The sequence below is a fragment of the Populus euphratica genome, unplaced genomic scaffold, assembly GCF_000495115.2.
Source record: "Populus euphratica unplaced genomic scaffold, PopEup_1.0 scaffold472.1, whole genome shotgun sequence".
NCBI lineage: Eukaryota > Viridiplantae > Streptophyta > Magnoliopsida > Malpighiales > Salicaceae > Populus > Populus euphratica.
The window spans coordinates 115,678-185,377 of record NW_011500349.1 but is presented as its reverse complement, the minus strand read 5'-3'; the positions used below and the strand labels follow the sequence as shown (position 1 = coordinate 185,377).

The window sequence follows — 69,700 nt, the reverse complement described above, 5'->3', positions numbered from 1 at the left end:
AATTTTAATGCTTTTTACTAAAAAAATGTGAAGAGTTTGGATAGAATATTTAATTTGATATTTTTTTAATATTTAAAGATTCAATTAAGAATAAAGCTTGATAATAGTATTTTTTACTAATTTATTTTATTTATTTTTAGATTTTCACAACAAGAAAAAAAATCCAATAAGTACTTATTAAGATTTAGCATTACATTTTAAAAGTATTTTTAAATTATTTTTTATTTTAAATTAATATATTTTTTATATTTTTATATTATTTTAATATGCTGATGTTAAAAATAATTTTTTAAAAATAAAAAAAATATTATTTTAATATATTTTAAAATAAAAAATATTTTAAAAAATAATCATTATAATACTCTCAAACACTCTCTAAGTACACAAATAAACTTTGGTTTTACTTATAGTTCAATGTTTCAAAAAATATCAATTCAGTCTCTTCATCCATTTTTATTTTCATCCAAATTCTACTTTACAAATAAATGACTTCTTTTTATAGGAAAAGTAGTTTTCTATTAGAAGTTTGTGGAAGATAGAATGAACTAAATTGGAATTCTTTGGATATTTAAGCATCCAGTTATTGAAAAACATTTCTCTATCGCCCTATTATGATCCACAGTTGGGGGATATTTTTAGGTTTTTCTAAAAATATTTATTTGTTATATATATATATATATATATATATATAAAAGCTGAGTTGATAAAATCTCTTTATTAATAAAATATTTCTTATATACCCCCATCTCTTCTTACTTTTTATTGGAAAATGTGAAGTATATTAACGGAATTACCCTTAGATTTTCCCGAGGAACTGTCTAACGGCTCCTTAAAAACCGGTTTTTAGGGAATTGTCTCACCTTTTCCCTGTGAAACATATATTGGTATTGAAAAACTATTCTCTATTTCGGATACAATTTGATTTCTTTTAAGGAAATTCCAAGGTACTTTTTGGCACGAGCGAGAGATTAGTCATTAGGGCATCATATGCCCATTTTTTTGCAGTAAAATCATGGTGAATAGTTAAATCTTAAAAAGCGGGTTCATCATGCACTCAACGAGTCACTAAACATGGATTAAAGGTAGTAAATTTTTTTTTCCTAATTTTTTGCTTATGTTTTTGTTGGGTTTGTTTAACTGGCTAATAATAATGGGTCTCAAAATACATGAAAGAAAGTATTTAAAAAAAAAAAAACTAGGTATGAAGATGTTCATCCCACATAAATCTATAAAAAAATCACCATGTTTGTGTTTGTGTTAGGATCAAAGTTAAAAAAATATTTAAGAATGTAGTTATGTTTATTTTTTGAAATGTTTTTCATTCAAAAATATATATAAAAAAAAATTTAAAAAAAAAATTATTAATTCAAAAATATATAAAAATTATTTTTTTTATTTTAAAAAAATTATTTTTAACATCAATATATAAAAATAATCTAAAATATATTAATTTGAGATAAAAATATTTATATTTTTTAAATACAAAAAGCCTAAAATACCTCACCAAGCTAGGTTAATTACTCATAATACAGCTAAAAAACACGGTGTGTTGTTGCTTTGAGGATCTAGTGGCTGAATATTCAAGAACATAGAATAAAAAGGATAAAAAGAGACTGTCTAATTGTTCATTGCTCTTTTTCTTTTTTCTTTTTTCTTTTTTTAATTGGGACAGAATCTTTAATGAACAGGAAAGTTGTCTGTGGGCATGGAATGTCATTTAGCAATTGATGGCTTTATTGCTCTGCTCATCTTCAGTCGCGGCGTTTTGCATAAATTTATTGGCTCCTCAGAACATGCTCAAAAGGAGGGGATGGGCCCTCAGCAGATAAGCCAAAATATATATTATTTTAAAATTTTAAAAAAGAAAAAAAAAAAGTTTGATTACACTTGTTATGTACGTGGTGCACATGCATTCTGCTAGACATGCTTTTCAAGCTGAGGAATGTCATTTAGAACATCGTAATTCTAATTATAATTACCAAAAACATTAAGCTTTACTTGACATTTGCATCCAATCATGTTTTTTAAGAAAATTAAAATTATTTTTTAGCTTTAATTTAATTATTTTAATATTTTCTAATTTTTTAATATTTTTTCAAACAAAATACACGTTAAAAAATAAATGTAATAATATTTCCAAACAATCACAACATAGGATGATGGTTTTTCTAAAGATTCTCTACCACAGCATTATTTGCTTTCCTAAAAAGCTTGGAAGAGTGCTTTATAGTTTTTTAATCTTGAAGTCTTTAGTCTTTAGTCTTTTTTAAAACAAAATAAATCATCTTTGTACACGATGTTAATTTGAATTTGAGCCTAATAATGTTTTTTGATGTGTTAAAAAATCTAAATATTTTTTTGATACTTAATTTTGTAAGGAAAAAAATTAATTTTATTTGTCAAGAAAATTAAAAATACAGGGACCAATTTGATATTAGGGTTTAAATTTTTATTATTATTATCTGAATCACACCTTTTTTACATTTTTGCCTTCATAATTGTTTTAATATTCATTTTGGCCTTCTTGGTTTTTGCAATTTTCTTTACTTACTTTTTTGATCTATAAGTTTGAGAGAGGAGAGAGAAAAAATAATTGGAAAATAACATGAGAAAAAAATGTTGATTATTGGACAAATTCCAGTAATAAAATAGGTTATTTTTTTTATACCAATGAGTTATATTTGATAAAAAAAATTCATTTAAATATTTTTTTTATCATTTATCTTGCTAAATAAAGCAAATTACAGTTGATAAATAATTTTTTTGGGACTTACCTTTGTGTTTTTGGATCAACTTATGGGATATTTTGAGTTGAGAAATTGATATTTCTAAGAGTTTAAGACCTATAATACCTTCTTGTGTTGATAACGGTTGTTGTTGCCTTACAAAAATTCAATCCTAATTAAAAATTAATTATCAATATAATCATTGACATCAAACACTACAAACTCATTTGATCCAGGGTTTGTAACAACTAGGGGACTACAACAGTATGTAAATAAGATAACCCAAGTTAATTCTATTCAAATATTTACTTTCGGTTTGATCAGTTTCATAAAAATAGAAATTATAATAAAAACTAAATAAATAAGCTACCTGTGGGGGCAAGGGCGGAGGCAATGCAAAGGTTTGGATGAGCTATAATTCAAGATTCTATTAATAATTTTTTTACTAGGTTTATATAAAAAAAATTATAATTCTTTATTTTATTAATAATTTTTTTACTAGTTTTATATAAAAAAAATTATAATTCTTTATTGAGTTATTAAAATTTTAAAAAAATTTATGTGGAACCTTCTAATGTGATGCTTTAACTTGGTTTAAAATTTCAGAATTTTTTAAAAAAATCAAAAATTTGATAAAAAATCACAATTTGACTAATTTTATATTATTAAGTGTAATTTTCAATCCGATCATCAGATTGAGCTAAAATGCTACGAAGGGTCTTAAAACATATTGAATAAAATTTAATTAAAATTTTAGGATAAACAGAGTTTGATAGTGATAACAAAAAAAAGACTGCCAAATAAAAACAAAGCAACTCATTAAGGATAAATGATTATTTGCTATAAAAAAATAAAATAAATCAATTTTTCTTTTCTTTTATATGTTGACAACTAGGCAAAAGCAGAATAAAAAAGAGAGGAAAAGAAAAGGTGAGAGGGAAAAGTATGGAAAAAATATAAAAATAAATCCAAGAAAAAAATAAAAAAAAGTAAGAGAATAACTTTATAAACTTATAAAGTGTAACTCATAAAATACTAACCTAAAAAAGAATTAAGTGAAGAAAAGAGGATTTGAGAGAAAGAAAAAATTCAATTATTTTGTTTTTCCGTCTATATAAGATTCTTATTTTATCTAGATTGAAGAGTTGTTATAATATCGATTTAGATTTGGTTGTAAATGAATTATATTACACAAAATATTGAAATATATAACTTTAATAAGGAGTTTATTTTTATTTTTACTTTAATTTTATGTGCTTTCAAATTTATTTTTTAATATTCTGAGTAGTATATTTAAATTAAAAATTTATTATTAACTTTAAAATTTTTTATATAAAAATTAATAATTTATTTTTAAAAAATTATATATTTATTTAATATATCAGGTAGAAAATTTTTTTTGACTCCATCCTTACGTGGAGGGATTCACGATTTGTTTGAGTTTTGGTAGGTGTAGTTTCCTGAACCTTTTCTTTTGCATGTTATTTGGAGATACAAATAAGAGATGGGAATTTTTTTTTTTTAAATGAAGGTATTAAATGAAAACGAAAAGGAAAGGAATGAAAATAATACTTTCTCTTCGTATGAAAAGATTATTGACTTTTAATGGACATGCTTGAGTAACACTCCTTCAGCTTGTAATTATTTCCCTTTCTGTCGTTCCTTTTTCTCGTCTTTTCCTTCCCAAATTATAATAAAAACTTAAGGATCAAAATAATTCAAGGGAGTTCCTCGCATCTATAACTACAAGATCGATCCCCATGAAACCCAAAAGGCATTGCCTTTTTTTTTATTTTATTTAAAGGGTTTGACTTTATATGATATAATCGAAACTAGTTTATATATCTTTAGTGTAGCTAATGAGAAATATCTGCAAATTATAGCATATAATAACATTAGCCTTTATTTAGAACATTTGCTAATTATAGTATATAATAACATGATTCATTATTAGGAGGACAAAACCTAGTAATTTTTTTATTATTATTAATTATAAGTATTTAGATTAGTTTACACACATTTTAATTAATGTTTTGAAATTATAAAGTTAATGACCATATAAACCTTTAAAAATTATGAGATTTATAAAACTCGAACTGATAATATACGAGAAACAAATCTAAAATCTAATCAGGTAAGTTACACTTTTTAGATTTAAAATCTAAGTAATTTTATTAGATTTATTTTGTAGTTATAGTTATATTTTTTGTTTATTTATAATTTTTTTTAATTAATATCACAAATATAAGTGGTTTGAACTTCAAAGTGTTTTAATTGTTAAAATGATGAGTTTGATTTGAAGATAAACTTATGAAAATCACAAAATAAACAAATATGAAAAGTTGTTTTAATTGTTAAAATGATGAGTTTGATTTGAAGATAAACTTATGAAAAATCACAAAATAAACAAATATGAAACGTTAGAAGGTATTTTTGAATTTTCAGGCATAGTAGAGCTTAGAAGACCCTGGGGCCTCAACAATTTATGCAGCGACATCGAATTAAAATTAATTAGTTTTTGTCTCTATGCCACAAAACAACTGGGGATGCAACATTTGCAATGAATGCTAACCTCAAAGACGGGGCAATGACAAGGAAACTATTAATTTATTGGTGCAATCAAACTATTAGTTTTGTTTAAAATAAAAAAACTATTTTTTTTAAAACACTTTTAAAAAATAAAAATATAAATATTTTCCTGGACTCGGCTGAAAGAAAATCCTACCATCGCAGAACTGCAATCTGTAGCTTTTACATTAATTTGGTGCTTTTCTGACATGGGAGATGGGACAAGATAGCATCCATAGATATGCTTCATATCCCAACTTCAATAGAGAAAAAGGGAATCATGGAGCCCTTTGATCTTCTTTCTGCTGTTGTTGTTCCGGGATGATGTTTGTGAACAAACCAAGGTCCCGTTTGGTGGATCCATCGTCGTCCTGTCTTGATACCTCTTTTAAGATTTTTGAGCTGCTCTTTTGAAAAAGGAAGTTGCTGCCTGCCCTCCATGCTTAACACTTTTTACCAAAAAGAGAGAGAGTTAAAGTTCAGAAAGAAAATGGCTTAGACTGTAGACTAATCAAGGTTTTTCTACCCAGATTTGGTTTATTCCCTTGTTTTTCATTGATGCCAAAGCAGTCTTTTCTTAAAGACGTACAATTCATTTTGCAAATTATCTCTCTTTCCTTCTCTTCAATCCACTAGCATATATATGATTTTCTTTTTCTTCAATGTACCCTTAAAGATTGTGTATGAAATCAGAATTTACATTTTTATTTGTGATTATACCTGAGTCTTGTAGTTTATGTAAAGATAAAGATATTTGTCTTGAATTGAATTAGTTATGGTTAATTCGAAGTTTTAACATAAAATATATTAAAAACATTGAATTTTCAGATAAAAACAATATTAATATAAATTATAAATGATTTTTTTACATGTAAGATGGTTTTAAATTTGAACATACAAGAAAAATCAACTTATTAATATTTTATATAAAATAACAAAACCATTACCTTAATGAATGATCCGTAAAACTTTTTTTCTTGATTTCATTGGAGATTCTTGCTCATTAATCATTAACACATAAATTATAAAAATAATTTATTAAAAATAATTCTAAAAGGGATATAGCACTATTGATCTTGTTATTGTATGGTATAATCTCAAAGTATGAAGGTATTGTATTTGGTTTTCATTTAGATAAATCAAATTTCTTTTATTTTTATTTTAGTGTAACTTATAATTGGATAAAATAAAATATATTTTGATATCTTTCTTATTAAAAAGCTAATGTCATTTACTATTATTTAGATATCATATATATTAAAAAAAAAACATGTTTTGCAATATTTTTAATATGATCATGAACATTAAAGAGAAAACATAAGACAACATGAAAGCTAGAATACATCTAGCTTTGAATCATAACAATAAAAATATAAAATTATTTAATGATAAGTTATGTGTTGTAAAACTCAAACTCAACTTGTTTTAGACAAAGTTGCATAGTTTTTTAATTATTATTTATGAATAACTTAAGAGGTTATGATTTTTTTATGGATATATTCAATTGTTAAATTTAAAATAATATAGATTATATAAAATAAAAAATTATATTTATTAAATATTTATGTAAATACTCATTCAAGTTGCTTATAAGGAATTTACTGTAAGAAATGATATAATATGCATCAACCAACAAATATTAATTATTTTTTAAAATATTTGTTTGGGCATATTGAATGTCCATCATATGTATCAATTTAAAATGAATATCATTGAAAAAACCTATAAACTTATATCAACATATAAGATCTATTAAAAAATTTAAAATATTTTTAATATTAATATATTAAAATAATTTAAAAATATAAAATAATAATTTGAAATAAAATAAAAATTATATTGACCACAACCCTAAACATATTAGCAAACAACCCTTTTGGAATCCAAAGTACGAGAGTATTTTTTTTTCTTCACTTATTTATCATCCAATGGTGGTTGCCGTATATTAAAAAAAACATATTAGCAGTCTCCCTGACACGTCATGTTCCTGGCACCCGACATGTCATGCCCCTGTTTTGGCGTTAGCTGCGGCAGAGATTGGCATCTCTTTCTGGACAGGACGAAGTATAATATAAAATAATTTTGTTTTAAATTAAATTTTTAGTATTTTTAAATTATTTTAATATGTTGATATTATAAATAAATTTTCATGACTTACAAAATGATCTTTTAATCATTACCGGCTGGGTGGTTGCCCATGCTATAATTAAAATTCCAAGCTAGTTTTTAATATATATATATAAAAAGATATCATGAATATTATGTAGTATCATGAAATTTTTTAATTGAAAATAAAAAAATGATGCTAATAATTAAATAAATTGAAAATATAAGAATGATTAAATCAAATAAAAATTGTTAATAATAATTAAAGATTAGAGAAGGAAGATAATATTCTTTTATAAGAGATGCAAATGCAAATGTTTTATCTCTACTGTTAATTTTATTTTATCTAATTTTTATTTATTTATCTTCTAGGTTATGTCAATTAAATATGGTTTTTGTTTTCACATATGAACCGTGAAAATTCAACTTATCCACCTACAACTCAAGATGGAAAATGTTTAATAATCTCTTTTAAATATTATAAAATTATACAAACAATACAAAAGATTAATTAATATTTTAAAATATTTAAACTAAATAATTTAAAATGGAGAGTGCATATTGATTTAAGAATTAAATTAAAAAGGCTTGGCATACATGCCTAACTAATTTAAAGATAAATTAAAATAATCTATTTAAAGTATTTTGAAATTAAAAAAACAATTCAAAAAATCAATTAATATTTTAAAAATACTTTTAATGAGTAAGATGGTATTAATTAAGGCCATTCATCGTTGGGCTTAGCAAGTCGAGGACTAATTAATCATGGGTTCAATAATGTGTATTAAAAGCAATATGTAGTTGTTGGGCTTTTTAAAAGAAATAAATACAATAAAAAGAATAATTTTAAAATATTTTTAAGAGTTCATGGATGGATATCAGAAGACAATATATGATTTTTTAGAGTTTATAAAAAAATTATTTGAAAATAAATTTTTTTATACAAAGTTTAATTAACTATTCAAGATCAAGTTCTTATAAATACAAATCATGTAATTATTTGATTTCTAATAATAATCTATATAAATTATCAAATTTAAAATCTTTTAACTTTTAAAATCTTTTCCATCTATTCTATTCTTTTAGTTAATAAAATAAGAGGTTTAATATTCTATTTACAAGTAAAACATAATAATTCTACTAATAATAAAATATTAATTTGCTTGTTGAAAAATATGATATATTTTATTTCATGACAATTATTATATATTCATATAATAAAGTCCCCACTAAATTTTTTTAGATTGATATTGTAATTTTTTATATTAATTATACTTTAGTTCTTAATTTCTAAAACTTATCTATAATTAAGTTATACTTGATTAGTCATCCAGATTTTATTTCTTACAAATTATTTTTAATGTATATGACATATTATATTTCTAATATATTAATTTAAATATAAATCATAATTCTAATCAAAATAAAATTAAATAAATTAAATAATTTAATTTATTATTAATTTAACAAACTGATTGATTTATATTTGAAGATTAAATGTAATATCTAGTAATATATCATAATCTCTTTAAATATTAGAAAAAAATTACGTGTGATTTGACTTAAATTTGTAGTGATGAATTTATCAGTGTAACTATTATTTCTTTATAACAATATTCTAATTTAGATATTTGAACATGAAACATGTCTACTTTTTTAAATTATTTTTGTTATTAACACTGTAGTTATTTATTATTTGAATACTTGAGTAATGATTTCTCGAGATGGTAAATCCGATTTTGACCACTCAAATACTGTTATATATCTAATTTAAGCTATAATTAATATTTGCTTATTTATTAGTTGATTAAAGTAATGTGTAGTTAAAATCCAAATAAAATATTTTTTATATAATTAATAGCCTTCAATTTAAAAATCACATACATAATTATCACATTATTTTTTTTTATAGGAACAAGTACCTTTTTTTTTTTATAGGAAATCCAGATTAGTTTAACACATAATTGTCACATTGTTTTTTTATAGGAACAAGTACCTTTTTTTATAGGAAATCCAGATTAGTTTATAGCAACCACTTTAGTTTATAAATGAAAAAACCAAATATAATTAATCTAAATAATTTTCATTAATATCTAATCTGAACAATATAAATCCTCTTAATTCTAATTATTTTATAATTTTGTTTGTAAAATATTGTTTTTGTTACAAAATTTTTATCTTTACTATAAATTTGTTAATCAAACTTAATAAATATTAAAATAAAAAAATATCTTTACATATACAAATATATATTTTACATAAATAATTTTAGTGTGCTACATGCAACCATCTAGTTAGTTAGAGTATCTCCAATGGAAAATGCTATTTTAAAAAATTAAATTGATAAAATAGCATTTTAAATAATATAAATATAGCTTTTTTTACTATATTTGTTTCAATGAAAAAAAATTATTTAAAGAGCCATTTATATTGGAGTAGAAAAAACAAGTGTTTTATTATTTTTTAATATGTTTGATATTTTTTTTTTCACATGGCTATATTTAATTAGTTTATTTTTTTAGTGGTTCCACTTTATTAGTTTTGACTCTTTGAAGAGATGTAGAAATAAGATTTATAAAAAAAAAAAAATATTTTAGCATTTTATTTGATTTTTCCTTTGAAATGTATAAAACAAGCAAAAAAAAATCAAAATATTAATTTTTTAATTTTGGCTATCCATTTGGCTCCATCTGTTACATGTCATGTACACCAGGCCAGGAAAATATCGATTGAGACTCTGATTCTTCTGCAAACACTCTCCCCTTGAATGATCAACTCTTGATATGTCCTCGGATATTTGGAACTGCAACTACGGATAATACCGACAATGAGTTGTGTAGCTGTTTGGGCAACTATGAAGCTAGCGAAGGCTAATTTTTATGGAAATCAACATAGGATAGAGGTTGGAGAGGGGTCTGGCAACCAATCAGGGAACTATTCAAGCCGCCGGTGCAGTGGAATTCATGAAGGAGCATGTTGATGGGCAGATTTATAGAAAGCATGGACTTGAATCAAAATCCATCACAAGAGAACTTACAGGGAATGACTTCAATCTGGGATTGGGGATACGAGGAAGCAAATTAGATGGCCAACCGAGCATAAACAAAGCAATTGCTCTTTCTATGATTTTTCAACACTCTTGCTCTGCTCTTGCACAAAGAAATAGAAAGAAAAGCCCACGAAACTAGTTTGAATTTTCAATAACGAGGGGATAGCTTCTTAGGGAATTCATTGGATCTGTTTTTCTTTTGCTTGTTCATGTGTTTGAACAAATCCTCGTTACAATAATATGTGATGCGCTGTTAGTAATTTCCTAGTTATACTCCTAGCCATTAATTTTCTCTCTGTTGGCTGACTCTTCCAGAAAAATGACCCAAAAACAAGTAAGGTAAGAAAATAATACAAGTGGTAAAGTGTTTTCCTGAGAAACCTGATGAAATGTACAATTTGGTTTTCCATTGGAACTCATATAAGCTGTGGCTTTGGGGTACGCAGTTATCAAATTCCAATTTTGCAGCAGCACGAGTAACCTTTCCTGAACCTGTTGTTGGTTCTGTTCCTCATTTCCACCTGTGCTGCAAACACTGCACAAACTGGTCTGTGATCTGAAAATCTTGATTCTCCTCGAATATACGACAATTGTTCAATGCCATCACCGCGCCATAATATCCTGTCACACCTGAAATGCGAGCTTCAAGCAATAAATTTTGCTGTTTTTTCTACTTTTTTAGTTTATACTGTTAATATTAGAAGAGTGAATACCATGCTGGTGTTCGACGTTTCTTCTTGGATTTAACATTTTCTCCAGCATAAGAATCTGAATTTTGTGTATACTTGTAAGTAGGAGCAAACAAGATCCTTCCTTCTTTGAACCCCTCAAAGACTGTCCCTGCTTCTCGTTCCATATTCAACTGAGGTCAATGCATTAAAAAAAAGTAAACCAAGTCAAATAATAATGAAAAATATCGCGGTAAACTATATGCATAATCTTGGGATTCAATAATTTTTTTATTAAAAGCTTTATAATTAAGCAAGCATAAGATCCACACAGCATTGCATGATGCATAGTGATGATATGAAGCCAGCAAAAAGGAAAACGACTAGCCACCAAGAAGGATTTCTTTCTGAGATAATATTACAGTACAAAGACATTCTTTCACTGATTTTTTTTTCCTTTTAGCAATTTCCTAATTTCTCAATATACGGTGAGGATATAGTACTGTAGTTGCCTATACTTTACGACCAGAATCGAATACCATGATTTCATTTTTTTAGAAATTTACAGAAGTACAACGGCATTTTTCTTCCTGTTAAGCTTTTAATTTCCAGATAGGAATGTTAAAAACAACCTAGAGCATGATCATTCCATTCTGCAGTACTTATGCTATCAATAAGCTTTAGGAAATTTGAATCAGGTTTTACTTCCTGTGACCTCTAGATATTTTGATATTCCTTCTAGAGTAAAAGGATAAAGATCAGTGCAATTGTTTCTTCAACTTTTGAATGGATTGAGCAATTAATCAATGACTGATTGAACATGACGTGTAGTTTCAGAAAGGAGTCAAGAATAGGTGCCCAATGTAAAGGTTACTACCAACAGTAAATTAATGGTGCAAGAACATTGATTACAACAACAGACAAGCACTGCTTGCTATTTTTTTAAGAGATTGAAAAATAGTTTTAAGCAACAAACCTGATCCTTCTCCAGCAGGGTGTCCCAGTCTTTATCCTCCAGCAGAACCTTTGTTTCCTCATAACTCAAAGCTACTCTGTAATTTAAATCTCCTAGCCAAATTATACGGCTGAAGTATTAAAAACAGAAGACCCCAAATGGAAATATCAGTAAATCTACAGAAATGGAAGGGCAGAAAAATAATGCAAAAAGTGTAACATACTCATGATCAACTATTCTTTCTGTGGCTCGGCAAGGCCTATGTTTGCAAATCTTGGGGAATTGTGTGCTCTTGAGGATCTCAGCTACGTCGGCATTCCTCTTTAGCTCATCACTTTCCTTCTCACCAGAAGCCAGGTGACTGCACACGAAACAAAAGCTCGTTTGGTGCAATGACATGCTTATTGATATACATCCCTGCGATGTTGGACCACATGAATCAAATTATTATACAGTCAAGATTTGATTCCATTAAAATAATACTTCATTCTCCTCCCCCGTATCTTTCCAAGTTCAAGCCTCTCAAACTATTAGTCTGACTTCAGAATGTGCCATTTTGTTAAATCAAAATTACCATGCTTTAGCACACATGATAATATCAAGAAATTTTGATGACAGTTGTCCAGCTAGTACAATAGGGAGGATTGGATGAAGATGGAAAATTCTCTATTCTTTCCTGTAATTTATGATGCTGTTTCAAGAAAATGATTGAAGCAACTTTCATATTGCAATTTGGTCCAGCTATTCTTGGCCAAGGAAACTCAGTTCAAGGATGAAATATGCCTACTATACGCAGCTTACCTTGTTGCCTAGACGACCCATTATTCCTCTACCAACAGAATTTACCCTGAGATGACCAATGTGAGGAATCAATTCCTTTCTAGCCCACACCGAGAGAAAAATTCCAACCATTTGCTTTCTTGCAATAAGGTAATAGGTCCTGTCGGTCAGTGAGGAAGGGAAGGAAGGTGTATCAGGCATATAGAGCATGCCATCGGCAGAGCTGTAGGGACGAAAGCGATCTGTTTCCTTTGCTGAGTCTAGTTTGTGGATGGGGTCACTAAGCTTTCTTTCTCTCTGCCTGTCTCGTGTTTGGGACTCCTCCTGACAATTGCAGATCTTCAGAAGGCTACTATCTGCTCTGTGATTTTTGCTAAGGACTTTCAGAGAAGGCTTGTGAAATAAGTTATGTGACTTCGAGTCTTTATTATCGTTGCTGTTCAGACCCCTTGAACCATGACTTGAGTCAGAAGAATAGTTTGTAGAATCATGCAGTGGTTTGTTAAGTGCTTGGCTTATCAGGGCCAGCCATCTTGCCGCAGGTTCATTATCTTCAATCACCAATATATTTCCAGCATTGAGAGGAACAATTTCCTGAAACCTGAAGAGGATGAACTTTAGACAAGTTGCACCAAATATATAGATCTCATCTCAATGATTCCGAATCAGAAAATAACACAAAGAAAGAATGTATTGATGATTCCAATGGGAGTTGTCATCAAATTAAATTGCATGTTTGCCATTAGTCACCTTTTTTTCAGTATGCCATAGAAAAAAAAAGCTAAAGAGCTTATTAATGTGTTTATCATACCCACAGACATAAATATCCGCAGATCCCTCAACCTGCAAGAAATCTTCAAGGTTGAGGTCAGGGTTGGGTGCCTTGCCTCCTACATTCCATGTTGCAACAGATATCCTGCAGAAATCCAACCACAACTCTTTCTATAAGATATGCACGTACAGCATGAGCCTGATAAAAAAGCAGCAGAAGTTGGTAAAAGAAATATTTACTCAATCAAGAAATGACAAGAATCCACACCTAAATTCTTTAATTTCTGTTTCTGCTGCCATAGAGTGATCAATGTTTGATAAGTTTAGGCCTTCAATCCCAGGACTATTCCGTCTTTCTGCAAGTAGATAAAAAATACCAAACACCATGGTTTACTTTTCGAGCAAAACCTGAATTCAAAATCATGGTTTTCCTGTGATAAGGACTGGAAGATCATTATCATACATGAAAAATTTCACCATATCTCCATTTTCTGCTCTTTGGTTTACAAATATCTAGCCAATGTTCAAAATTCATTAATGTTAGGTTAGCTACGAAGAAAGTGAAAGAAGAGATAAGGCTAACTTGGACTTATTTAGATGTGTTTGTGGCTTCCACTCATCACATGTAAGATTCAATAAAAAGTGACAACCCTGGCCAGCTACTATAAATGTAATATATACAAGTTTTCTTTCAATTGATTTTATGGTACAGGAAATAAAATACGATGCATCAAACATACATAGCATCGAAAATATGGGTGAATACTAAAACATCATTCACTTTTATAAATACCTGTGTAACTTTTTCTCATCAGGGGGGATGGCTCTATGAATGTCTTCTTCCTTCCTGCAATCTTCTTTTCCACATCTACCCACCAAACCCAGATAAAAAAAATAAAAAATTACGTTAATGCATGCAGACATGAAGCATATTCATGCATCTTATATATGCATGAATCAAATATATATGCATGTATATGGTTCTGTCAGAAAGAGAAGAATACCAAGAGAAATTCCACCGCCATCTGATCCAGCTACATCATCATTGGAAGCATTTCTATTTTTCCATTTTGAACTGAAAATCTTTGGAATAATAGACTGCAACAAAAGAATTGTTGAAGGCAACAAAAAACGTTAAACCTTTATTCTAGTTTGCTTAAGGACTTGGAGAATCAATGAACAAGAGCAATGTATTATGACAGGGAACAAGCTTATGAAGATCAACAAATAACAATCAAATATAAGGAACCAAAAAAAAAAAAAAAAAAAAAAGAAACCAAAAAAAAAAAAAAAAAGAAGAAGGAAGAAATAATGAAAGAAACCATACCTTCCTTTTCTTTTCATTCTTGACAGAATCATCAGAGGTGACATTGCGAGGGCTTTTGGCTTTGTTCATCTCTGTCTTTCGCTTGTCTATTTGACTTTGAATCATTTATTAATACATAGATACGAATTGGAATTTAGGGTCAATGTCTTTAAATATTCTCGTTTAAAACATAGCAATAATCTAATATGAATTAGTTTGTTCATATATATATATATGAACTGTTGAATGAAGATTCTAAGAGGGGAAAAAAGGAAATTTCTAGGTTTGCCGAAATCATGAATTCTGAAGATTTTTGGTCGATATTTATTCCTTATTTTCTTGGTTATTTAGATAAAAAATAACTATGGAAAAATGAAGTTTTGTGATCTTCTTACATAAATAATGAGATTTTGGCGCCAACGCTTTCGGGGAACTTAAAAGACTGTCTAAAAGAGAAACCATATTTGAGTTATACTTTACACGTCTAGCTTCGTCTTCTTCGTCTTCTTCTTCTTCTTCTTCTTCTTTTTTTTTTTTAAGTTCCAACAAATCTTGGGCTACATGCATGGAGAGGTGGTCTTTTCTCATTACTGAAAACTAAAGTCAGCAAGATAACCATTCTATAAAACAAACCAGTGAAGATAAAAATGTCATGTGGTATTCAGATTCAAATGTTTTGTTTTTATGTTTAAAAAATGCTTTTAAAAAGTTTTAATTTTTTTATTTTAAATCGTTTTAATTTATTAATATAAAAAAATCATGTTATCCAATTTTATTTAGCCCATAGACACTCCCCATATTGAATTTCTTGAACATAATAATAATTTTTTTTTAATAATCATGTTAAACAAATCTAAAATTGTTTAGAGTTTATATAAAGATTACTTGAAGATAAGATGGTCTTTTTAATTTTAAATAATTGCTTCAAGTTTGAATTATCGCAAACCATAAACCATTTAAGGCCATGTTTGTTTATTGAAAAGTAGTTTTTGAAAGTAAATTTTAGAAAAGTGAATTCCAGGAAAGTGAATTACTTTATAATGTTTAGTAGTATAATGAAAAATAAGTTGGAAAACAGTTTCTAGTGTTTTGTTATGTCATAGAAAATGAGTTGGAAAATAACTTATTAATATTTTATTTTTCTCAAGTTTATTAAAATAATAAGGAACAAATCTTACAAATTAAATAGTTGAATGAGAATAAAATTGAAAAAAATATAATTTCATAAATTATCTCAAATAAAATAAGTAATAATCAAAATAATAGAGAACAATCTAAAAAATTAAAAAATAAAAGATGAAGAAATTAAAATAATAATAATCAATATTTTATAAATTATTTCAAATTAAATAAGTAACAATCAAAAGTTTAAAGATCAAATTTGATATAATCAGCAAATAATGATATTTCTAAATTTTTTATAATTTTTGGAAAGTGTTTTCCGTACAAATTTGCCAGGAAAACACTTTCTTGAAAATCAAGTTAAAATTTTCTTTATCTGGAAAGTATTTTCTGTTGACCAACTTTTCTAATGACAAACAAACATAAGAAAGTTTGGAAAGTGATTTCTCGAAAATCACTTTTTGGAAAACAAACATAGCAAAAAAGAAAAACACTTTCTTGAAAACAAACCAAAATTTTCTTTCACTGAAAAGTATTTCCCACTGATCAGAAAGTGTTTTCCATTGATCGGAAAGTGTTTTTCACTGACCAGAACGTGTTTTCCGTTGACTAACTTCTCTAATGGTAAACAAATATGGAAAAGTTTAGAAAGTGATTTTTCAGAAACGACTTTTCGAGAAACAAATATAGCCTAAATATTTTGTCTCTAATGGTTATTCACACGAATTACTAGTGAAAAGTCTTTTAAATCCTTTTACGAGAGAGATATATTGCTATATTTTAGAATACTAGCTCTTTTCTATTATATTTTAGATATTTACATACCTAGCTCTATGCACACTTTACATCACTTAAAAAATTAAAAAAAAAATGACTAAAATTGAAAATCAAATAACAAAAAGACAATAATATACTTTATTTATTAAAAAAGAAAAAATAAAAATAAAAATAATTGACTAACTGCAATGATTCCACCATCATACTCTTATAGGAGCTAGATCATGTGGAAGGATAGACGATTGTATATTCAGTGAAACAATGAATGTTTAAATTTGGCTATTGGGTGGTATCATATGTGTCACCTAAATTACATGAACTCCACTTGCTCAATGACTCATTTGAAACACATGCCAACATATTTATGAATAAAAAATTTGAGAAGAAAATGTGAAAAATACCAAAACACCCTATGAACTTGTTAATTACACAAAATATAAATGTAAAAATATCAAAATAGCCCTAAAAAAACCTTATTATTTTTTTATTTTTTCTAAAATTAAAAACGTGTTTTCTGGATGATGGAAAAATTATAAACACCCCTGATCGGCAGCTTAACAAATTTTTGATCTCGGGCCGAAAAAAAATAAAATTTTTTACTGTTAGGCTTCAATTGGTTACCAGCTCCCATAACCATAGTGACTATAACGGCAAGAAATTCTACAGTTATCCTGTCAATGGATTTCAACTGTAGACAGCTTCAATTAATTTCTGCTTAACCAAATTGTTGACGGATTAATAAATTCCTTCGTACCCCGACAAAAGAAAAATCCCAGATAATATTAACAAAATTTAAGATTTCTGAGCTTATTAGCTTGCTGTGTGATCTTTGTTCACTGTGCTTCTATGTTATCTACCAAAATGTCCACTTTGATTTCTTGGTCAAGAAAATCTTTACCACGTGATTAAGAGTAAATAAACTCAATATTAGTGCAAGTAGGAGTTGACTGATTGGCATTTAGAATAGATAATCCATATTTATAACCTTAAGTCCAAGTATAGAAGGAATAGAAACCAAGATATACCGCAGCCAGCACATTTCTGAGGTCAAATTTGCTATTGTGCATACATGCATAGTGCCTTTTTTTTGACAAATTCCTCGTTTTTCTTTTCATGTGAAATGCCACAACAATAAAAATTTAGGGTCTTGGGTATCTTTTAACAAGCGTTTGACCAGTAGTGGCGGCATCTTGGCTGCCATCCCATCAACAGAAGATAATCATCTATTATCAAAGTTGATGTTAAATACTTTGCATCGATATCCCATCATACTTGTGGGGAATATTGGCTATCGACAATCGTCAGCATTTTATATGAAATAATTGCAAGACCATAGTTTCTTTGTTTGCTGTATTTCTTCGAATCTCTGGCATGTTGACGACGGTTGTGGTTTGACTGAAAAAGTAGTCACCACAGATGTGAACTGCAGAATCAGTGAAGAACTGTAGTCAAGTGTTCATTTGCTTTGTGCACTCTCCTGTAACAGGAAATATATATAAAATGTCCCCTGCAAAACCGTAGAGCAAAGAAACGATTAGGGTGCAAATTAGATGGTAAACATTGATTCCTTAATATACAGTTCTTTGAAGAATCTAAAATCAAACAAGAAGTTCACCAAGTTTTCGAATTTGATTATTGCGCCTCTCATCCACTTTTTGCCTGTAAAGAGCTAAGCTCTGCATTAAGTAAATATAGCAAGCAGATAAGATATCACAAATTAGTTCAGAGACAGGTAAGATGTTACGATGTGCCAGAGATTTGTGAAGAAAAACAGACAAAATTTCATAGATCGGGCTAAGAAACCATCATTAAAGCACACTTTTCACATGCTGAAGTGGCAGCATCTTCTCTTTATCCTTAAATGAATTTTAACATTTCGGTAACGAATTATGTCACAAGATGAATAACCAAAGCATCGGAGACAAGGCCATGAGAAAATTCATGAACATGAATTCCATTAAAAAAGAATGGAAGAGATTGGTAAACTTTTCTCGCTTTTGCTTACTTAAGTGATAGAAGAGGAACTTTAGAAAGAGGTATTAACATACCATGCACATATGCCATTAACGAGATCAAATAAATAGAGATATAATGTTAAAAAACAGCTCAAACTACTTTCTTCATAGTGCCAAAGTTCCATATCAAAAGCCCAGGCTTACATGCAATATGCTCCCACAGTAAAAGCAGAGCTGAAGCATCAATTCCTACTATATAGCGTTAGAGAAGAGGATTACCGGTGTTTTTACTTTTTCGCCCAGCTGTACAAAAACCAATTGCCGCCCAGCTGATAGGGTATCTAACAGTAAAAAAATAAAAAAATTAATTAAATCTAGAAAATAAAAAAATAACTGAGAAAATTCATGAAAAAAGACTGATTAAATTGATTAGAATATTTTAAAAAATATTAGTTTGGTTTGGTATTAGTTTTGTAAATTTAAAACTAAAAAACTGAACTAAATCAAATCAAACTGAAATCAAATTTATTAGAAAAGTCTAAAAAACCCCATAAAATAACATAATTTTTTATTTTTAATATAAAATAACTAAACCGAAACCAAATAGAACAGAAACCGATTGATTGGGTGTTGATTTTTAATATAAAAACCGAACTAAAATCAACTGGTTTCAACTGGTTTTAATTCAATTGTTTTATATTTTATAAAATTTAAATTTGATTGTTTTTTATAAATCAAATTAAAAATGATCACTTTTACTTATCATAGTAAATTAAATGAGGACAATCTCATATTTTCCTTTTTTTTTTCACCGTAAAATGAATCAATTTTGATTTTGATTTGTACTTTTGGTTTTCTCAAGAAAAACCATGCTCATACTCATGATGATTTTCAAAATCTTGACTATTTTGTATTTTAAAAATAGATATTGTTTGATGTGAGATTAAAATAATTTATTTTGAATTTTTTACAATTTTCTAGAATTTGTCATTTTAATTTTAATGGAAATGGTGATTTGATTCTTATGCATACAGGATTCTTAATTGATAAAAAAGATATATGATATGGCCATGTTTTTTATGGATTGCAAATTCAAGAGGCTCGAGGATTTTTTTTTTTTAATTTAAGAAAAGCTACTCATTTTTTTAATTTTCTTGGACTTCTTTGGTTTTGGATTTGCCATGGCTTCTTCTCGATTTCTAAGCTTCGCTTGCCAGGGGTTATAATTATAGTCAGTTTTTTCTATATATATAGCCAGGAATGTATTTGTTTTTTAATGTAAAAGGAAAGAAAAAAAACCTTTTATTATTTTAAGTGTAGACAGTTAAGATTAATAAATTTTGATCCTGTTCAATATAATTTACTTCGATCTGCAAAGAATCGTGTTGTGAAAGTCATTACTATCAAATTTACTGCATGTTATTATATATAGCTAAAAAATAACTCAAGACATATTAATGGTTTTGAAATTCATGTATTTTTAGTTAAGGTTATTAGTGATCTCAGTGGAAAAAATTGCTGGATTAATACTTTAATTAGATTGTTATTTTATGAACAAGATGCTAAAATGCTATTTTGAACAAAAATCAAATTATTTTCAAAATCAAAAGCAAATTTTATTTTTTAAAATTATTTTAGCAAAGATCTTTCACAATACTAAATGTAATCAAAGCATTGAATCGAGCCTATGAGATCATATAAGAATGCAAATGTGTGTTTGTGGGTGTTTGCAGGTATCGATAAATATATGAAGAGAAGGAAAGAATATACACGGAGAGTTTTTGACTAAAATTTTATTTTTATAAATATGATGAAAACTTATCCATCATACATATCTCTTTATAAAATTAGAGTTTTCAAGACTAAATAAATTCTTTCCATTCATTCTAGTCAGCATTAATACTTCTCTAAAGAATCATTTTTTTCACCATATATAATCTCTCATAATTTAGTGATTATTTGCTCTAGTTTTCACCTAGTAGTGATAGAATTTTTCTTTGAATTTTCATAGTTGAATATTTCTATCATATGATGTGGTAATTTTTTTATATAATTAATAATAATAAATTATAGCCAATCTCTTTTTAGTGACCAAGTTTAGTTACTCAAATTTCAATTTTACAAATTATAAATGAAGATTCATTATATAATAAACTAAAAAAAAAAGCTACTATATTTGATTTATAACTATTAGACAAGGATCCCCATTAAACACAATTTTTTTTTCAAGCCCACTCCTAAAGTAAAACTTCATTGAAAACCATCATTTCTTCCTCTTCTCTCTCTCTCTCTATATATATATATAATATTCCAAGTTTCAAGAAATTCAAATAATCATACTTTTTTTGTTGAATCAAACAAGATAAAATTTAAAAAAAAAGAAGCAAAAAGGGCACCAATTGAAGTTTCTCTTTGCTATCATGTAATCAAAATCATCAAACCAATTTCAAATTCATCTGTAGTACAAGACAAAACCTATGATCAAATCAAACCACCTTAACATCAAAAGAAGCAAGATTGCACCTTAAAAAGGAAAAGCACAACAGCCAATTAAAATCCAAAGCTTTTCAAATACCAATACGAGAAGAAAAAATATCAAAGTAATCCCAAAAAAGAGCTGAACAAATAAGTAGAGAAAGAGAACTTAACAGTGATTGCTGGCGAACGACAAAGAAATTAAAACTCGTCGTTAAGATTGTAAGAAAGACAGTTGAGAGGCGCGCGAGAAGAAGATGAATGTTTTGAAGGAGAGAGACAAAATAGAGGTTCGTTGTAAGCTGACCGTGGGCACACTATTAGTAGATACAAGAACTATTGAAAAATTATATGGTGATATTCATTCTTCTTATGTCGTAAATTTTATTTTTTTATTGTGTGTTTGTCTTTTTTAAAACTAGATTATATAAAATAACTAATAGAACATTATTACTGAATCCAAAAATTGTAATATTTTACAATAACTTACAATTTAATAAGACAAATTGAATAATAACAATAAAAAAACAAAAATTTTGTCCTCAAACTCTTTTTTTTTAATTGCAACTTTTTATACCCAAATTCATAATTAATTTGTTAAGAAAAGAAAAGAAAATAAAAAAAGGGATCAAAATGTAAAATAAAGAAAAATATCATGGCAAATCTCAATTTCACATGAAAAAGTTCCTTTTTATCCGCTTTCTTCCCTTTTTTTCCTTTTCAATTCTTATAGTTTTTGAAAATTTTGTTTTGAGTTAAAATTTTATTTTGTTTACTAGGTGTGGGAAAGGAGAGAGAGTCGTTGGATAACAATAAAAGAGAAAAAATAACTTATTTATCATATTTCATCAATAAAAAATACTAATTTTTGTGTTAATAAGTTCTATTTAATAAAAGAAGTCCAATTACGGTATTTTTTTAACTTTTATCTTGCTTGAAAAATAGATCAATATTAAGAGAGGAAAAATTTACTTTGTTTGATTTTGCACTTTGGACCTTTACAGGGATTCCTGGTTGATAATTTTTGTTTTAATGATTTGAAGGGTGTTTATTGAATGTCTTTGAATGAAATTGGATTAAAAATGAATTTTTTGTAAAAAAAGATCCTTAGATTTTTCAATCACCATTGAGGTGATATGATTTTGAGAAGGCAAACAACACATGCAGGCCTAGGTTGCAAGCCTATATGCCTATGATTTATTATAAGGTCTAAGCATGCTAGGCCACTTAGGTTTATATAATTGAATAATTTTTATTTTTATTTTTATTTTTTTATTTGGGTTTTTTTAATTTATTTTTAGTTTTTTTATTCAATTTTATCTTTTAATATTTGATTAATTTTGAATTGGTCTTTATAATTTTTTTTATAGGGTTATCATTGTCTCAAATAAATATCTTAATATTTGATTAATTTTGAATTGGTCTTTATAATTTTTTTTATAGGGTTATCATTGTCTCAAATAAATATCTTAATATTTGATTAATACTCAATTTTATAAGTGTTTATTTTTGTTACAATATGATTAAATAAAAAATAGTTTCAGATAAAATAAATTTATTAAACTAGTGGAATCCATGATAAGGATCATGATTTAACTTGGATTGATTAGAAATTCAGCTTTATGATTTATTTTAATTTATTTTTTATAATGATATCGTAGTCTTAATCAAACCTCTTGATATTGAATTGTGTTTAATTTTATGATTATTTATTTTTATTATTATATAATTAAATATGAAATATTTTTAAAAACCAAAGTTATTAAACTCATTGAATAACTTTACAGCTTACCATTCTGAGAGTATTTTCGACCAAGTTTACAGGTACTTGCCAAACCTTTTAATTGCTAGTGTTTCCAAAACACACCCTTGCTCACATCAAAAGATCACTTTAACTAGATGGTCTCCCACATCACATATGAAGAGTGTTAACACTTGTCTTTAGAATATAACATTTCTTTTCAAGCGTATCAACCATGTTTAGTCTAGAATGATTTTTTAAGCCTTACACCAAGGCTTATAACACTCCCTCAAACAAACATTTTTATTTCCAAGTGCGACAGGTATTGAGTATTTTAATATGATCATGAGCTCACCACTCTTCTAAAACTCTACTTATCTAGGAGTTGCGTTTACCCTTTATTATACCTTAGAAACTACGCGTTACTTCTCTATAAGTCTCTTGTTCTTAGTGTTAAGAGTCCAGGTAGCTCTCTGCCTTTAATCATGGGGGCAACTTATTAAAGGTTGATCTATATCTGTCTTTATACTTTGAGTATTACAATGTCATTACCGAGCTTACCACCTTGATAAGAGTCAACTTGTTCCAGGAACTTACACATGCCTTCTACTCATTCTTAGCAGTCACATTTTAATGCTTTATAAGTCATCCACTTATTGTCCAAGAAAAATATCTTCTAGTTCATTGATCTTGAGCATGGGAGCAATATCCATGAAAGTCAATCCTGTATTTATCTCCATATTCATCATAACCACTTCATTGGCTATACATCTATCCAATCATATCTAGCCATCACATCAGCTCTAAGGTTATACTTGGGCTCATATTATAGCCCGCACATCTTTTCTAAGGTCTTTTTGCGTGTTGTCATAAGGCGATCTGATCTTGGGCTCATATCATGACCCTTACACCTTTTCTCTTAAGTGTCTTTGCCTTTTATAGGCAGTTGCATCCTCCTTCCGCTGAGATGCTTCAAAGTGACTTTAAAATTCTCTACCACCATATAAACTATGGGAGAGATCATTGCCACTGATCACATAGAAGAGAGAGTTGTGGTACACTGCTCGCAAAAATCCCATTTTAGTTTCTATGTTTGGAGCTTCTACGCCTTTCTACTTAATAACTCCACCAGCACCAACTCTCTTTGATGTCTTCACCTTTTATCATAAGTGGTCGCTTTTTATCACAAACGTTTACACCCCCTCAATTAGATGCCTCTGCAACAGCTCATCTTTCCATCCTTATATACATTGGAAATGTCCTCATATATTGTCTTCATCAAGAGCACAATAGACTTCCTATTGTACAACTTTCACAAGTCTCTACTCTAAGCTTCATTTGAGAACTCTTCTTATCCTTGCACCTGTTGTCTCATTATAGTATCTCATTGGATCCTATGGGTACTCCTGTATAATTTTCATGTGCCCTCGTGCAATATTTGTTCTCTAGATTTCTCCCTATTCTTTGCTTTTATGTTTGACAGCAGTTTATCTTGTCACAACACTTATCCAAGTCAAAATAGGGTACCAATTTTTATCCCTTTACTGTATGTCTCTTCTATTATTAGAGTCTTCATCAATTCTCCCTTTGAGAAATCATAATTACCGAATCTAACTTCTTTGGAAAAATCACCACTCCATCAAATCCTTGAACATATGGAACCCAGCTGTTCCTTTGTGCCGTCATCCCGCTAGTCTTCACTAGTTTCATTACAAACTATTAATTATACAAAAATAGTATTGTATGGATAATCCTTTAACTAAGCAAGTTCCCAAGAAAGATTGGAGGGGTCATACTGGTCTCGCTTAAAACCCAATCTTCTAGACAGATCTTTTTAGAGCATATCTATCTATCATACTTCTTTTCGTATATACAATCATTTACTAGCTTTGTTATGGCTTTCCTTTAAAAGTGATTTGGAATATCCTGATTTTATACCTAATTTCTTAATATCTAGCAAGACTATTAGTGCTTAGATTCATTAAGATTGGTCTTCATCATTTTTCACTCTATACCTCTAATTGTCTATATGATCAGGTGTTTAGGATCTAATTTTGTGTCCTAATTTTTTCTTTTAGATTCGTCAAGATTGGCCTTCATCAGTTTTCATTTTACACTGCTAATTGTCTATATGAACGAGTGTTTAGAGTGTTTCAATTTTGTGTCTCAATTTTTGCCTTCCCTTAAGGCAATTAAAAAATCTCCCCATTTAGCAGTTTAGCACATGTAATTGGGCAAACATGTGCGATTTCTTCTTCTTTATCTCCATTGATCACTATGATGACTTTCATATGCTTTCTGATCGGGCAATCTCTCTTAATATTTAACCTCCACCACTTTCAGTCTCCATCTCAATGATCAGACCATATCATTACATCTGAAATGATCAAATTATCTGGAAACAAGTCTAAAATCATCCAAATCGCATTTCATACGACTAAGAATTGATCAAAACAATTTTGGCTTGATAAGTGGCCCAGATTCAATCTCAGATTCGGTTACATGATGGATTAGCCACATTGGATCATATCCTTTGGCTCGCGGCTCAACTCCACTCCACTCCACTCAATTAGACTCATCTAGGTTTGCGGCTGATGATGTGGCAGGTGGGTCTTATTGTGCTGACGTATTTGCTAACTGGTCGCTGACATAGCATGCCAGCTATTCATGTTGACACAATGCTTACATCATGATGACACCATCCTCCATCTAGGTGAGTCACTTGGGTCGGTTCGTCTAGTATTCGGGTTAGGTCAGCCCATCCAAGAGAAGAAGACATGTGGGGCACGTTAGCACTCATGGCCAGACACCTCGTTGGCACGTGATGGCACGTGCAGACTTGTACAAAGTCTCATTTTTATGTTGTTTTCACTAGTGTGCTCGTCTTTTCCTCCTCTACTGATCAAAATATCATTTAACAACTTTTAGTTTTGGACAAAAATCAAACACCAATTTAAACCATATGCTTTGATATCAATTGTTGGGGATTTCGACCAGTGGTGTTCTAATAGTTGCTTATTAGAGGTTCAACACATTGACACAATATTTAACGTGGTTCGGCAAATCGCTTACATGCACAAGAAAGTCAATATTATTATAGATAGAGAAAGGGAACAACATAGATACACGGAAGAGGAGGATCCTATCTACTCTACTTTACTCCTATTGCTCTCACACTGTTGCAAATGACAACAGGGTTGTTGCCCTAGACAGCCACTCCTTTTTTTCTTTCGCATGTTTCTCTCATACTCTCCAACTCTCTCTCACCTTTTGTTCTCAAATAATACTTTTATTTATAAGTAATTCATGGTAGACATTCATGGTAGACAAGAGACTATAAATTATGGCATAAATAAGGAGACAAAAGCCATGAAACATAGCAAAAATGGTGTCATTAAATAAGCTTTTACTAAATAGAATTGAGGTTGTCACCAAATGACAATTCCTAACACAACTTTCATCAGCTACTACGCGATCATATATAATAGTATATGAAAAGAAAACAACAATAATGACAATAAGAAGCAGAAGCTACAGCGTTAAGAACTATTGAGGATCCAAAAGAGTGAATATACCTGGTACGTAAGAAGTTTTTTTGGTCTAAAAACCGCATTGGCAAGTGTCACAGTAGATGCGGCCTCGGACAAAGAAAGGGTTCCCCATGTTCCATGCGCTAACTAGTACTGAAGGGAGCACGCACAAGGCAAATAGTAACAACCTAGCCATAGTTCAGATCAGGCAAGATCGAGTGAGGAATTTTTGATACAATTAAAGAATATCCAAGGGAGATCAAAGATGGTTTGACCTAAATTTTCCCACAGAAAGAAAACAAATTTCTTTTGATGTGTTATGGATCCTAACGGCAAAACCATTGTATTCAGTAATGCCTTGGGAAATCCCGAGCATTATCAATCACCTTGTCTTGGGGGAGACCTTTAAGCTCACATAGAATCGAAGCAAGTGCAATGAAAGTGCATAATTGCTTGAGCCATGGATCCACGTTGTGGAAGCGAGCTGAAAGACTACTTTAACAAGCCCAACATCTTGGCGGGTTAATTACCTGAAAATGTCACTAATATCTCATTAGCAATAATTTGTGGCCGATTGATTCATCAAGTAGATTTTTTTTTCTAATTAAAGGCTTAATTACTTTGTTAAAAAAATTCATTTAGATGGCCTAATAAACACTAGCTAGGTCCGTTTGAACCAGTATTCTATGCTTGCTACCTCATGATATATCTAAATTATGATCAACTTGTTGAGCTTTCTTATCTTACGTATCAAAAAAATTAAACCAAATTATTTTTTTAATAATCTAATAGTAATAATAAGTTCTTAATAGTTATATTTTGAATATAACACTAACATTATAATATATACGTTTAATACATATTAAATTGAAATTAAATTCAATCTCGTCTATAATTAATAAAGGTAAAATTATTGAAAAACTATTAATTTCAAAAGAATGGGGCACTTTTTTTAGCACTAATTCTAAAATATAGGTTAATTTTTTTATATATATTTATATACTAAATAAAACCCTAAATAACATAAAAGAAGCTACTTAAATCACTCCAAACTACGTAGTACTATTTTGGTACTTTATTTTTACTATCAAAACTCTAAGAGGTCTTGAGAGCAAGTCAATAAAAAACATAAGTATTTAAATATAAAATGAATTAAATTACATTTTTTTTTTCAATATTAAATTAAAACCTTTATTTACTATTTAATTATTTTTTATGATTTTCTTATACTATTTTTACTTTTTTGAATAAACACTGATAATATTAAAAAAGAGTAAGATTTGTTTAAAAATAATTCATAAAATTTTATTCATGTATGTATTATTGTTATTTTATAATCATCTTATGCTATAATTGAAAAGAAATTTCTAAAATAAAAAAACTCATAATGATATAATGTTATGTTAAATTATTTTAGTAATTATTTTTAAGTGTTACAAACACACACACAATCCTAAACATTCATTATTAAGTTTTGAAAGATAATGTACCTGATTTAATTAAGTACAATTATAAATTATATTATATGGTTAAAAAATTAAATACAATAATTGAATTATAATCAGAAAAACTTATATAAAATAATTTGAAAATCAAGTATGTTTATTTAATAAATATCCAAAGCTATTCATTTATAAATAATTTTTAATAATCTATTAAAAATAAAAACAATTCTATAAACTAATTAGAAAGTACATGTGCCAATTGCGTGACAAGAAACACTTAGAATGATAATGGCAATGAACTTCTTTAAACTCAAAAACACATGTTTTCTTAGAAACTCCATGTTTAATTAACACATGTTTTCATTACAAAAAAGAAATGGGGCTTTATGCCGTCTGGATATTCTTAAGTCGAGATGGGGCAGAACTAAAAGTCTAAAGTTTACTGCCACGGGATATGCCTTTTAGGTTTTGATATAGACAGGCGTCTCATCTACCATGGGCTCTTGAATATGTTGTCACAGGATGCTTTTTGTGTTTTTTTTTTTTTTTTAAATTTTAGAAGTTGTTTAAAAATACAGTAGTGATTAATTTTTAAAATGTATTTTTTATTTAAAATATATTAAAATAATATTTTTTTTAATTTTTAATTTTTTTATAGTTGTACATTAAAATGTCTGAAAATATTAAAAAAATAATTTAAAACAAATAAAATTTTGAACATATTTTAATTTTTTGAAATACAAAAATAAATTAACTCTTAAAAAACTAGTTAACGACATTACCAAATAAAACAAGTATACAACCATAAAATTATTAGAAAAATTTATGGCGTCATGATTTTTAATTTCTATATATATATATAAAAAATTTGTCTCCTTGCCGTCGGGATTCTTCAGCAACTCCCTATCATTTGCTTATCACGGAGCTTGTTATATTTGTCCGTACGCATAGAGGCATCACTGCAAAATCAACAAAAATAATAATAAAAAATTCTGCACCACAACTCTCTATCTGCGTAAACTGCCATGGGTTGAGAATTCCTACTTATCATGGGAGGCAACAATAAAATTTGTGCTTGTAAAATAGTAAAAAAAAAAAAAAAAAAAAAAAAAAAAAAAAAAAAAAAAAAAAAATACTGTAGTTCAGGGGAGGCTGCATTCAACTCCTTGATAATAATAATAATAATAATAACTTTAATTTCGTTCAGGGCGTGGTTGGAATTTGCAACAAATATGAAAGTCCCAAATAAGTTAAAAAGTAGTGTCAAATCCATTTGTCTCGAGCCTCTATAAAGAAGCATCAATGGCAACAAGTGAGTCGTGCGGGAGGGAGGAGAAGGAGATGGAAGAATCATTTCCTATGACCGGCGGAGATGGCCCTCACAGCTACACCAAGAATTCCAGGCAACAGGTGCGCTAGCTGTTTTTGATTATTTAGCCCTGTCTTGAATCATTAACTCATTTACTCTTATTCATGTCTATGGTTAGTGATTGTTCTAGTTCTTGGCTACAAATTTACTGATACTTCACGAACTTTCTTTTTCTCATACGCGAGGAAAAATCTTTCAAACAGTGAGTAAACCTTAATTCTGTAATCAAGTTTCAAGAATTGGTTTAGACAACAATATATACCATGTCTTAAGGACAAATCATGTTGTTATTCAAAGGTGTTGTAATTTTAGTGACATCTTGCAAAAGATTTTCTTATCAAGAATTAATGGCTTCTTGTAATTGATATGATGGTATAAGATATACCTACCATATATTTATCAACATGCGACAATCAAATTGCGAAATTCTATGCGAAAGCTGAAGATGTTTCAATGCAGAGAGCGGCAGCTGCTAGTGCAAAATCAATGCTGACTTCAGGGATCCTCGAAAACCTTGTCGTAGAGCATTCTTCAAAGATGTTTGCTATTGCTGATTTAGGTTGTTCGACTGGACCGAATACATTTATAGCTATGGACAATATAATAGAAGCCGTCACACAGAAGTGCAAAATCAAAGGCTACTCTAGCCTCCCAGAGTTTCAAGTGTATTTCAATGATCATGTTTCAAATGATTTCAATATTCTCTTTGCGAATCTTCCTTCAGATAGGAAATATTTCGCATTTGGAGTTCCAGGTTCTTTTCATGGAGGATTATTTCCAAAGGCTAGTCTTAACATCATTTACTCAGCATTTGCTCTGCATTGGCTATCTAGGGCACCACAAGAGCTGGGTGATGTGAATTCACCAGCATGTAACAAGGGCAGGATCTATTATTCAAATGCACCTCATGAAGTTGGTCAGGCCTATTCACTTCAATATGCAAAGGACATGGAGTCCTTTCTAGCTGCTCGAGCAGAAGAGCTTGCTCCTGGTGGCTTGATGATAATTCTTATGCCAGGACGCCCGGATGGAACTCTGCCATCTCAAAATTCGCTTGGCCCCTTTATAAAGCCATTGGAATCGTGCCTTACAGACATGGTTGATGAGGTTGGTAAAATCAAAACTTAAAATAACTAAGAATTTACTGTACGCGTATATATTGTGATTCTGGAACCTCTGCAGGAAATAATACGCAATCACGAAATCGACTCTTTCAACATGCCCCTGTATAGCCCTTCAATGGAAGAGCTAAGAAAACTGATAGAGAAAAATGGTTGCTTTGGGATTGCAAGATTGGAAACACTGCCTCCGATGTCTGTTTCATTACCTTCAGTTGAAGAATGTAGATCCGGATTTGGAAGCATTTTAAGAAAACACTTCCGCAGTGAAATTATTGAACAGCTATTCGAGAGATATCCTGCCAAAATCGCGGGGAAACCGCCAATCAAGGCAAGTGATGGCTTTACCATTGGATTGTTTGTAATTCTCAAGCGCAATGTCTGACAAGATATAAATTTGTATATGCAATTTCTTATATATATATATAAACTACAAACTCATCTGTATAATAAATCTTATGGGAATTTGGGGTATTTTTGAGTAATTTAGAATATTATTACAAAATTAAAGGTATTCTCGAGCGCAATATTTAGACTAACTTTATTTGTTCAATCCGATCAAAGATTTTCTTCTTGCTCTTTTGTTTTTCCTTGTATGTAAATGGAACGGGATATGGACCCTTCTCTGTGCCACCATTCGCTTCATCATTAGAAGCATCCTCATTCAAGGCCCCATTTGCTTCCCTCATTTCTCCTGAATTTTCAAATATTGATGCTTTTAGGTAATTGGATCATAAGAAACTAGAAAATCAACATTTCTCCTGAATGAATTCAAGGCTGTCTAAAGTTTTTATATTGAAAAGCTTGGTCCAAGATTAAGCGTTAACATACTCTTTCAACACCTAAATAGGACAAGGTGATTGCATTCCTTCCATCTTTGCTCAACATGGAATGATTTTTTTTTTTTAAAAAAAGTAGCACGTTGATAATATATATATTAGCATAGCCAACTAAAGTGTGCTATTTTTCAAAAAAAAATTCTAACTATATTAATTTGTAAAATATTTTTTCTGATAATGTTATTAAAAAAATACCTTAAGGTTTGAAATATGATTGATTGCTAATTTTCAAAAGAAATTCTAACTATATTAATTTGTAAAGTATTTTTGCTAATAATGTTATTAAGAGGATACCTCAAATATGATTAATTAACCGTTTAGAGGTTGATGTATATATCAAGAATCAAATTGGGTTGAATTTGATTTTTTTATTCATGTTTCGGCCTAGATTGAAATGATCCCCCCTCTCTTTAAATTTTATATCAAGTTATAAAATATAAAATTCTCAATCCTTTTGAGATTTTAGAACATAATGCTTTTTAAATGATTTTTCTTCTAAAATATATCAAAATAAATTATTTGTAATTTTTAAAATTTTTTTGATATCATCATATCAAAACAATTCAAAATCACAAAAAAATTAATTTGAAGTAAAAAAATTCAATTTTTTTTAAAATACTTTTTTAACACAAACACACACACACACACTTAGACCATAACAGTCAAGACAATGTTTTATTATGCAATTATAATCTTTATTGACTTTCATTGTTAAAAAACCTATATATCTAAATTCCTTATTAAAAAAAAATGCAACATGTGGCGAAGCATGAGTTATATAATACTCATGTTTTTAACATCTAAAGCACTTAATTTTTCACTCATGTTTCTACTAAACATTTTTTTTTTATTTTCACAACTTATTTTTTAATATATAAAGGTTCAATAACTTTAAGTATTGTTATTGGTTTTGTTTGTGCATTACATTATCTCATCTAACATTCAACTTCTAAACCTAAAGGGATTCCAAGTAACTAACTAGTATAGCCCTAAATATATATATATATATATATATATATATATATATAATTTCTAAATAATATTATATTAACAATATACTAAACCATTTAAAAATCTATTTATTGTGGCTTTCTTATCTTTAGAAATATTAACTTTAATTATAAATATTTTCATCTGCTTAAAATACTCATAAACACTTTTAGAACCCTGAGATGAAAATTGTAACATGTTATATATGGAACATGTTATATACTTCCATATAGTAATGATTAGGGAAAAATCTTTTTCTCATGATTGCTTTCATCCTCTCTCTTATGTCAATCTCTTTTTTCATCACGTCTTCTACTTGTAAGTTGATTCCATCAAATAATAGCATAATTAGTGAATTCAACTACAACTAGTTTTACTTTCTTTTTCTTTAAATATCAATAGAAATTAAATACAAATTCCACCTTCTTTTTCTAGTCCAAATAAGCCTTTGGATAATTCTTTCTCTAAAATCTATAATTTTAAGTTTTATGCTACCCAAATCACAATCTAAACTATCGTGATTATAAAAAATCATCATTTGGTTGAATTCTTTATTTGGACAAAATCTACTATCAAACTCCCTCCTTGATCATGTCATATATAAGATTTTAGTGTGTACAAGACTTTTTTTATGATTAACTATATCATCATCAGAGTTTTCAACTATACTTTTACGTGAAGGAGAAAGTGATTGTCTAGTAGACTTTTTAACCTCTTTTTCATTATAACTAGGAATATCATGTCCACTAATAATCTCAATACTTAGTTTATCCATCTTTCTCATCAAAGCTTCTATCGTTACCTCCAACCTATATTATCTTTCTAGAAGATCCTTTGCCTTTAATTGTGTCATATTTTTTAAAGACATTGTGAATACTTATAATAAAGGTTAGTAGCAATAAAAAATTTCCTCATATATTTCCAAATGTGTTTATACTTGATTTAATATCGCTCCACTCATGTTTCACACAATTCAATCAGGCTTTTCACTCTAATAATCTTATTGTGTCCTTTACCTTGCTACTCCTTTACTTAAGTTCTTAAAGGTAACTTAACAAATTATAACATAATGATTTTATAATAATAAAGACTTAAGAATCAAGGAGTATATGAAACTAATCAAAACAAAACTTGAGGACAAATTTACAAATAGCAATGTAAATTCATGAGAAATATAATGATGAAAAAAACACAAATAAAAGCAATGGATTTTATATTAAAGATTTAAAGAAAACCAACTAATTTAACAAGCGAAGATTCAACTTCAAGAATTAAAAAAAAAAGAGAGGAACAATTAAGATAGTAAGAAAGATCTATACTAACTAAATTTAAATTAAATAAGACAAGATAATCCAAGAAAACAAGAATTCAATTCGGCAATACCAAGATTTGGTATGTACCTATTTGGTAAAATCAATAAACTTTCAGCCAATCCTAAAATTCAAGGGCATGTATTTAGTTATGCCCTAAGTTGTCCATGCAATCTATACTTGTAATTTTTCCTTCAATTTTTTCTCTTTTTTATACATACAATTCAATAAGAATAATTTTTTTTTTTTTACTATAGGTTGAGGTTAAGAAAGATAGAAGATGAAGATCAATATTTTTTTTTAATTTTTCGACAAAATCAAGAATCTAAGAAAAATAATTTCTTTAATACAAGGTTTGATTCAAACTTTCAAATAATAAGAGAAGAATATACTCTCTTTTTTTAAGAGAAAAAAAGACCATATCTAAAACTAGAAAGAAAGAAAATCAAGTAATGATATAAACTAAAGATTAAAGAGATATAACATGATAATAGCACAATTCTTATACCAATTAATACAGACACCTTTCATGATATGCTAAAATCAAATTTAAATAATTTACAATTTAACCCAACAAGAACCTACCTTAGGGAACTAAAGTTATACGCGATAATTACTTTTACTTTACACCTATAAAGAGACACGAATGAGTAGTATAAAATTATAATAAAGTTGATTAATTATTCAAAGATTTTGTAAGTCCAATCAAGAATACTAATTTCTTTATTAAAAATAGTTTTTTCCTAAATTCATGGTGATTTTGTAGCTCTAATCATGACAACAATAACAATGAGAGGTCAAAATTACCATATTTGAATCTTCTTATTCCATTCTTTTTGTAATATTTAAATTCCAACTTACAAGCCCTTCTTGAACATGAATTAAATTAATTAAGATTTGTACTTTATTATTTAATATCTTCTTAAAGTCCATCTTAGCTCATTTATCTTAAAGAAGTCTATTGAAAGTCTTTTTGAACTTATTAATCTTAAGTCTTATCACTTGATCAACTGGAACCTCTAACAGATCTTTTAGTATTACTTGGATTATATCAAACTAATGAAATAAACATACACATCATTTCCAAGATAATTGATTACAAACAACTTAAACTTTGATTTTCTAGAATTTTAGGTGATGATGAGATGTTATTTTGATCATTTCACTCAATTTGAGAATTTTTATTGAACGAGGATGTTTTATATAATTTTCAAAACAATGAAGGTAAAGTGTAAAATGTAGTAACTATAGGATGCTTAGAGTAATTTTTATTTTTTGTTTTTAATAATAATGTTTTTAAAAATGTTTTGTATTAAACTAATAACTAAGAATATTTAGTTTATCATAACTAGAGAATTCAAAACATAAAGAGATATTCAAGGAAAACTTAGAGTTCATACAAATTTAAATCTATAAGCATGCAAAATAAAAATTTATGGAAATAATGTTTTCAATATAAATATAATAATAGAATCTTAGCATGTATACTAAGTGTATATTTAAACTTGTAATTGATATCAAATCAAAGTTCTAGCATGAATACTAAAAATAAAAATATCTATGTTTGAATTAAAATAAAAAAGGGTATTTACTTGTTGAAACACTTTAAAGTAATAACACTTGGTTATTGTCAATAATGAATCTTTTGTTTTAAAGTTTTATTGCTTCTTATTTTATACAACTAAGGTGTTTGCGTTATACTTTTCAAGATTCCAACACCACTACCTTAATTTCGATGCACTTTTAAACAAGGTCTTTGAACCATAATAAAAGGACTCAATAATCTCTCAACCAAGTGAATCTAAGTTATAGATTTGAAAAGAAAACCAAAGAATAATAAAAAAAAGGAAAACACTAAAAATAAGGCGAGAAAGAGTGCATAAAAATTTGAAAAAACTTGTGTAAAACTCTTCCTCGAGAATAGTTTTCTTAAGAGCAGAAAGTGAATCTATGTCTATGAGATTGTTTTCAATCTCTACTTTAGTCCTCACTCCACTTAAGTCAAAAGATGAAGATCCTCTCCTCAATGTAAACAAACTCTCTTCTAAAGACCTTGCTGAAGTTTCTCGTTCTTTTTTAATTGTTAAACCTATACAAAAATTAAGTTAGAAATGAATATTTAGATGCACAAAAACAAGAGATAAAGAAGGTGAATACTTTGCAACAAGGTCTTGAAATGTCATTTTGCTATTTTATTGACATTATACTCGATTGAGGTAGAGGCCAACGTAACACATGTTTTTTCCTCATTTAAGCTCAAATAGGGCCTATTGTTCACCTCATGGGGAGATACTCTCTAATAGTAGGAACAACATAAGACTTCTTGCATCTTATCTTTGGGTTGACCATCCTATTATATTTTATTATTAGTCACCTCCCCTTTCTCTTTTTAAAATACATAGGTTGCCTTGCAAGGTCCTCTTCATGGATCTAGTGGTTTTGTTGGTGAAGGTAAAAAAACCAATACACATGATTACCATCATCAATGTTAGCAATCAAATGATAGCAAGTCCTAAAGATATTTACAACAGGCTTGATTCCAACAAGCTTCATAAACTTGTCAAAGGTAAACAAAATCATTCATCAATTGGGAGGCAGCTAGCGTGGGACTAACCTATAATATTGAAAAACTTCCCTCACAAACCCTTGAAAAGGGAAGGTATGCCCTAACTCATATATACATATAGGGGTAATGATTTCAAATATCCTTGGGTGGTGCCAAAATCAATTGGCTAATTCTTTCAGCCTTAGAAGGTAGTTAAGCCATATACTCTTGTGGTTGTTGACCATTTATAAAAGTCACCTCATTTATGGTTAGGGTGCTAGGTGTACAATGCTTGGGGGCTTGATGTAACTTCTCTCTCTCCCGAGGTTGCCTAGAGGTATTAGAGGAAGGGCTTCTTCAATGTTGATAACTACCTTTTCTTTTTCTAGAAGTGGACACTAGAGTTCCAACCCTCTAGTTTTAAGGCCCAATTTATCCTCTATTGTTTCTTTAAGTTTGAAGTAGAAAGCTAAACTCAACGTCAAAAAAAGCAATATTCTTATTTTTAGGGTTAAATCTAACTCTTCCAAAATCAATTTTTCTGATAAAAAGGAAAAAAGAAAGAAGGTTAAGGTAGGTAATACTTAAAATGATAGTTTTTCTTGATATAAAGAGCAGTCTCACTCAAAGCTTGTTCAACAATTTATTTTTATTAAGAAATTACAAGAATGAAAGTAAAAGAAAAGAATAAAAGATAGAGCATCTAGGGTTATAAAGGAAATAACGTTTCATCTTTATCGTTGGATGAATAACATTCTATGTCACCATAGATCTCCAAAAACCTACTTAATTATTGCATTAAATGCACACCACTATTTTATTTCCCACGAGACTTTTTTTAATAAGGAGAATTATTGGCAATAAAAATCCTAACAATTTTACTTAGGATAACCTATCTCAAATGGAAGGTAAAAATTCTTTTATTAAAGCTTAAAACCTTTCAAATCAAATGGAAGGTAATTTTTTTTTTATTAAAGCTTAAAACCTTTCAAATCTGTGTATTTATTACATAAAGACTTGAAGAGTTACTAATAGATCAATATATTTTAAAATTTTATTTTAGCTTGTTTATATTTAAAAGGGCTAAAGGCAAGGTGATAAGCAAACATCTTTAGGCTTGGTAGAATATCAAGCCTAGATGATATAGGACTGACTTGCTTCCAAGTTTAACATTCTTAGGTTATGTTTAGTGCTGAGTTAAATTAAATATAAGTTTGGCAAGCTTCCAAACCAAACATTATCGAGTTTAGTTATGCATTGAGCTCAAGTAGATATGGAATCAACAAGCTACTAAACACAACATCTTTAAAGTTCAGCTACTCACTGAGCCTATGTACATATGAGTCTAGCAAACTGCCATACCCAATATTTTTGGGCTCAACTACCTGTTGAGCCCTAATAAACATGAGTTTGAAGAGCTACCAGACCCAACGTTATTAGGTTCAACTATGCGATGAGCCCAAATACATATAGGTTTGGTGAGCTACCAGATCTAATGTCATTATGTTCAACTAGCCGCTACATATAATTTTGCTAAAACTACTAGACCCAACATCCTTACGTTCAGCTACGCATTGAGCTAAGTATATATAGGTCTAACGAGCTGTTAGGCCCAACATCTTTAGGTTCAGTTATGCACGAAGCTCAAGTACATATAGGTTTAGTGAACTTCTAGACCTAATATCATTGAGTTTAGCAACGTGCTAAGCCCAAATATATATGGGTCTGGCAAGTTATCAAGTCAAACATTATTGAGTTTAGTTACGTGTTGATCCCAACTATAGATGGATCTAGTGAGCTATTAACCCAACATCTTAAGGTTTAACAACGCGTTGAGCCTAAATGAACACGAACCTGACAAACTGCTAAACTCAACATCATTGGGTTCAGCTACACCTTAAGCCCAAGTATATACGGGTGTGATGAACTGTTAAACCTAATATCTTTGAGTTTAGCTAAATGCTGAATCTAAATAAATATAGGTCTAGCAAGCTACCAGACTCATCACCCAAAGGCTTGGTATCATACCAAGTCCAAGTAGATATGGGTCTGATGAGCATTATAAGCTTTATGATAGGCTATAAGGCTTTGTTTGTTTATGACTTTCAACATAAAATATTAATATCAGGAATATTCATCTTTTTATACTTCTAAATATATAAAAGTCTTCTAAAAACCTACCATATTTTCATCGTCGTTAATATTATGTCAATGATATTTATCTCTCATTAATATAGTGTGTTATCTTTTTATACTCCTAAATATATAAAAGTCTTCTAAGAACCTACCATATTTTCATCGTCATTAATATTATGTCAGTGATATTTATCTCTCATTAATATAGTGTGAGAGATATTTGTCTTCTATTTAATATTGTGTAAATAATATTTATCTCTCGTTAATGTTATCAAAAGAAAATGATTTTCCAACTCCTCTATTCTAGCAACATGACAAGGTTAAGAGTTATAAATACCCCTTTAACCATCTAGGTACAAGGTTTATAATTTTTATTCTCTAAGTATTTATACTTTAATTATTAAATAGTTATCATATAAAAATAAAAAGAAAACACTCTTATTCTTAAAATCTAAAACTTATTCTCTTATTTATTATAATTTTTTACTTAAAAATCACAGGTTTTATCATCCAAAAATCCCTAAACTTCATTAAAAAAACTATCTTGCAAGTGTTGTGTGTCTTCCATATGCTTCTTGAGCTTTAAAGAATAGAATATTCATATAAATATGTAATTACTGACTGTTAATACTCAAAAACCTCATTAATGTGTATAGGTTCTAGAACATCATTGATTAATAAACTAAACACATATATGCGGATTACTCTAATTAATAATTTGTTAATAACAAATAGAAAACGGCAAGGCCCTAAATACCAAAGTCTTCGTCAAGGGTCCCAAACCCAAATACCAAAGCCTTCTTCAAATATTTACATGTCTACTTCTATATATATTTCTCTTCAATGTATTACAACCTTAAATCCTTTCATTAAAAAGAGAGCGAATAATGGCTTACTATTTCTTTATCTTCGCTACTCTTTTCTTCGTGTTCTCCCCTCTTTATCTTGCACAGCTATTTAAAGCTGTGAATTTAGGAAACTGGCTTGTTACTGAAGGGTGGATGAAACCTTCTCTCTATGATGGGATGCCGAACAATGATCTCCTGGTAATCTTATTTTTAACTTTATGATATTCAAGAACATCGATCAACTTATATATCACCCATGCCTCGTGTATGAACCACCCACCAAAACATTAAATTAATCTCTCTAGCAAAAACCTCACTCCCTTAAGACCTCATTGGACATCTTAGTACAAGAAAGATCAAAGTAGCTTTTTTTCTTTTCTTTTCTTTTCTTTTGCCGGTAGATGCTTTTCATGAACATCGGAGAACAATAACAGAAAGTGTTGGTCTTAAATATTTACTGCTATTCTTAAAGCTGAAATTTTCTTATATACGAGTCTTTTATTGTTGCTAAACCATTTTTCTGTTCAAATTTACTGTAGGATGGAACTCAAGTGCAGTTCTTGTCCACAAAGCTGCAGAAGTATCTTAGCTCTGAAAATGGAGGTGGGACCGTCCTAGTAGCCAACCGGCCCTCAGCCTCTGGCTGGGAAACGTTCAGAGTAAGATCTTTAAGATAATGATCTAGCTAGACTTCGTTCATAATTAGTCTACTATTTGACCTTTTCTTTGGCTTTGAAAATATCTAGCTAGGACTATTCACTTTTCTGTGATTGTCTATGATTGCAATATCATGTTTGCATGTCCATTACTTTTCTGTTGCTTTCTTACACAGTTGTGGAGGATCAATGAGACATCAACTTTAGAGTGTTCAACAAGCAGTTTGTGGGGCTGGAGGATCAAGGAGACAAAGTAACAGCAGTTTCAGATACTGTTGGAAACTCACAAGCATTCCAGATTATAAGAAATAACGATGACCGGAATCGAGTTCGCCTCCAAGCATCAAATGGACAGTTCATTCAGGTATTGCTTAACATTTTCTTTTATAACAACAGAACTGTTAACTTCACTTCTATTGTAATTTGGGCTCTGGAACTTTGTCTGGATTAGTTTAGTTTAGGGTAATGGTAAATTTTCCCACTGGAATACTATGGACAGGGTGTATGTAGACTCAAGCATGATTTCCAGTGAATCTAGGCTCTTATCGGTTATAGAACAGTTGTGTACATGCTAGTGAATAGTGATCATGGCTATGATCAACACTTTGGATCAATGTGCTGTCTGAGGCATAGCTAGACATGATCAGTTAAGTAAATTATCCACATTAAATGAAGAATTACTTTGCTCCCGTTGTGTAATCAGGCATCATCAGAGACATTGGTAACTGCAGATTATGTCGGCTCAGGTTGGGACGACAGCGATCCATCAGTATTCAAAATGACTACTGTCAATTCCTTACGAGGTGAATATCAACTCACAAATGGTTATGGCCCAGACAGGAGCTCCCCAGGTCTTGCAGGTAAAACTTTTAACCCGTAACGTATACAAGAGAAGAGATGTCTGCTCTAGCATTATATAAACTAGAGGAATAATTAAATCGTGCATAACTTGCAAATTTGTTCATCCTAGGATCACTGGAACTCTTACATCACTGAAGAGGACTTCCGCTTCATGTCAGAAAATAGTCTTAATGCTGTCAGAATTCCAGTTGGATGGTGGATCGCCAGTGATCCCACGCCACCGAAACCTTTTGTTAGTGGCTCTTTGAAAGCCTTAGAAAATGCTTTCGCATGGGCACAGTGAGTACCATTTACTAATTGAAATCAATTAACGGTTTGGTGGCTCTTTGAAAGCCTTAGACAATGCTTTCGCATGGGCACAGTGAGTATCATTTACTAATTGAAATCAATTAACGGTTTAATATTGTTTTTGGCTACTTTTTTTCTGAATAGGTGCTAAATATAACTATGATCATTATTTATATATTTTTATGCAGGAAATACGGCCTGAAGGTCATCGTTGATTTGCATGCAGTTCAAGCTTCACAAAATGGCAATGATCATAGCGCAACACGAGATGGGTATCAGGAATGGGGAGAATCAAACATTCAGGAAACGGTGGCTGTCATAGACTTCCTTGCAGAAAGGTTTAACATTACTAATAAGATTTTCTTCTTCTTTTTTTCCCGTAGGATAGATTCACCGAAATCAAAAGCGCGGTTATGGAAGTTTCCCTGAGTTCTAATACAGAGTGCAAATAAGCAGGTATGCCAACAAACCAAGTCTTGCCGCAATTGAATTGATGAATGAACCGTTGGCCCCGGGAGTCAATCTAGACACCCTAATAAAGTATTATCAAACTGGGTATGATGCCGTAAGGAAGCACTCTGAAAATGCTTATGTGATACTCTCAAATCGACTAGGGCCTGCTGACTCCAAAGAGCTCCTTTCATTTGCAAGCGGTCTCAAACGTGTAGTCATTGATGTGCATTATTACAACCTATTTTCAAATTCATTCAATAACATGAATCCCCAACAGAACATTGACTACATCTATAATCAGCGAGCTAGTGCTCTAACAACTGTGACAACTACAAATGGCCCCCTCAGTTTTGTAGGCAAGTCCAAAACCAGATTTTCTGCAATCAAGACAGATAAATTTTTATTTTTAATATCCTTAGTTTGGTCTACCATTAACTGTATTAGTTCAAAAAACAATGTTGATTGTTGAATGAAATTTTGCAGGGGAATGGACTGGAGAATGGGCAGCTCAGGGAGCATCGATGCAAGATTACCAGAACTTTGCCAAGGCTCAACTGGATGTCTATGGGCTTGCCACATTTGGATGGGCATATTGGGCTTATAAGTGTGCAGCTGACCACTGGAGTCTCAAATGGATGATTGAGAACAACTATATAAAGCTCTAGATTCTCACCATGGCTATTAATTTAGTAGTAGTATCAGGCTTTAGGGCTACTTCTGGGCTTGCAAAGCCAAGCGTACTCGTTTTTCTGTTAATTAATAAGCAAGGTTGATAAAAAAAAAAAAAATTACTTAAAAGTATCACTGTTATCTTGTTTGGTTTTATGGAAGGAAGTTTTTTTTTTTTTCTGAAATTCAGAGAGAAGCGCCCAACTAAATTAAACGAGTACCAGTTGACCCAATAAAATCATAATACAAAGAGGTAAAAACACCCGCAGATGGATTATCAGGAATACAAAAATTCCTGTTTTGTTAAACCATAATTGGCTAATCAATCTGCTACAGAATTTCCTTCCCTGCAAACATGAGTCGTCTGAACCTCCTCCTTTGCTAACAGGTTCCTAGCTTTCATGATAAGACAGTAATTCCTGTCAATATTTATTTTATCTTTAGTGATAAGATCCATAACAATAGCAGAGTCCGATTCCAAAATTAATTTCCGATATCCCTTTGACCAGGCTAACTCCAAACCGGTAAACACTGCAATCTTTCGCCTCCATGTTACTTCATTCGTCAAAACAGCCTTGTGAGCAACTGTTTCATGTTTTGAGAGGGAGGGGGATATCCAGCCAGCAGCATCACTACCTGAACATGAAGTAAATGAGCAAAACTACCCCACTTCCAGTGTTTGTCATCCTCCAACATATCCACAACAGAACAATTAACAAAATCCTCAGGAATATCCTGAGTTGCAAGAGAGAGTAAGGGGCCATAGCCCTCCAACAAAGAGTCCCTCCAAAACCGAACATTTCTTCCACTTCCCCTAGCCCAGTTCAAGCCTTGCGTTATCTGAGGCCACACTTTGCATATTTCCTTCCACAAACTTGAATCCTTCCCCTTAGTGTGAACCTGATCCATCTGATCAAGATGCTTCATATACTTGGCTTTTAATACTCTCACCCATAAACTTCTACTGTCCTGTATGATACCCCACGCCAATTCATAATGAAAGCCTTATTCATAGTTTCCCTTCTTCTTAATCCCAGACCACCATCAACTTAAGGCGGCACATAGTCTCCCACTTGACTAGATGAATTTTATCTCTTCCATCCTTCTGACCCCAAATAAATCTCCTACAGATTTTTTGTATTTCGTAGCAAATGCTTTTAGCGAGCATGGCCGACTGCATCAGATAAAGAGGTACTGTGGACAGTACCAATTTGCAAAGTGTAATTTTCCCAGCTAGGGATAAGTTATTAGACTTCCAGCCAGCTAACTTCTTCTGTAAATTATCAATAAGATAGCTGTAAGTTTATTTAGTAACCCGCTGATGAAGCAAAGGAATACCTAGATATTTGCCAAAGTCATCTGTGGTCTTAAACCCACTCATCCTGCTGGTGTTGTAGGCTAGGTAAGCTGTGACATTCTTTGAGAAGAATATCCTGGTCTTAGACACACTAACCTTTTGGCCTGATGCCGCACTAAAAGCCTCAAGACAAATCATTGGCCTCAGCAAAGAGAAGCATATCATCTTCAAAACATAAATGCGAAACACTCGGACTCCGTTTGTTCACTCTGAACGGTCTCCAGGATCCATTATCCACCTCCCTGTTAATTATTTTCGACAATTTTTCAAGGCACAAGACAAAAATATAGGGGGGTAATGGGTCTCCCTGTCTTACGCCTCGTGTCGGTCGAAACTTTGGGGTTGGCCTTCCATTCCACTTAACACTTGGAGAAGCGGATTCTATGCACTTCATAATGAGCTCCACCACATCATTCGGCAGCCTTGCTTCTGTGAGTGTTTCTCTAATAAAGTCTCAACGCAATCGATCATATGCCTTTTCGAGATCCACCTTGATAGCCATAATGCTCGCCTTCCTTTCATCTTCCGCATAGAATGTATAACCTCCTGTGCTACGATTATGTTGTCCGTAATATGCCTTCCCGGCACAAAGCTACTCTGAAACTCAATGATCAACTTCAGCATTAGATGTTTGAGTCGGTTCACCAAAACCTTTATCACAATTTTAAAGGTTAGGTTACAGAGCCCAATAGGTCAAAACTGATGAAAATACTTATCAGGATTAAGATCACTTTTTCATATTTTCAATTCAAATGTTCTTGCATTTAGTAGTAGACTTTTTAAGTTTAGATGTAAATTAGTTTCTCTATAATCTATATGTATATTCTTTTTATTAATGAAACACAGGGCAATATCATAAGAAAACTACAATGTCTTCGTAGTATCAGAGCAATCCAAGGTTCTCCTTCATTAGTTTCTTTTCTTTTCGCTAAATAACAGTCTCAACAATACTAAATTTTTCTGGCTTCCCAAACACAAAAACATGACCACACCAACCAACTCCTCAGATATTTACTGTGAGGTCTCTCTCATTACCATCAATACCATTGCTCAAACACCTTTTAAACTAACTTCTACAAATTATATCTCTTGAAAACTTCAATTTGAAACGCTGTTCATTGGATATGATTTTATTGGATATATTGATGGTTCAATACCCTCCAAACACTATCACTACATACAACCACACGTTCCCAAATCCCTCTCACAAACTTTGGATTCGACAGGATCAACTTTTGCTAAATGCCATCATCAGCTCTCTCTCACCCACCATCATTCCTTTCATTGCATGTGCAGGTACTGCAAGGAAAGCATGGAACATCCTTACTAACACATATACAAAACCTTTTCGTGGTCACATCTAACAAGTCAAGAACAAACTTAAAAACCCAACCAAAGACACCCAAACCATCACTGAGTTTCTTCATTCCATTAAAACACATGCTGATGAACTTGCTATCCTAGGTGCACCAGTCAATTCGGAAGATCTCGATGGCTTGGGAGTTGAATACAAGGAACTCATTCGCGCAATCCAAGCTCGTGACACACCCATCTCATTTAATGAGCTGCATGAAAAACTTCTCTCGTTTGAAGCACATGCAACAACAGATACCATGGTTACGTCCTTTCCCATTACAGCTAATCCCATGCAAAAGACAGCCCTTGCATGGCGTGCTCCTCGTTTCAACAATCCTCATCCCTTTTATTCCTCACATACCACTTCTCATCAGTGGCGTTCCCCCCATTTCAGACCTTCCCATTCATCAATCAACACCTTTCCTTATCGCCAAAATCAACCTCCATCAAAACCATATCACGGTTTTTGTCAAATTTGTGGCATTCAAGGTCACACAGCCAAATGATGTCCCTCCTTTCAATTGATCCCAATTTAGTCTTCAGCTACTGAGCATTCCTCAGCACAACATTCCACCCCTTTTTGGCAGCCACAAGCTAATTTTGTCACCAACACTGCCTCTACTGAACCAACCTGACTCCTTGACAGTGGTGCCTCTCACCATGTGACTACAGATCTTGACAATTTGTCACTCCACTCCCCTTACAATGGCCATGATGATGTCATGATTGGCGATGGTACCAGTCTCTCAATCACACACACTGGTTCTACACACATTTCTTCTCTCCACTCCACTTTTAAATTGTCTAATGTCCTTTGTGTGCCAACTATGAAACGCAACTTGATTTCTGTCTATCAGTTTTACAATTCTAACAATGTTTCCCTAGAATTCTTACCATCTTCATTCTTTGTGAAGGATCTTCAATCGGGGGCACTTTTGTTTCAAGGCAACACTAAGGATGGAGTGTATGAATGGCCGGCTTTAAACCCTGTATGCCAACTATGAAACACAACTTGATTTTTGTCTATCAGTTTTACAATTCTCACAATGTTTCTCTAGAATTCTTACCATCTTCGTTCTTTGTTAAGGATCTTCAATCGGGGCACTTCTGTTTCAAGGCAACACTAAGGACGAAGTGTATGAATGGCCGGCTTTAAACCCTGTGTCTGCACCAATCTTAGCTTTCTTCACCATCAAAACTACGTACACCAACTGGCATTATCGTTTAGGACACCCAGCATTACCTATTTTACAACACATTTTGTCTAATTATCAATTAGAATCCTCCTCTCCTATTACCAAAGAATTCATTTGTAATGCTTGTGTTTGCAAGAAAAGTCATAAATTGTCATTCTCTACTTCTACTCTAGTATCCACAAAGCCTCTGCAAATTATATTTTCTAATGTCTGGACATTTCCAGTAACATCTTCTAATGGCTTCAAGTACTACATCATATTTGTCGATCACTTCACCAAATATCTTTGGTTTTATCCTCTAACGCGAAAATCTGAGGTTCTTGATGTTTTCCGAAGTTATAAATCTATTGTTGAGAATTATTTTAACCAATGAATTGTCACTCTCTACTCTGATAATGGAGGTGAGTATTCTGCACTCAAAACCTTCCTTTCAAAATCTGGAATCACTCACCTCACAATACCCCCACATACACCTGAATTGAATGGCTACTCCAAAAGACAATATCGTCATATTGTCGAAACAGGTCTTGCACTCCTCACCCATGCCTCCCTTCCATTATCCTTTTGGCCTTAAACATGTAGTACTACTGTCTATTTAATAAACAGAATGCCTACCAAAACACTCTAGTTCTCTAGCCCCTTTGAATTAATTTTCCAAACTGCACCAAACTATTCTAAGTTAAAAAGCTTTGGTTGCTTATGTTATCTGGCTTTGACCTTACTCCTCACATAAGCTAGCACCGAAATCCAAGCCCTGCGTCTTCATTATTTACTCATTATCACAAATTGCATATCTCTGTTTTGTGCCTAAGACTTCCAAAACCTATGCTTCTCGTCATGTAAAATTTGTTGAAATAATTTTTCCTTATACTAGTCTCACATCCATGTCACATTGTCCATCTCACACACCAGTTGTCTCCTGGTTTCCACCTGTTCTCACAGTTTCTATATCTCTTCCAGCACATCCGCCTTCTCGTACTCCTGAAGTACATTCACCACAATTGTCTCTTGCTGCTGATCCTTCTCCATTTTCTTCATTGATCTCTCAACCTACAGTAAGTACAACTCCCCCCTTTCAAGACTCACAAACAACTTCTGCCCAACTCCCTAACCATCTTATGATTACCAGAGCCAGAAATCATATCACAAAACTAATACAGAAGCTGAATCTTCATACAACATTAACTCCTCCACACCTTAATAGCCGACTTCCATTACACAAGCTATCAAAGATCCAAACTGGAGAAAAGCTATGTCAGGTGAATATAATGCTCTTGTTAGTAATGACACATGGGAACTTGTCTGTCCCACGACAACCACCAACATTGTAGGCTGTAAATGGATATTTCATATTAAAAGGAATTCTAATGGCTCTGTTGATAGGTATAAGGCCCGTCTTGCGGCAAAAGGTTTTCATCAACAACCAGGTGTAGATTACCTTAAAACATTTAGTCTAGTTAGAAAGCCAACAACAATTCGCCTGGTGCTTAGTCTTGTTGTTGCCAACCGTTGGTCACTTCGTCAACTGGATATCAATAATGCTTTCCTTCAAGGCAATCTTTCAGAAACAGTATTCATGGCTCAACCACCTGGCTTCATTGATTTTGATCATCCCAGCCATGTATGCAAACTACACAAAGCTATCTACAGCCTTAAACAAGCTCTAAGAGCATGGTATCATGAATTACGATCATTTCTACTAGCTGCTGGTTTCACAAACTCTCATTCTGACACTTCACTGTTTACTCGAGCAATTGGCACCAACCTTATTTATCTTTTGGTATACGTTGATGATATTATCTTCACTGGTAACAATGCTGATCTTGTGTCTCAATTTGTTACTCGTCTAACTGAGAGGTTTTCTCTAAAAGATCTTGGCAATCTCTCATACTTCTTTGGTGTTGAAGTTGTTCCCCATCCCAATGGTATTCTTCTCTCCCAGCAATGATACATTCAAGAACTGTTTGCCAAAATAAACACAGAACAAGTTAAACCTGTCCTTACTCCATTGCCAACCAATTCCTCATCCCTTACATTGTCTTCTGGTTCCCCTCTCTTCAATTCTACTGAATACAGAATAGTAGTTGGCAGCCTCCAATACTTATCGCTCACACGTCTAGATGTGTCATTTGTTGTTAACCGAATGTCTCAGTTCATGCATGCACCAGCAGATGAACATTGACAAATTGTTAAACGCATCCTGCGCTACCTCTGTGGCACAACTAATACTGGACTTCTTCTTCATAGCAACTCCCCCATATCACTTCGTGCATTTTCTGATGCTGACTGGGCCGGAAACAAAGATGATTACTCCTCCACTAGTGTCAACCTTGTTTATCTTGGCAATAATCTCATATCTTGGAGTTCTAAAAAGCAGAAAATTGTCGCTCGTTCATCAACTGAAGCCGAATATCAAGCTGTTACTACTATAGTTGTTGAACTATGCTGGATTTGTTCACTATTTTCTGAACTTTACATTGATCTGATCACCAATGGAGTTCTAAAAAGCAGAAAATTATCGCTCGTTCATCAACTGAAGTCGAATATCAAGCTATTACTACTACAGTTGTTGAACTATGCTGGATTCATTCACTATTGTCTGAACTTTACATTAATCTAATCACCAAACCAGTCATCTACTGTGATAATGTTGGCGCCACACAGTTAAGCTCAAATCCAATTTTTCATTCCAGGATGAAACATGTGGTCATTGACTATCATTTTTTACGTGAAAAAGTTCAAACTGGTAAACTACGTGTGGCTCATGTTTCTTCAGCAGACCAACTTGCAGACCTTCTTACAAAGCCTCTACCTCGTTCCTAATTTCAACACTTGCACAACAAGATTGGCCTCTCAACTTGTGGCCTATCTTGAGGGCGTATATCAGGATTAAGATCACCTTAAAATCATCATTTCATATTTCAAATTCAAATGTTCTTATATTTAGTAACAGACTCCTTAAGTTTAGGTGTAAATTAGTTTCTCTACAATCTATATGTACACTCTTTTCATTAAAAAAATACAGGGCAATATCATAAGAAAACTACTACGTCTTCAATACTTTGGAGCCTGAACTTTTGGAATCAGTACCTGGTGAGAGTGGCTGATATCTGCTGACTTCGAATCACCTTCAAAAATACCTCTGATGTAGCGACATACCGTCGGCCCTATCACTTGCCATTGTGACTGAAAGAAGAACAGCTGATACCCGTCTGGACCAGGGCAATTGTATGGCTTCATGCCAAATAAAGCTATCTGAATTTCATCATCTTTTACAGGTTTTGCTAAAAGATCTAGTTGACCCTGCTCAATAATAGGAAAATTACCCTGAAGCCTTCTTCTCTGCTCAACACCATCTTCCTTCGTGAACAACGTCTGATAAAACTCTCTTACCATCTCTTTCAGAGAATCCTCATCACACACCCACTGATTATTAGCATTCTTCAATGTTCCAATTTTTTTTATTTGTCTCCTAATTATATTTTTTATGTGGAAATATGAAGCATTCCTATCCCTAAAGGTGATCCATTGGCACCTTGATTTCTGGTACCAATGAACCTCCTCTTGTCTAAGTATCTGATGATACTCCGTAAGCAGTTGATTCTCTAAACAGTTCAGATACCTGTTTCCTTTAACTGCTAGAGCTTGCTGGACTCACCCTAATCTCGCCAGAACCCTTTTCTTCCTCATAAAAGTGTTGCCAAACACATCTTTGTTCCATCTTTTCAACAGGGCTGTCATCACTTCCAACGCGTGAGGTAAATCCACTCCATGTTTCCAATTCTCCTGGATGAAAGATGTGAAATTATCATGCCCAACCCATGCAGCCTCAAAACAAAAGGGTCTGTTCATACCTTGTAAAGTCCTGTCTTGCTCCTGCAATACCACCAGAACAGGGTGGTGATCTGATCTAACCCTGGAAGCACCATAACACTTGCACCCTGGAACTTCATTCTCCATTGCGAATTACCAAAACATCTATCCAGTCTTTCACATACTCTCACATAATCCCTTCTTTCAGCCCCTCTACAAGTAAACTTCGGACCGTTACTCCCCAAATCAATCAAGCCACAATTCTGCACCCACCTACCAAACAGAATGCAGCTCCTCACATCAACAGTTACCACCTTCTTTCTCCGACGCTACCAAAATTTCATTGATTGAAGTCACCCACCACCATCCATAGCATACACCACAGTAAAAGGCCAAGCTGAATCCTTCCCTTCGTCTACCATGCCATGAATCAAATGTGTGAGGCTTTCAGAATTTTTATGTCAAATATAGTTTTATTCCAAAGCAACCAGAGGCCCCCAGACCTTCCTTGAGCCTCAACCCTGTAACTAGACTCAAATGCCAACTTCTCCACAATTCTGTCAGCCACTACATCACTCACTCACGGCTCCGCGACAGCTAAATTACTAAAGCTATAGTTTCTTCTCAAATCATGTACCCCTGCACAAGAACTATTGTTTCATGCTCCTCTGCAGTTCAAGTATAATAAACTCATGATATGTATAATAAAAAAGAGTTGACCACCGGGCTCGATCTTCATTAGAGAATTCTTACCTCCCGGCATTCCTCTACATAAGCCATTCTGACCTCATCAATAAAATTTTCCCCAACTAGCCCGTCATCTAGCCCTACACTGCAAGTCTCCTCCTCCATCCAAATGACCGCATCAGGTCGTTCTGGTTCCTGAGGTCCGTCCCGCAAGCTATTATGAATAGGATGATCAGAAGCAATTGGGACAACGAACGAGCTACTGACCTCTGTTGCATTGATCCCTGTACATTTGTCATGTTTTTGCTTGCTGTTGCCCAAAACCAGAGCTGTCTTCTCTTAGAAAATTCTGCAGCATCTTTTTCAGCTTTAGTAACTATGGGAGTCGTGGGCCCATCCCTATCCTTCTCATGCAAAGCCCTGTTATTACACATAAGATCTGTCGGCCCATTCACTCTGGCCTCCACCAAGGCCTTCCCATTTCGTGGGCCTCATTGATGTCCACGGTTACCTTGCACATCCACCCTCCCATAATTCGTGGGCCTCATTGATGTCCATGGTTACCTTGCACATCCACCCTCCCATAAACCTCCCTACCTATTGTAAAATCTCTCACTCGTGCTTGAATCCCTTCAATACTAACGTTGTCAGCCCCGCTATTCTCGCTGACAAAATCAATGTCACGTGACACATTATAACGTGACGAATTAATCTGCCCATTAGCCGTTATACTAGGTTTTGTAACAGCCCCTGCAATATCGGGATTATGACCACTGACGTGCTTCCTATTATCCGCCGTGACTACCGCTTTCCCGTTCTGACGTCTCCCCCTTCGTCCCGCAATCATCCACATGCCATATGTCTCTAATACCTCCGGTCTCACCACCGGATTTGCAGGCATGGCGGGGTTGTCCATGGCTCTGACTCGCTATTATTCCTCATCCCCGAATGGCCATCTCCTCCTTGTTCAAATTCTAAGGGTTTCGCTTGGGGGAAAACCTCCTACTTATGACCACACGACCACTAAAACTCCGTACATGATACGTCTTATCCTACTCCGTACCTTAAATTTAGTTAAGAGTGGCTTCGTGAGATCAACATCCACGCATATTCTGGCAAAGTTGCCTCTCGTGCCAAACAACGTGTTCCCATCCACCTTCAATGTTTTTCCAAATTTGTTCCCTATGTTCCACAGAACAGAATTATCATAATATTCCATTGCTAAGTCCGGTAATCCAACACCCATCGCTACCTTCTCAATCATAGCTACACATGGATCAAATTTTGAGTGCCAAGTTCTGATGGTCAGGTAGTGATCCGCAACCATCCATGGTCCTTCAAACAACACATGTTCTTTGTCCTCGTTATTAGAAAATTTCGCCAGAAAGAACTCACTACCCAAATCTAGCAGACTTGGGTCCCCTTGTAACTTCCATAGTGTCTTGAATCGTTTGTGCCGATACACGTATCCCACCTTTCGTCCCATAATTTTAATTATTAGGTTCTGTCTACATGGTGCTCTGATACGTTTCTTTTCCTCCACTGAAAGTCTGATCACTGGGCAGTCCTCTTCATCACGATCATCATCATCATCCTCAGAAATACAATCCACTAGAAGGCTTTCGTCACTAGTTTCATGGCACAAATAAAGAGATCCCATCTAAGAGTCTCTATAACTTATGCCCCCTTTTGCCTCCCGAGAAAGGCCCTGTCTTGTGTCGCCATTCGCGTGAATGTTGTTGTCTCCCACTTTGACCTTCTTGCTTGATCGTGACAGCAGATCAGTCACTTCTGTCGTTCGTTCCATAGTTTCAGGAGAGAGAATGTTTCAGGGGGGGGAAAAGATCACCAATGTTAAGTAATTATTAGAGTTGAAGGTATATAAGACTTTTCCCAACTCATCAAAGCAAACAACTGGATTCAAGTGAAAGAGTTGAAAAAGATCACATAGGTTGGGCAGCAACAACTACAAGCAACCAAGCCCTCGACTATCAAAGGAAACCACACATTGTGGGTACTTGAAGATTTGAAATAGACTATATTTTCTAAATTACTACCTAAAATTGGATCAAAATACATTAACGGAACAAGGAAGCCAATGGGGTTAAAAAATAAAATCCATCCATCCATACATCATGAGCGCAAAGTCTGCTATATATGGTATAAGAAAACTTGTAATATATACCTTACAACAATGGTAAAGCCTCCAACTGAAAGAACAAAAAACTCAGAGGCAATTTCTGCTTACAAATGTAAATGTCAATGAAGTTCATATATATATATATATATATATATATTATGAAATTTACATTTATGTCATGAATCTTCTAATTAGAATCATCATTGAACTAGTAGTTAGAATCTTTATTGAATTATGATAGTTTAAGCTTATAATCTCACTAGAAATGTTGCAGAGCTTAAGAATATTGAATATTAATGAATAAGAGAACGAAGGTTCAAATACTCTAATAGAGAAACCCACTTATAGAATGATCGCTCACAAGTCGTATGAGCTACCCACCAAAGACACATACAAGGAAACTTTTTAAAATTTGTTGTATAGATATTAACAGTTCATTACACAAGGCATTGAAGATTTCCAATATTTGTTGTTGTTTTAGTATATTGTCGTTTAAATTTACTGTAGGATGGAACTCAACTGCAGTTCATGTCAACGAAGCAGCAGAAGTGCCTATGTCCAGAAAAAGAAGGCGGTGTTAGAAATAACCAGGGGAGAAGGAAGCATGGTGGAAACAAATCACATTCATATAACTAATGCAGCAGCAGCATTCACCTTCGTTTGAATGATATCGTTCCTCGACAGTAGTGAGCTCCCGATGCTGGGCAATTTTTACTAGCGAGGGAATTTGGGTGTCAGCTTAGATATTTGGTCTTTCCTCCTGTGGGCTTGCCCATCTTCAACCAGCGATCCAGTTGTAATATGAAGTTGGGGTTCAGACATTACAGGCCTAAATCAAGTGGAGCCCATGTTTTTAATCTTTTTGGATCTTCTAATTTGGAGCGTCAATTTGGGTTCTGGACAATTAAAGCTACATTACACATAATAAAATAAAATAAACTATTTTTATATTGTTTAACAATTTAATAAAAGAAATAAAATAAGGTCTTTTTTTAATAAAAATCTTGCTCTTTGAGAATATCCATTGAACCAAAAAAACATAAATTACCATTTGCCTATATATTGTTGAAAAATGAATAAACATGAGATGTTACCGGTTATTACTATTGTATTTTAATATATCTCCTATCTTGTATAAAGCCTCTAAAATGACATGTTCAATTTGTAAAAATTACTTATCCTATCTTATTCAATATCACTTAATTGAGGTGGGACTAGACTTAATTGGATTGGAATGAAAAAGACAGGAAAACAAAACGTTGTCGTATCTCTTGTTTGGGGCCCATTGAAGTGGTGGACTAGACAATTATTCCATTTTGCATTTAACGAGTAGAGGACATGACCAAAAAAAAAACAAAACCCTACAAAAACGATAATACCCTTATATTTTTATCATGTGTATTAATATAAAAATAATGATTTAAGTCTTTTTTAATTGTGCTCAAGTCATGGAATTAGTTTATATTAAAAAAAAAACACTTTATATTATTTTATTTAGTTCTTATTTGTTTCATAAATAAACATTTCTTATTAAAAATAGCTAATTTTTTAATTTAAAATAATTACGTATTTTTAAATATATTTAATTACTAATTTTTTTAAAAAAAAATTATTTATTTATGGATATGTTGTTAATCTTATAAATAAAATTATTATTTTATTTCCTCTATTTTATTATTAATTTTTTATTTTAATTTACTTTCCAAATAATTATTTTATTTTATTTTTATTAAATAAAAATTTAATTCATTTATTTTGTAAAACGAATATTTTTTTATTTTCATAAAAAGAATGTGAGAAAAAGCCCAAAGTTTAAAAGATTGAAAGATAGTTTCAAATTGAAAAAAAAAAATGAGTATGAATTTTATAAGAAATAAATTTTAATCAGTTTTGCCCCATGTAAAAGTACAAGTTTGTTCTAGGAGGATGGCGAGATAGAAATTTAGAAATGATACAAGACAAGAACCATCTCTTATCCTATATCATGTGTGCATCGAAGGATCTTTAGTCTATTGTTACAAACTTAAGACTTGTCAAGTTTTCTTTTCATATTAGATGCAAACTCTCTATTGATATAAACCCGAGTGATAGCTTAAAGCACAATTAGAACTGCTTATAAAATCTAAGAAAGCTTAATTTAGTTGAATGATAATCAATAAATGAGTTAATTGTATCTTTTATCTCTTTATTATTGGCATTTGATTAATTAGATTTTTTCAACTATTAATATAATTAATAGAATGAATATTAATAGAGTTTCGTTTATATTCAGAATTATTAAATTTTAGACAGTGCTTGGTTATTGTTTTAAAATAAAAAAGATAAAAAATCTAAAGATAAATGCACAAAACATAACAAAGATGTAGATAAAATAATGTTTTGTAATAATATATAAGACAAAGTGATTGTTCTTATATCTCGTTTTGTTGATGATGGAAAATAAAGAATAAATTATAAAAACAAATTATCTATCTTTAATATAAATTATTATCAAATTTATATATTTAACAAATAAATAGATGTTTTTTATTTTATTTTTTTACTATAGTTTATATTGAGTCTTCAAATTAATAATAGTATAATCGCTCAAATTATAAAATCCAAACTGGTTTGATACAGGGTCGAGACCAATTTACTTTTAAATAAAATAGAGAAATAATTGAATCAATTAAAATCTTGAGTCGACTAAGTCGACCTAGGATAAAATACAAGTAAAAAATCTATTAATTTTTATTGAAGAAAAAAAAGGTCAAAACAACATCATTTAAAAAAAAATAGGATTAAATTAGGTTGACCCTCTCAAAACATATAACCTAGCTCTTATCTTGAGTTGAATTCAGGTCAAATTTTAAAATTATAATAATAATAATTTTTATTCATACATGATTTTTTTAAACAATTTCAAAATGAAGAGTTTTTCATATGAATATTTTATAAATAAAAAATAATAAATATTATCTGATGAAATATTTTTTTTATACCTCTTGTTTTGAAAGTATAAAAATCAATTTTAAAATTTTTCTAGAAACATATTAATTTTTATATTTCCATTTGTCTCTCTTCATTCAAATGTATTAATGTTTACATTGTCTTCTACTTCTTTTTTCTCAAAATAGTAATCAAATGCTACTTTAGTATTGTTGAACGGATAATTTTGTTAGGTTGGTCATGTGGATTATTTCCATCAAAAGGTTAGAAAATTAAAAATTCCTTTTTTATTATAAAATATTAAATCATTATAAAAGGACAAATATAATCTTATATAATTTGTTTTTTCATAAAAAAAAAAAGATTGCTTGTGAAATTACTGAAGCCCCTCTCAGTAATTAAAATGGATTCCAATAATGATCCATAATGGTTTCATTTTTTTTTTTTATCTTTCATGTTTTTACATTTTGTTCATCTAAATTTTTCTTTCAATTTGATCATTTCATGTTATGTTGATTTGTAACTGATCTTGATAATTTGTTTACTATGTCTAAATAGGAGAATCTCAAGGTATCAAGAAGATATTTTGTCTCTTTAGTTAATGCTAAATTTAATAATATAAAACTCAGTTTCATTGGTTTAAAACAATTTGAGGTTTAGGACCAAATCTAACTCTTTAAAAAAAATATTAAGGCATCTTATTTCTACTCTTAGCTATTGATTTGCATAGGCAAACAAAATTTCAACTTCTTTTTGTGTTTTTTTTTTTTGCCACTAAACTCTTTTTATTTAATTTGACCCTTACATGTTGTCTTTATTTTATATTAGACTTAATAGTTTGTTTTGGTTAACTATACAAAGTGATCTTGGAATATCGAGGATAAATTCTGGCACCCCTTTAATTCTTGATTTAACAAAAAAAAATGAAAATCTATTGATCCAGAACAATTAAGAATTAAGATACTGAAGTGAGTAAACATGGAAAACTTTGTAGGCACATGCAATGCTCGCGATAGCATGTGAGTGAAGCAGTTGCACTAAGACAGTGCATGCAACTTCATCCAACCACCAAATCCAATCTTTCATTGTGGAGCTCGAAGCACCTTGACAAGGTCTTTCTTATGGAGAGGCAATTGATTGACAAGTCAATTCTAGTTTTTCTTTTCTTTTCTTTTCTTCTCGATTTTCACACTCACTCATCTAAAATAGCAAGGTGCCTAATTATTTTGTGTTTTATATCAAATTTAATTCTTGTTTTTTTCTTGATTTTTTTAATCCTTTTTTCAATTGATTTCTTTTTTCAATTTTGTTCTTCAATATTTGGTTGGTTGAGAATTAGTTTTGTAATTTTTTTTCCTTGCCTTTTATAGATAATCTTGATCTCATGAACTGGATCATAAGTTTGGAAGGTTGATTTGGACTGAAATTGATTTTTTTTAAATTAATATTATTTTATTTTATATTTTAATATTGAAATGATTATGAATTTGGTTTCATAATTTGTTTATTTTCTTTCTCTAAGTTTATCTTATAACCCCAATCACATGACCTGAGTTGTGAGAATAGAGAGTTAATCCATGTTATCTCAAGCCTTTGTTTTTTGTTTTTTTTAATTAATCTTTTTTTTCCAGTTTAGTCCTTCCAAATTTGCTTGATTTAGGAAAATGTGTTTTATATTATTTTATTATACTCCATTAATTCTTGCATTGTTAACAGATAAGATTGAAGAAAACTTTTGATTATCAACTATTCTTTTATTACATGTCATCGTTATCAATTAAAAAAATTGATTTATTATGATTATCTATTTTTTTTAATATAAATAAGTAAAACTTGTTTTTCTTAACCTAGTCGTATATATGTCTCGAATAGTAGATTTTTTTTTTCTTGCTTTTAAAAACATACCAGCAGCACTTTAGCCTATTTGTTTTTGCATTAAAAAAAAATAGTGCAACCTATAACCCAACACAAGGCACCATTTAACGAAACACTAAAAAGTATGGCTAAATCGTTGTAGTCATACTCACAAAACATTATTCTTTATAATAATGTTTTATGTTTTTTTTATTATTTTTTTGTTTAGGTTTTTATTTTAATTTCACCCTTCAACAACATAATTTTTTTTTTATTAATCTCATCTTTCAATATTAGTTTATTTTGAGAATTGTGCTTTATAATATTTATTTTTTATTTTGTTTCTGTTAGATTATATATTGATGTCAAATATTTAGTTTTTCTTTTCTCGATTTAAATCTTCAATTTTAGATCTTTTAATAGTGGAGTTTTATAACTTTTTTACATTTTTTTTTCTATGAAGTTATCTCAATCTCATGATCTCATCACAAGTTTAATAAGTTAACCCAGTTGACTCAGGTTATTTTCTATGGACCACTTTTTATAATTAATTTTTTTATTTATTTTATCATTTAATATTGGTTTGATTGAAAATTATGCTTTGTAATTTTTTTTTATATGGTTAAAGTGATCTTATGACCCAGGTTTTTGGTTTGATAAGTTAATTCGATTTATTTTTTAGGATTTTTTTTAATTGAATAATTTTTAATTAGGTTTTGTAAAAAAAAATTATGAGATTATCTTGATTTCATAACCTGAGTTGCAAGTTTGAAAAGTTGACGTGAGTTATAAGTTTGGCAGGTTAACCCAAGTTAACTCGATTTAATTTTTTGTGTGTTTCTAATAGAGTTTTTTTAAAAAACATTTATCCCTAAACAACTCAATATTCTTTTTTCATTTATTTTTTTAATTTTATCTTTTAATATTAATTTATTTGAGAATTGAGCTTCGTAATTTGTTTTTCAATTTTCTTTCTATAGTATTATCTTGATTTCATAGATTTAGGTTTTTTGTTCTCGATTTTAATCTTTAAAATGGATCTGATAGAAAGGGAGCTTCATATATTTTTAATTTTTTAATTTTTTTATAAAATTATTCCTGTCTTATGACCCATATTGCAAATTTAACATGTTAATTCAGCCTTACTTGGTTTATTTTTTTTTTATTATTTTTAATTGATTTTTTTATTTCATGTCTTAAGATTAAGTTATTTGAAAATTAAGCTTCATATTTTATTTTATTTTTGCTTTCTATGGGGTTATTTGCTCTTATGACATGAGTCATATGTTTTGCTGCTCAATCCAAGTTGGCTCATGTATTGTTTTTGTTATTTTTTATTTTTTTACAATTATTATTATTATTATTATTATTGACATTGAGTTGATTAATAATTGATTTTTTTGTAATTTAGTTTAATTTATTTTTACAAGGTTATCATGGTTTCTTGATTTGAGTCACAAATTTAATAAGTTAACTTGTGTTGATTTAATATATCATCATCTCAATAATTAAAAATAAAATATCATCAAATATATCATTATATTAATATTTAAAAAATTATATCTAATATGTATCATATTTTGAGTTTACATTTAAAAATTTGATCGACTTGCAACACAACTCTAGTGGATGATGTAGTTTTATACTAATCCTGAAGCTCATGCTTCTTTATCCCCACTACCAACCACCATATCTGTCCTTTATCTTTCACCCCTTTAAAACACATAAGACTACTAAAACACTATTGACTATCATTGCCACTATCACTCACAGCCATTATAAATAAACTTGAGTTTATTATTACCATTGGCCACTATCAACAAAATAACTAAAACCTCTATAAACACCAATGAACAAGAGTGTTCTTAAAGATTATAGAATAAATTGTAGATCCTTGCAGATATTGCAAATATTAAAGATTAATGGAGTAGACACTGAAGCATTAAAAGACAACATATAAGATCCTATAGTTATTATATTCTCTATATGTTATGTTATTATATTTATTATATGTTATGTCTATTTTTTATTTTAAATGATCATGTAATTATTATTTATTTTCTTCATAACTAATGACAGAATCAAATCTAGTAGCTGTCATATTAGGAACTAATTCTAGCCTATATATACATGTACTCTACCATCAATAAATTTATGATTGAGATATTATACTTCTCTAAATTTGTACATAGTATCAAGGCTGAGTTTCTATCACTAATTGAGCATTAGTCTCTACTCTTATGGACGAATTTTCTACAGCCACTGTGAAAGAAAGTTTTGGCTCAAAGGTAACTCTTTTTTTCAACAATAATATTGATGACACCAATACTGCTCAACGATTGAGTTCATTATTACTAAATGAATTCAATTATCATTCATGATCGAGAGCCGTCACTATTGCTCTCGGTGGAAGATCAAAATTAAAATTCATCAATGGTTCAATTTCATCTCCAAATATAGATTCTCTCGAATACGAAATATGGTTATCCAAAGATCAGTTGATGATGTCTTGGATTCTTAATTTTATAGAATGAAATATGGCTAAAATTTACAGCTCTCTTAAATCCGCACATGATCTTTGGAATGCCATTTGCAACATGTATGGAAACTAAAACAATGCAATATAAATTTTTTAGATTCACTATGAAATTGCAAATCTTCATCAAGACAACAAATTATTTGTTCAACTATTAGGAAATTTGAAAATTCTATGGAATGAATTAGGGATTTATCACCCTCACACCTATGATGTTGTCCTACGTAGAAGAACAAAGGAAGATAGAATTTTCTAGCTCTTATCAAGCCTCAGTTCTGACTTTGTAAATCTATGAAGCCACATACTAATAAACCCAGAACTGTCATCTCTACAATCAGTTACAACAACGGTTCAATGTGAATAAATTCACAATAAGGTGATGAATCATAAAATTCAGTATAGAACAGCAGCTACCTGTGGTTATCATATCAAGACAATGCCCCATAGTGAGAATTCTAGTTCTGGTATACTTAAGCATGTTTTTTTTTATCAAAACAAGTGGGTGATGACAGATCAGTCAAGGGAAAACATTTAGAGTTGAAATAGAACTATTGTTATAATATTAGACACCTCACTGACTAGTGTTGGCAGCTGCATCTAGAATTCCAACCTAGATTTTTTAATGAGAAAAAAGAACTCTATAAGAGAACGAATTATAAAGAACATCTGGAAGATTCAACTCTGTTAACTGATAACTTCATTGCCAACCCTACTGCCTTGATACAAGATTTTGCTAATTATCTGCAAGACAAACAAAACCATGGAAAGATGTAGTTTGGAATCACTAGAACTGCTGGACAGGAACAATATCAACAGAACTTAACTGCATTGATCAGTCACCTCATGGATTTTATAGCAGAGACAGACATAAACACTAGTCAAGGTATTCTGACTACTTTAATGACTACATTAGAACTTGATACTATGCATGATCTTTGGATTGTTCATTATGAAGCCACTGATCATATATCAAACAAGTTGATAAATTTCTCTAATCTTGAAAAATTTATTTCTCCAGCTTTTTTTTTAGTAGCAAATAGGAAAGGGTCTCCTATGAAGGGTCAGGGAAAAATTCAGATTGTCTCTGATGTTGTTAACCATTTTGGGGTTTCCATATAAAAAATGAGAAAATACAAAAAAATATATCAAAAAATATTTAAAAGAAATCCAAGAAAAATAATAAGAGCAAGAAAAGGATGCTAAAATGCTAAAAAATTACCAAAAATTAGTCGAGGAGGTTCAAAAATGCTAAAGGTTAAAATTTAATAGTATATCATTGACTAATAAAAGTTTTGTTGGCAAATAAAATTTAATTTTGAAAAAATATTTTCAAAATCAGATATTTATGAATTCAATTAAAATTTATCTAAGGTTTAGTTGAATTTATGAGGGTTTGATTGCAAGAAAAATTGATTTTTAAGTCAATTTAGGCTTCAATTAGAAGAAATTAAAGTTTTGGGGTCCAATTATAATTTTGAAGAGTTAATTTGGTCAAATCAGAAGCTTAATTACATAATTATTGAAGTTTGATGGCCAATTAGAGATTTCATTGAAATAATTCAAAACCAAGGACCAAACCGAAAAGGACACTAAAATCAAGGGATCCAATTACAATTTAATTTATCTAGGGGGCTTGATTACAAAATTAAAAAAACATCCAAAGACCAAATCAAAAATATTCTTTGAATTTGAAACCGTTGTCGTTTCCTTAACAATTGTTCATCATCTTCATCAGCGATGGTTTCAACAGTAAACAAAGGCGCTATCAATAAAGCCGCTTCAATCCAGGGGGCATGTTTCACGCCACCGTGATGCACGTTGACCATTACTTTGTTATTGCCATAGGTATTTGCATCCTCTGGCTATAAATGCCAGAGGAAGGACCAAGCAAAAAGGGGAGAAGGAGGAAGAACATTGAAAACAGGAGAAAGAAAAAAAAAGAGAAAAAAAAACGGGAACAAATGTTAGAGAGGTTGAAGAATTGTTTGAGATACATAAAAGGTGAGGAAACAAAAACAGAAAAGGGAGTTTAGGGGAAATAAACTACAGATTTGAGAGGAAACAGAAACAACAAAAAAAGAAAAAAAAATGGAAGCATAGAAGAGAAGGGAAATCGAAAAATAGAAGATAGACAAAGAAGAACATAAGCACTATAACATCTCTCTAGTCTCTTTCTCTCCGCTGTTGGAAAAGCCACTAGCACTGTGAGCTACCAACAGCACCGCTGTAGCAAAAAAAAAATAAAACAACAAAAATAGAGATTAAAATAAGGGAAACACGTAGAGGAGAGGAAGAAGAACCATCGACCAGCTAGAATCAGCTCCCTAGGCCACCGCCACCGGGACCTTCATGAAGCCATTGTAGAGAGAGAACATTGTTCACAGGGAGAACAAAAAAAACAAGGGAAGAAGGTAGCACACCAAAGTAGAGGAAAGAAGAAGGAGGACTAACGCTTGCCACCACAGCCGATTACCGCAACACCAACACCGCTGTAAGCCACCAGAATAGTAAGCATAAATGCCTCCATTCCAGACAATTCTCTCCCCCTTTTTTTTTTTGTTCATCATCTTGCATGCAGAGCGTGCACTATGCACGTTCTGCAAGCAAATGAACATATAATTACCTTGTACTGTGCATGAACACAGTAATTAGGTAATTGTATTTAGGTTGGTTACTATGCATAGAAATAGTAACAAGCCTGGGTTGGATCATCAACCTAATGGGAGATGGTTTGCATTTTATTGGGCTGATCTCGACCTAATTTTTTTTTAGGTCGAGTCTGGCCCATTCTAAAAATATAAAAAATAGTTTTTTATTTCTTCAAAAATTATTTCAAAAATATGTATTAGCATGCATTTTGGCTTTAATAACTAGTTTATTAAAGTCATGAGAACTAAATCAATATTTTAAAGTTTTTAAAAATATTATTTTGTTTTCTTTTAATATCTAGGGTTATGACCTTATCGTAAGATGTATTTTAAATATTAAATTCTTTTATTGATGTTAGAACGGTTAGGTTTTACCTGATAAGATAAGGATCTCCTTACCGAGAAAAACTTTTCTTAAACCATAGATTGACCAATAACTAGAAAACATGACAAGACCTTAGATTTTATCAAACAACTAAACAATGAAGCCTATCTTAGGTAAGACATATTTGGGGTGTTAATACCTTCCCTTTACGCAATCAGTCCTCGTACCTAATCTCTGCGACCAATTAGGGTTTCTAATGACCAAAATACTATGTGACAACTATCATTCTTGCTTTCCACAAATAAAACACAAGAATTCCTTGTCTCTCAATGTGTGCCATATTAAATACCAATTTTGAGGGTGGATATTTTCACGGTGACGCCGCACATATACGACATCTAAAATCATGTCTGATGTTTTATATGTTCCTTCTTTTCCATTTCAATTACTCTCAGTTAGTAAGATAACTTCTACTTTCAATTATGATGTAATTTTCTCTCATTACACGATTATATTTCAAGACTAATTAACCAAGAAGACGATTAGTGAAGGTTTTTTTCTGTATGGTCTCTATTATTTTTTCAGCATAATCGCGTTCCCAAATGCCTTCAGACTAGTTTCAAAACATCTTATGAGCCATTCTTATGGCATTGTCATTTAAGACATCCATCAGATTATGTACTAAGCAAAATAAATTAAGCTTCCATCTCGAAAATTCTTGAATGTGAGATCTGCTATTTTTCCAAATCATTTTAACTTCCATTTAATAATTATACTATAAATGTATCTCATGTATTTGAACTAATCCACTTAGATGTATAATGACCTTTCAATACATCTCCTGATGATTATAAATATTTTGTAACCTTTATTGACGATTTTTCTATAGTCACATATGTATATTTGTTAAAGGCTAAAAGTGATATTTTTTCCTACTTTCAGGATTTTCATACATTAATTAAAAATCAATTCTCTGGTCATTTTAAAATATTCTGATCAGATAATCGCTCAGAATACATATTCAAAGACATGACACATTATTTACATTATAATGGCATATTGCATCAGACTAGTTATGTTGGTACATCGCAACAAAATAGAGTATTTTAATGGAAAAATCATGACCTGCTTGAAAAAACTTATGCTATAATGTTACAAATGCACATTCCGAAGGGGTTTTAGTCATATTGTGTTCTTATAGGTATATATCTCATAAATTGTTTACCTAGTCGCGTGCTAGATTTTATATCTCCTCTTGAAATTTTGCAGGTTACAAATCCTAAATTGGTACATCTAAAGGTATTTGGATGCTTTTTTTGTGCACTTACCCTCATCAAAATAGGACAAGCTTGATTCCCGAGTTGTTAAATGCATTTTCTTGGGGCATTCTCAGACACAAAAAGGATACAGATGTTATGATCCCTCATAAAAGAAAATGTATATTTCAAAAGATGTCAGATTTTTTGAAGATACCCCTTATTAGCCTACCACATGTCAAGAAGAGGATGATTTTAACTTGTTTCCGCTGCCTAGTTCCAATTATTAAGATCAAAATGTATGTTATCTACCGCAATAGGTTCCTGAAGTTCCAGATATTAGAGTTCAGCCCGTTGTTGATCAATCTCCTTCCACCACTGTCGCAAATCTTCTAGGCGCATGTCCAACACCTGATGTTCTTTAACCCAATATGGAAGCCCCTGCTATTCAAAGTGATGAAGTTTCTAGAAGAATGTCTTATGGAATACGTCAGCTTCCTCCCAAATTACAAGATATGTAACATATACTATCAATTATCCAGTCTCTAAAGTTCTATCATATGATAAATTGTCCTCAGATCACCAAGCCTTCCTCACCTTCATCTCTGAAGAACATGAACCCAAGTCATTTCAAGAAGCTCAATCCCAAGCTGTATGGTAACAGGTTATGATAGAAAAATTGAGTGCACTTGCTAATAATAAAACATGAAGCATCATGCCTCTTCCTGCAGGTAAACATGCATTGGTTGCCGCCTAATTTTCAAGATAAAATTCAATTCATATTGAATAATTGAAAGGCATAAAGCTCGGCTTGTAGCTCAAGGGTTCTCGTAGAAATTTGGAATGGACTACAAGGAAACCTTTACTCTAGTTGTGAAAATGACTATTGTCCGTGTCTTGTTATCTATGACAGTTAATCAAGGCTGGTTATTGTATCAAATGAATGTACGCAATGCATTCCTACATAAAGAACTTAAAGAGGAAGTTTTTATGAAGCTACCTCCAGGACATCCATAAAGTCACTCTCCTCACATAGTCTGCAAACTTCATAAATCCATCTATGCATTGAAACAAAGCCTACGAGCATGGCATACCAAATTAAGTGTTGCTTTATAGACACTTGGTTTCACAAGAAGTAATATTGACTCTTCAATGTTTATTCAATAGAATTCTGCAAACAAGTTAATTATGCTTGTATATGTAGATGACTTAATTATCGCAGGAAGTAATGAAATCTCTATTGTAAAATTAAAGGTTGATCTGCAGCAGCAATTCTCTATGAAAGATCTTAGCAAGCTAAGGTATTTCTTGGGGTTAGAAATGGCTACTTCCAAAAACGGTGTGTTTCTTAACCAATGGAAGTATATCCTAGACATGTTATAGGATACTAAAATGTTGCATACCAAGCCGACTATTACTTCTCTAGACAGCAAGCTGCGATTGGATTCATCAAGTAAACCTCTCGCAACATTTACTACTTATCAAATAATTATTGGAAAATTGATTTACTTGATAATCACTAAATCAAACATTACATTTGATGCTAGCTTATTGAGCCAATATATGCATGCTCTTACAGCTCAACATCTTGACATGATGAAGCGTATTATGCGATACTTAAACGGAACTATTGGTCAAGGCATAGTTATGACACACAATGGACAAACAAATATTACAAGATACACAGATTCTAATTGGGCAAGAAATGCATTAGATAGATGTTCTGCCACTAGATATTGCATGTTTGTTGGAGGTAATTTAGTTCCTTGAAAGAGCAAAAAAACAACAGGTGATCACATGTTCAAGTGCTAAAGCTGAATATTGCGCAATGTCACTTACAGATCTCAGTTTTGTTTCTTATACACCAATGATCTTATTTTGTGACAATCAAGTTGCTACGCATATTGCCTTTAATCCAATATTTCTTAACACACAAAACATTTCTGAGTAGATTGTCATTACATTCATCAGTAGATTCAAGCTAAACTTATTTAGACATCATATGTGTGCATCCATAATCAATTTGCTGATGTATTTACCAAAATCATGTTATCTAGTCAGTTTTATTATTTGCTCAACAAGCTTGGATAAGTTAATCCACTAGATCTAGCTTAAGAAGAAGTGTTGAAGATTATAGTATAAGTTGGAGATCCTTGCAAATATTGCAGATTTTGAAGATTAATGGAGCAAATACTGCAACATCAAGAAACAATATATAAGATCTTGTAGTTATTATATTTTCTATATGTTATGTTATTATATTTCCTATATTTTATGTTTATTTTTTATTTTAGATGATTTTATAATTATTATTTATTTCCTTCGTAACCAAGGACATAATCAAATTTAGTAGCTGCTATGTTAGGAACTGATTCTAGCCTATATAAACTTGTATTCTGCTATCAATAAATTTATGATTGAGAGATTATACTTCTTTAAATTTCTACAAGTATATCATATACGAAGATGTCGTATTTAGTGAGTTTAAGGGAGAGGGTCGAGAGGCAGAGAATAAGAATGTTTGTATTGATTAGATGTAATTAGAAATGATAACTAATCTCACTAAATGGATAAAAAGAAAGTAGTCAAGATATTAACTATCACTAAAAAGGATCAGTATTTCACTATAGCGTAGACTATTGTCACTGTGAGTAAATTCATTATGGATTCCACTGTAATACATTATGAGTGTTTTCACTATGGACTGTGAGAGCTTTCACTGTATAGGTATTATGCACTGTGACTGCACTGTTGGTGGGGGCATTTAGAGAGGCTGCAACCTGCAGGCTCCAAGCACTAGGTTGGAAGAGCTTACCCTAGGACTGAGCAAACGTGGTGTTTGGGCTGCCTGTCTAGGGGTGGGCAAGCAAAGTGTCACCTGGTGCTTGGTCTGCTTCCTCTTAGGTGCAGGCCAAGCGCCACGTGGTGTTTGGGCAGTGCCACCCCAAACCTGTAGCATAGCGCCACATACTTTTAGTGTAATTACAAGTATTGGTATTAAAAATATTATTCTTAGTTTTTTTATTATTCTTTTTTTAGTATAATTAATTTTTATAGTATTAATAGTAAAAATATTATTGTTTTTTTTGCATGATTAATATTAAAAAGAATCATTATATTTTTTCTTAATAAAAAATTATTTTTTTATTCTAATTAATAGTGTTGATCTCAAAAATATTATTATTTGTTCTCTTAATATTATTTTTTTGGGTATAATTAATAGTATTAATCTCTAAAATATTATTATATTTGGTGTTACAAATAATATGATTTTTATAATAATTCATATTATTGCCACTAAAAATATTATTATTTATATTTTAAATATTCTAGTATTTTCATTAAAATTTATAAGAGTATAAATATTATTATTTTCACTAATAAATTTCAAAAAACTACTATTACTATGGGAAAAAACTACATTGGAACACATGGCGCTTGGGTTTCCTCATGGGGGCAGACAGCCCAAACACCACGTGACGCTTGACCTACTTCCTCTTAACTACATTCTAAGCGTCAAGTGGCACTTTGGCTTGGACACTTACAGACATGGTCCAAGGCTAGCTGATTAGAACTTAAAAGTATATTTTTTATCAAGGTTTTATATCATCATATTTTACTTAAAATATCATTAAATTCTCTATTTTAAGCATGTTTTATAATAACAAGTTTAATAATATAAGATATCTTTAATTTATGGCAAATGCTTATTTAAAATACAGGCATATCTCATAATTTGAAGAATGATTGATGTGTCTAACTATTGAAAGTGAAAAAATAAAAAGAATATTAATATTAAAAAAGAGATACTAGTTCAATTCGAGCTAGAACATCGCTTGGTTATTGTATCATAATTGGAGCTATAAAACATGAATTTAGGTCTAGTTTATATAGATGGAAAGCTTAAATATAAGTCTAAAACTTTCATGAAAAGTTCAAGATTCATAACGATTGTTTTCAAGTTTAAATTGTAGCAAAAAAAAAAAAGTCGGAATTTATCCTGCAACCTAGACATTGTTCCATGTTCAACCTATATCTCGAGTTTTAAAAGTTCAAATGAGTTCATTCTTATCTTGTTGGAAAATTAAGACAAATGCTCAGAACTTTCATACGGACTATCTGATCAAATAATGATATTAGCAATGACGTTTTGTTCAAATAAGAAGATAATGATTGTCATCAAGTTAAGAGGTGGTCACCTACTCAATAATTAATTATTAAATCAATAGTTTTGAATTTTAGCCTATAAAAAGAGACATTTGCCGTATATTTAGATATCTTGGTTTTCATATCAAGATCATATTCTTGCTTTCTTTCTTTGTATTTTTATAATGTTTAAATTTTGCTTATGTTAATATTTTATTTATGTTTTTCATCATAACTATATTCTTATTTAGTTGATTTATGTTAATCTTCTTTATAATGTTTAGCTAAGTTTAATATGTTAAATTGTAAAAGTGAAAAGGTTTTACTAATAGTGTTAGGATATATATAATATAAACTCAATATGGACTTCAATGCTTATATCCAAGAAATTTTGTTATTAACATGTTTTATTATTTTTATCTTATTAAATCTTAATACTTTACTTGTTAAATAATTAATCTAAATTTGTGTTGTATAACACATGTTACAATAAATGTTTGATCTGATTAACTTAATTTTTATGAAATTATTCAATCTTATAACATAGTTCATAAATTTTACGAGTTAATCCGATTGACTTAATTTTATTTTATTTTTTTATTGATTTTTTTCAATTCCATTATTCAGATTGATTGAAAATTTTATTTTATAATTTATTTTAATTTATTTTTTATGAGTATATTTTGGTCTCATCATCTGAGTTTGTCAGGTTAATCTGAATTAATTGTAGTTTTTTTTAATTAATTTTTTTATTTCATCAATTAACATTAAATTGATCAGGACTTGAGCTTCATAATATTTTTTTTATTTTTTATGAATTTTTTCTCGATCTTATGAACTGAAAATAGGTTTGGCAGGATTAGCCCATGTTGACTCAGGTCGTTTTTTATGTTCATTTTTTAATTGATTTTTTTCAATTTCATCCTTCAACTTTGAATTGATTGAGAATTATATTTTTTAATTTTTTTTAATTTTATCCTTCAACATTGCATTAATTAAGAATTAATTTTCATCATATTTTTTTTTAATTTTCTTCTATAAAATTATCACGGTCTCATAATTCAAATTACGAATTTGGATGATTAACTCAAGTTTACTTATGTTGTTTTTTTTTTTAACTTCATCTTTCAGCATTAGATTAATTAAAAATTAAATTTCATAATTTATTTTAATTTACTTTTAAAGAGATTATTCTAGTTTTATGATCTGAATTTGTCAAGTTAATCTAGGTTAATCTTGATTGTTTTTTAATAATTTTTATTTTTAATTTTATCCTTTAAACTTTTGAGAATTGTGTTTATAATGTTTTAAATTTTTTATGAAATTATTATACATAGAACATTTAAATTTATAAAGTTAATCAAGTTTATATATATATATATATATATATATATATTTTACA

General features: G+C 30.8%; 2 protein-coding genes and 1 pseudogene across 2 annotated transcripts; 2 read left to right on the top strand and 1 right to left on the bottom strand.

Annotated features, from left to right (window-relative positions):
* Positions 1 to 10,898: 10,898 nt before the first annotated feature.
* LOC105113932 (type I inositol 1,4,5-trisphosphate 5-phosphatase CVP2-like) lies at positions 10,899 to 14,450 on the bottom strand. The gene is made up of 8 exons (XM_011010300.1): positions 14,417 to 14,450; positions 13,892 to 13,979; positions 13,664 to 13,768; positions 12,874 to 13,453; positions 12,296 to 12,489; positions 12,094 to 12,202; positions 11,163 to 11,311; positions 10,899 to 11,079 (listed from the first exon to the last, which is right to left on the bottom strand). The coding sequence occupies exons 1-8, from the start codon at positions 14,433 to 14,435 to the stop codon at positions 10,899 to 10,901; spliced, it is 1,425 nt and encodes a 474-aa protein (XP_011008602.1). The 5' UTR covers positions 14,436 to 14,450.
* Positions 14,451 to 29,134: 14,684 nt separating this feature from the next.
* On the top strand, positions 29,135 to 30,865 carry LOC105113931 (probable S-adenosylmethionine-dependent methyltransferase At5g37990). The gene is made up of 3 exons (XM_011010299.1): positions 29,135 to 29,384; positions 29,803 to 30,450; positions 30,526 to 30,865. Exons 1-3 carry the CDS (start codon positions 29,277 to 29,279, stop codon positions 30,844 to 30,846), a joined length of 1,077 nt encoding a protein of 358 aa, XP_011008601.1. The 5' UTR covers positions 29,135 to 29,276; the 3' UTR covers positions 30,847 to 30,865.
* An 8,288-nt stretch (positions 30,866 to 39,153) lies between these two features.
* On the top strand, positions 39,154 to 42,191 carry LOC105113930 (probable glucan 1,3-beta-glucosidase A; annotated as a pseudogene).
* Positions 42,192 to 69,700: the final 27,509 nt, after the last annotated feature.

What these genes read in the sequence shown, in the direction of transcription:
- LOC105113932 (XM_011010300.1), bottom strand. An exon ending in CCCTGCTGGAGAAGGATCAG is followed by an intron (nt 11,312 to 12,093) that starts GTTTGTTGCTTA and finishes CATTGACCTCAG; the next exon opens with TTGAATATGGAACGAGAAGC. An exon ending in AAACGTCGAACACCAGCATG is followed by an intron (nt 11,080 to 11,162) that starts GTATTCACTCTT and finishes CTCGCATTTCAG; the next exon opens with GTGTGACAGGATATTATGGC.
- LOC105113931 (XM_011010299.1), top strand. Translation starts at nt 29,277, where the DNA reads ATGGCAACAAGTGAGTCGTGCGGGAGGGAGGAGAAGGAGATGGAAGAA. An exon ending in CCAAGAATTCCAGGCAACAG is followed by an intron (nt 29,385 to 29,802) that starts GTGCGCTAGCTG and finishes GTTTCAATGCAG; the next exon opens with AGAGCGGCAGCTGCTAGTGC. An exon ending in TTACAGACATGGTTGATGAG is followed by an intron (nt 30,451 to 30,525) that starts GTTGGTAAAATC and finishes GAACCTCTGCAG; the next exon opens with GAAATAATACGCAATCACGA.